Consider the following 72,089-nt stretch of genomic DNA (forward strand, 5'->3'; position numbering starts at 1 on the left):
ATTTTAATCCTCACAAAATAAAATCCAGAGGAAAATGTTCCCACAATTTTTATCTTAAATTAGAACTTGACCTAAAAGAAATAACTCATTTAAATTGTTGGGTGCTACTAATCTCCATCATCCTTTTTAGCTTTAACTATTGACTTTTCCATATTTATCATTGTTTTTCCTTCTCGAGTTTTGAACCGCCTTTTTAACACAAACTTTTGAACATATTTGTTAGAATTATAAGCCTTAAACAAAAGGGGGTGAATTGTTTATGAAAGATTTTCACAAATATTGAAGGTAGATTGAAAGAAAATGAGGAATTAATCAATTAGAAATCAGTTGAGCCAAGTTCAAAATTGTTTTAATGTGATTGTAGAAAATCAATCGGTGATTTTTGTGAAACAATCGGTTGTTTATACCAGCAGTGTTAAAAACAAAGCAAAAACAGTTTTAAAAGAGAGAAAGGATAGAGAAATTAACATAAAGAGTTTTATACTGGTTCATTATTTACCAAGAGCTACATTTTAAAATGTATCCAAAATGGTCCTTTCTGTTAAGTCGCACTAAACGACGTCAACTAGTGCTTATGTGGCAGAGAGAAGAGGTTATGTGGACCGTAAAGTAAAAGACACATCAGATTGGGTGTTTAGGGTTTGGGGCATGAGATTGGATCACTGGAGATTAATAAATTGTGTTGGTTAAGGTTTTGGTTTTAGCGTATGTTGGCTTCTTCACAAAAATGAGGGTGTTGACAGAAACGAGGGTCGTTTGTGGTGGAATCCGGTGTTGTGGATTCGTTGGTGGGGAGGAGTAATTAGTGTTTGTGATTCATTTGTGGCTTGGCTTCGTTGGTAGCTTCGTTTGTGGTGGAAATGTGTGCCTATAGGTCTGCATTTGTATCATCATGCAACTGTAATCGAATGAAAGTGCAACAACACCAATCTATTCTAGCCATGATGGTGGGAGTAAGACGACTTTTAGTTTCTTATCCTGAATGAGGGATGTCATGGCTCAAGAGATTAAAGCTTTAGAAGATAATGACACTTGATCTTTAGTCCCTTTAATAAAAGGTAAACATTAAAAATTGGTTTTTAAATTGAAATATAATGTTGATGATTCAGTTGACAGATACAAAGTTTGGATAGTAGCCAAAGGCTACAAACAACAAGTTGGGATTGATTTCTCAGACACTTTCTCACTAATGGATAAACTTACTTTTCTAAGAGTCTTATTAGTTCTTGTTGCTTATGCGAAAAATTGGAGTCAACAACACTTAGATACAAGTAATGCATTCTTAAATCATGAGTTATTTAAGGAAGTATACATGGATATTCCCCCGAGGTTACAAAACAAGAAGAAAAGGATTAGTTTGCAAGTTGAATAGATTTATATATGGATTGATACAAGCCTTTAGAAAATGCTTAAAGTTCTCCTAAACATTATTGCAACATGGTTTTACACAATCTAAAAATTATTACTCTTTGTTCACTCATGGTTTTTTATTCTTCATTAGTAATTTGTTGGCCTATATGGATGATATCATCCTAGAAGTCCTTTATTCTTCTTGTGTTAACAACATAGAATTGATATTGAGCTATTTGTTCAAATTAAAGATCTTTGATCCTCTCATATATTTCTTAGGCTTAAACATTGACATATCCAACAAGGGTAATCCCTTTAAGTCAAAGAAAATATTTTACCTTTCCTTAATGATATTTGTTTCTTGGGTAGAAACTCAATTACATTACCTATATATCCCAATTTAAACTTAGTCTCAATGATGGTGACCTTATTAAAGATTTCTTTGTATATAGAAGATTAATCAAAAAGCTTATGTAATTGACTATTTTCGGGTCAAACATTACCTTTTTAGTTCATAAGTTAAGTCACTACATGAATAATTAATTGGTCACACATTTAACTACAATACATTACTTGTTATAGTACTTGAAATACACTCTAGGACAAGGTCTTTTTTTTTCAATCAACAACAAATGTCATCTTTCCACATATGTTGATGCAGACGGGGACATTTGTTTAGATACTAGAAGATCAACCACTGACTTTTATGTTCTTTGTAGTAATTCTCTGAGTTCTTGGAAGTGTGTCAAATAAAGTACTATGCCGAAATCTTCGACGAAATTAAAATATTATGTCTTATCATCAATGGTCGTTAAAGTTGTTTGACTACAATAATCACTCAAACATTTTGAAGTTTCAATTTACACAGTTATACTCTTTTGTGATAGCAAATATATACATGCATCTGAGAGATTCAAATATATAGATATTGATTGTAATTTTATTCGTGAGTTTGTTCAAAGACAACTCTTCACTCTCATTCGTATTAACATTGAGTACCAAATAGCTGACATATTCACAAAGACCTTCTTGCTACTACTTTTAATCTTTTCATCAATAAGTTAGGAATCATCAATATAAATTCTCCCACTAAAGTTCTCCCACTAAAGGGTGTATTAGAATCAAATATAATTAAATATTATAGATATTATATAATCAATTATTTTGTTTAAATATTTTATTAATATTATATATAACCTTCTCTTTGATGTAAAAATAGATATCTTAATTCAATGAATTATTTAATTTTCTTCTCTGTTAATATATGCAGCACATGCAGCACATGCAGCTAACTTCCCGAAAGTTGGTGATAATAGATGATGAGTAAGTTAAATGAGAAACAATGAAGTATCTGTATGAGATATAGTGAAGAAAACAACAAATCCGTGGAAGGGAGCATGAATAGAAATGGGAAGACACAAAGGATTGATCACAATGAAGGTGTCGTGGAGCAAGGGACCAAACCAAACGCGCATTAGCCCTTGTCTAAGTGCTAGTAAGTGTTGATGGGTAGGGAAAGAGGCCATGAAACTCTGAACCAAAGTGTCACTCTGATCACGAACAAGACCACCAAGGTTGCCTTACCATGTTTAGGTTTTGGGTTCCACCTCATGTCAGTGTTGATCTTGGCGGTACTTGCATCAGGGCATCTCCACCCCACCTTTCCTCTCCGAGGAGAGGTGCATGGCCACACACTCATTCCACATATCACACTGTGTGTTCATCTATATGCAAAATCATCCTATGCTGTAAGGTTCAATGCTCATTGCCTATTCCAACCATAACCAACACCATCACTATTAATCACAATTAATCACAATTAATTGGTTGATGAGTGTAATCAATATCACACTCTCTTTTTTCTTTGGATATGTTGTGTCATCGCCAATATCTAAACTATTCATACTCATTTCAAATATACCAATATCTTACTTTTTCTATACACATATCATCACATATATATAACGAAATAAACTTATTAGAATATATGAAAAATATTTAATTATTAGAGAGATTGTTAATTAATTAAATAAACCGTGAACTCAAAATGTCGTGACCACTATTTATTATAAAAAATATTGAAAAAAACTGTTTAAAAAATGGTTTATGTAAGTTTGAGAATGGATTATAACTAGGAAAGTTGTTAGTAGCATATTATGTTTATTAAAGGATTACCTCTAACTAATTAAACTAACTATTTTTAATTCTAAAATTTATCTCACACTAAAATAATGAAAAAGTTAATTTAAAAAAAATAAAGATAAATTAGTATTTAATTTTTTAACACATACTTATTGTATTTTATATTTTTAACTCGATAGGAGTAGTATATGCCCTACGTGTATCTAGGCATATTAAAATAAATAAATTAATGTTTATGCATAAAACATTTATGTTTTGATGTTTTTAAAATTATTTTTTTTCTTAAAACATAAACATCGGAAAGATGTGCTTCCAAGAACATTTTCTTACATTTATTGCTTTTATTATAATTTTAATACTTTAAAGTGTGTATCTTCGCTACTAACTACTAAAAAATAATTTTAGAAAAAAAAATTGGTTACTATATTAACTAAATTAGATACTATTTTATAGACTAAAAAATTATTAATATGTAAAGTAGTTTGTATTATTAATAAAAATTTATAAACTAATTTATAAATTGATATAGTTAATAAGGTTTTAGCTCCCAGAATCTAAAGTAATTGGTAACTAAAACCTAGCTAATTAGATACCGATTTAGAAATTACTTTATAATTTTTAATTAATAATAGAAATTAATTTATATACCAATAATTTTTTTAATATATAAAATATTATATAACTTAGTTAATATGCTAACTAATTAATTAGTTATTTTTGTTTAGAAAAATAGTAAGACTTGTATCCTTAAATTTCATTATTAAAAAATGTCACATTTAATTAATTGTTTATCTATTTTTAAATATTATTATAAGTTTTAAGTAAGACTTTAAATGTTATGAAATATTTGTTTAAGATTATTATTATTTTAAATTCTGTATGTTTTTCTTAAATAAAAGTTAGATAAAAAAATTTAAGTATTTGAATCAAAATGTACATTCTCTATTCTTAAATTTCATCGTAATTTTACATTACAATATAATTTTTTTACTAAATATTTTGTTTAAAATATATTAATTGTAATATCATTACTTTTTTACAACAATGCTAATGGTATTATTATTATTATTTATACTAATTTAGAAATAACCTTGTTGTGACCACTTAGGTTAAAAGATAAAAAATGATGTTACATCTTATCATAATTTTTAATGATACGTGATTTTGTAAATTTTTTAAACGTGGATTTCAAGTGAATATCATAATTATTAATGTTGTTATAAAAATTAACTAAGAAATAATTTCAAATAAAAATATTTCAAAATTTGTGTATTCAAAAGTTTTAAGGAATAAAAAAATACCACATGTAGTCATCCCTCCTATTTTAAAGAAGTCATATGATAGATAATGTATTCTAAATAACTCTATTAATGGAAATTAATCATTAATATCATAATTAAATCAGAATTATTTTTTAAAAAAATTGATTATTCTAGTAATTAGGATTTTTAATTCAAAATTTGAAATTTTATTAGATAAATGTCGAATTCGTATTTTTCTTTCTATTAAGATTACTTCATAATTAATATTCCTGAAGATTTTTTGTAAAAAAAAATAAAGAGTTTCTCCACATAAAGTTATCACAAAAAGAGACAAAAATATATTATATTTAATGGTCTCTTTTAATAAAACTGATCAGTATTATTTTATTTAATTAAAAGATAAATTTGAGTACATCAAATTGTTACAATTTGTCATTAAAATACATTATATCTAATTACTTTTTATTACCATTTGAAATAAAAAGTATTTTAAATTTTAAATTGATGGTGTTATCTAGTAATTTTCTTGAATTCTCAAAATAGATACCACGTGTTTTAAAATTCTTATAAAATATATTTTCTATTATTATTTACTTTTTACTTCAGTATCAAATACATATTATATATATCATTCATAAATTATAATACACAGATTTTTTTATACGAATCCTAAAGTCATATCTTTGCTAGTTATTTAATTTAAAACTGTAAGAAAAAGACAATAATTAATGGATAACTTGCACCAAGAAGAATATTAAACTGTAATATATATATATATATATATATATATATTACACTACATAAAGTTATTTATTTTAAAACTAAACAAAAATGACAAAGAATGAAGAACTACTAAAAAAAGTAGGAGAGACGAGAGAAATAAGTAAGTAATGATATGTTGCATCGAAAACCATTTAATAACTATTACTGTGTATTTTTTCTATTAAAAAAATAGTGATTGTGATGCAAGAGTTCATGGATGTTTTCCTAAATGGTTACAACCAAAGAGAGAAATTAATTTCTCTATTGATTTCGTCCAAAAGACAAGATCATTATCAATAATTCATTGTCGGATGGTTCCAATTAAGTTAGTGAAGTTAAAGAAACACGTTACGACTTGTTAGAGAAATAATTATCAAGTCTAGTGTATCTTTCTAGAGACCATTTACCTTGCTTCTCATGTAAAAAGATATTATATTATTATTATCACATTGTTCATTTTATTTTAGTTTCATAATCTGCATCAATTATTCTCTTTTTATGTGTAGCGATATTATTAAATTTGGCATGCGGTTCAATGATACTGTATATAAATTTAAAATTTTCATTTCAAATTGTTAAAAATAAAAATTATTTAAGCACCATGTAAAGCATCTTAATATTTTAATTTGTATATAGAAAATTTCTTTTACTTGACTCATATTTCATGATGATGGATTTTTTTTTATTTTACTTTTAAAGATTCTTTTTTTTCTTTAATATAGATTTTAAGCCACCCAGATGAATTTTGTAAGCAGACGTGAATAAAAAACTTAAAATATTTATTTATATTTAGTATAATGACATTTTAATAACTATTTAAATTAGTAAATTACTATATATTTTTCATTTTATCACATCAATTTTTATAATTTCTTAATTTTTGTACACTCTCTTTCTCTCTGATATAATCAACTTAATTTTTACGGTTTTTTTATTTTTTCACTTCCCACTTCCTAATCCAAATAAAATATTGTAACACGCATTAATTTTTCTAATCCTGTCTATATCCTTTTTTTTATCGTTAAATATTTGAATAAAATATTGTACAACAACCTTTTAGTAATAAAAGTTTTTTTATTAAAAAAGGCATTCATTTTAAATGTTTATATATTTAAAACATATACACAAGAGTAATAAAATATAAAAAAAATAGTTAAAATCTCTTAAAATGTTTGGGAACCAGGTAATTGTCATTAGTTTCATTGAAGTCAAAATCAAACCATCGATTTTGAATGTTAAATCAATTGATTGATGGATTAGAAGAAAGTCTGAAAGCCGTTACTGATGGAAGAACAAGAGGTGATAAAGTGTTTATGGCTGATCAAGCTAATTTGGGACCACATGTTGGAAACTAAATTCCTTTAAACATCATGTTTCAAATATGAGAAATAGATTGATGAAAACATAACAACAGAAAAATAACAGTAAATTTTAATGCACTTGTTACTTTATGGAAAAAAACGTAAAAATCTTCCAAATGTAAACCAAGGGACACTTTCCAACTATTTTGTTAGAGCTGAAAAAGTTAATTACAAGAAGTTGGTCTAGTAATACAAGACTTGAATTGGGAGACACACAAGAAGACCTAGAGATGAAAAAAATGAGTGGAAAAAAAATCATTTATCCTTATTCTTAAGAATCTAACTACCAGTCCAACTTTCATGTTCCATAAACAAGATATTTGTTTGAAGAAAACTATTGTTTGTTGAGTTTTTACTAGGTTCATGTCAGATTTTATGTACAAAGTTTTTGTTGAGATTGTAGGTTGGAAGAAAATACTTTATTTAGGTTTTTGTGAGCCCATTATAATAGTGTTAGGAACTCTTTAAGAACTTATAGAATTGAAGATGTTATATAAAAATATTATTTTATTTATTATTAATTATTTTATTCAACTATTTATTATTATAGTAATATAAAGAGAGAGAGAAAATCCCAGTCCGTAGGCATCATTGATTATTAGTATTTTTTTTACTTTATTTCTCATTTGTTTTGCTTTTTAGTTATTTGTTTATTTTTTTAGCCAAAGAATTTCAATTTAGTTTTTTATTGACTTTATTTTCTCTTCCTTTATGAAACAAAGCCTAATGGTGGTTGAAGCAAGATCTATTTTGGTAAAAAAAAACTGTTGATTAAAATGAATAAAGTGAAGAATGATTAGGAAAATTGTAGAGGCATGTCCTTCTTACCATTGATGTGGCCAAAATTAAAGTCACAGTGTACCAGACACCTCAACTGGTCCTCTCTGGCAACTTACAGTAGAAGATAACAATTTGAAATAGGGAAGTAATTTCCTGATGTCTCTATTTCCCTGTCTCCTTCTTACACACCCATCAATTGCCTTGTAACATAAGCCAAACTACACACATCTAAATCTTCAACCCTTCCTCATTTACCTTTTACCTTTACCTTTATCTTACCATTTAACTCATGCCATTGCGAAATACAATAAACTTAATAAACTTTTAATACAATAATTTTTTTTAATTAAATCGCTATGTGGATACTACTCAATCATAAAGTGAGCCCGTATGTACAAACATGTAACAATTAAAGTTAATCATAATGGTACACAGCGCCCTCAACTTTTAACCCGACCAGAGTAAGAAGGCTTAAATAGTTATAAGGGTACACATACCAACATGTTTCTTTTTTATTTCTAAGAGAGGCCAATTGTTTATGGCTGCACCTTGCTAATTCAATTATGTATTGTTTTTTCATATTGTGTTTCAAATTTAGTACAAAGAGAAAGAGAATACTTATGTATATGAATTTGATATACACATTTTAATATGGTTATATGAAGTTGACATTTTTTAATCAAACATAAGAATGCTAAAGTATTATTTTACTTGTTCTAATTCTAATTAGATCAATATTACAATAATTATCGATCAGTAATGTTCTCGTGTGAGAGTTAGGGTTTAGAGAAGTATTGAGATGATGTGTCTTCTTCCTTCCTGTTGGTCGATCGCATTGTTCTCCAACCTCTTCCGCTTGTTACTCACCTTCCTTTCGTAGTCTCGGTCCTTAGTCTTCTCGCAAACACCAGGAATACATGCAGAAGACACTCTGATGCTCAAATCAGTAAAATGGTTCGACACTTGGCTGTTAGAGTATTGTAGATAATGACGTACTTGTTTCTTGGAATGTGCGCTATTTATATTACTTGTGATGAACTTTCCTTATTGGGTCAGGTTAAGGGGTTGGACTGTGTGTTAGGGATAAGTTGCCTAGTTCTTAATCACGAATTAACATTGTTGACCTCGATTTGGCGTAATTGGATTTAAGTTATCGATTGGCATGACAGACACGTGCTTTAACTACGTTCGATCGGTCCAACATTGAATTTTGAGACATTAAATTAGTCGTGCAGCCATCATAGGTAAAAGCAATATTCTTAATAAATATAACCATATATAAAAACAAAATAATGGAGTCAATAAACAAATTTCAAAGGTGAAAAAAATTAAAATTTAATATATTTAATAATAAATTTGGAAAATTAGGGGTCGAAGCACCTATTCCCAATACATATATATATATATATATATTATTTTTAATTTTATATTTATTTTTAATTTTTTTAAAAAAATTTGAGCCAAAAATTGGATTCACTCTGTTAAATAAAAATATAATATTAATCTTCTTGGCACATTCCTCTCACCTTACCTTATCCACTGTTTACTCCCAAATGGCCCTCCAGTACATAGCCACATTAATATATATATTTTTTTTGATCGGCAATGAATAAATTGAATTAAAAGGGATACTTCAGGGGTATCCCAACCCATATACATAAACCCGAAGGGTATTCCCCCGTGCTCTTAAAACAGGAACCATATATGGCTTATATTACAACAAAACAACCTCAAAAAGTTAAATATAGTTTCATGAGATAATAAATAAAAGATAATAAAATATTTTTAAAAATATCATTTAAGTTCTTTAAATATATATTGTAATTAAAGATTAAAAACCTTTATTTAAAAATTTGGGAAACCAAATCAAATTCATCCAAATTGTTAAAACTAAAAAAATAATTAAACTTTGTATTTTTGTTTAAACATTCTTATACCAAAAACTTTATTAATATATTAGATCACATTGATATTTTTCTTTCTCTAAGGACATGGGCAACTAAAGTGCTTAAAAGGTAAAGATTTATGAAGCTCCGGGGTCCTTAACTTTTTTGGAAGTTATGTGTGTTTGATGAAATAGTGATAAAATATAAAGTAGATTAGGGAGGTGAATTTGGTTAAAATTTGAAAAAAGTATATGAAATTAGGAGAAGCATCTAAGAGACGAAGATGTAAAAAAAAAATGGTTCCTAGAATAGAGGTGACGTAAGTTTAGATTGGCACTTGAGTGTCATGGCTCAGTTTTGCATTATAAATGGGTAGGAAAAGGACAAAGAAGAGCAGCTCTGGTAGGGTAGCAACAGCAGGAAAATATTTTCACTCTTGGTGGAATATGTACTCTTTTCATGAAAACCATACCACTCTTTTCTTCTTGCTTCAAATGATTTGGAAATCAAAATAAGAAGAAGCTCTCAAACGGAAAACACTTTAAAAATGTTAGCTGCTAATGCAAATTGCATGAAAGAATAGGCATAATAGGTTGTGTGTGTTTTTTCTTGAGTTTGAACAGAATTGAATTGAAGTCCATGACATAGCTGAAAACACAGATAGGGGTTGGGGTGGAAGTGATGCAAGGGATAATGGGTGATGCGAAAGAGCTTCGTCCTAATACACGATACCTGTTGGTGGGTTAGGTAGCAAACCCTGCCCCTCCTCATTGGACCCATCCCCTAGATTCCTGCCCCTTCTCCCTTTCCTTTTCCCTCTCTCTCTCTCTTTCTCTCTCTCTCAAACACAAAAAACACAATCCATTTTGGACATAAAGTTAGCGCCAACTCACTTCTCTTTTTTCTTAAGTAACCTCTTCCCTTCACAAAATTTAACACAACATACAAATATCACCTCGCCATGTAAAGTTTCTTTTCCTAACAAAACCTCTCTCCATCTTTCCCTCTCAGCAAGAACACTTGCCCCATCCTATGTCTTTTGTCTATGACTTTTTATTAATGTAATCATCATGGCCATTTCCCACTTCACATTAAAGAAAAAACTACCCTAAAAATTATAATAATATCTCATTCTCCATTTCCTTCTTGCCCTTTAACAATGGAATCACAGACATGGAAAGCATCTACCTGCAATGCCAATTTGCCAATTCCATCATTATATTTAAAGACAACTGTCTTTGTAAAAAGAACCCCCTCTTCTTGTCTCCTAAGTGAGAAACTAGTTTATCATTAGGAAAATAATTACATTTTAAGAGCTTACACATGCACACACTACATTCGAATTATAATAATATTGGACAAGTTGAAACACTATTTTTTTCTTTATTATTTTCTCATGTGCACCAAACATCCTTTCACATTTAATATAGTTACTTCATTTTTTTTCCCACAAATGCTTAACTATTTTTTTTTTCCTTTTTTATGTACACAATAAATTGGAGTTCTTTATGTTATTTCACACTAATAGTTTCTAACAATAAGGAAATGAAATAGAAAAACGCGGTGATATATTTGGAAGTTAATGTGTTGAACTATATAGTCTATAGATTCAAACATCCATCTATACCTCTCTCTCTCTCTCTCTCCCTCTTCCCTCTTCCCTCTTCCCTCATTTCCTTTCAAATAGTAGCACTAGAGAACAAAAACTCTAGCTAGCACTGGTAATGTATATACAAGCCATCATTCAGAACAATTAGTCCATCCTCTTTCAACAGAAGAACTTATTTAGTTTGCTCCAAAAGTATTTGTCAGAGGATGTGGTGCAGTAATCCTTTGTCATTTCTTCTTTAACCTTATAGCATCTGCAATCTTCTCTTATTCTTTCAAAGTGGCGATCACACTATCATTCAGCTGATCTTCAAGATTTTGTGGCAGGCCTAAAACCTGCAATGAGATGGCTTTCTTCCCAGCAAATTTCATGCTCCAAACCCCTCACCATGATGATCATCAACCTCCACCTTCTCTCACGTCAATTCTACCCGCGTGTACACCTCAAGAATATCATGGTACACTCTCTCTATAACTAAGAATCAAACAAACACAACCACACACTCGAATATTATTTGCCTGATATTCGGTTCTGAATGTTGATGCAGGGGGAGTGACCTTTCTAGGAAAGAGATCCATGTCATTTTCATCAGGAATTGAGCACGGAGAAGAAGCCAATGCTGAGGAAGATTTGTCAGATGATGGATCACAGGCAGGGGAGAAGAAGAGGAGGCTTAACATGGAACAGGTGAAGACACTTGAGAAGAGCTTTGAGTTGGGGAATAAGCTTGAGCCAGAGAGAAAAATGCAACTTGCAAGAGCTCTTGGCTTGCAGCCAAGACAAATTGCTATATGGTTCCAGAACAGAAGGGCTAGGTGGAAGACCAAGCAGTTGGAGAAAGACTACGATCTCCTCAAAAGACAGTATGAAGCCGTCAAGTCAGATAATGATGCACTTCAAACTCAGAACCAAAAACTTCAGGCTGAGGTTAATACTTACCTTCTAACTCAATCAAATTCCAATCATTTGGTTCTGTAGTGTAGTCTCCTTCCTGTTCACTTTCACATCATCTTTTTCTTTTGAACTTTTCTTTTCCTTGAGGAAAAGTGGAAAATAAAATAAAAAGATGAAGCCTCTTTTGGAATGTTGAATTTCTTCTGTGTGAGACTATTTTGATGAGATTGTTTTGATTCTATAGAATAAAGCTTGGTGGTAGTAATGATGATCCTTTTTTTATTTCACAAGTGTTTATGTTTTATTGACTTCCGTATAGTTTTCATAACCGCTCCTTTCACCTCTTCCTCTTACTAGTGTAGTGACTTTCTATAAAGTTGTTTTTTTCCCATTCATCTACAGTGACTTCTTCAAGATTCAATGATCCATCTTCTCTCCATTGACATCTTCTATTCTCTCTCTTGCATACTTCACTGGTTTTGTTATGCACATATAAGCGTTTTCTTTTTTCATCATGTCATATTCTAGTTTCCAGAGGTTTTACAAAATTGTCATGGCACCATTTTTTATGAGGGCATAGGGGTGGTGTTTTAGCCTTTTAGGTCCAACTCTTGTGCATGCATATTGTTTGTTGTACCCTCTTATTGGATTAGCTAATTTTTCTGGTGCAGATATTGGCACTGAAAAGTAGAGAGCCAACTGAATCTATCAACCTTAACAAAGAAACAGAAGGATCCTGCAGCAATAGAAGTGAGAACAGCTCAGACATCAAGTTGGATATCTCAAGGACACCAGCTATTGACAGTCCTCTATCTACACATCAGCCGAGCAGACCCCTCTTTCCATCTTCTGCTAGGCCTGCAGGAGTAGCTCAGCTTTTCCAAACTTCTTCAAGACCTGACCTTCCATGCCAAAAGATTGACCAAATGGTCAAAGAAGAAAGTCTAAGCAACATGTTCTGTGGCATGGATGATCAATCCGGGTTTTGGCCATGGTTGGAGCAGCAGCATTTCAATTGAACCAAAGGAAGAGTTAATTTAAAATTTCAATGTACTAGTTTTTCCCTGTGAAATCAAGAGGGTGTCCATGGATCAACAATTACCACACTTGATTATGAGTTCTTTAAATTAAAACCCATGTTTTGAAACTTGGTGTATAAAAATAGAATTAATATATCAAGTAGAAATTTTCTGGCCGGGCTTGAAAATTTTTATATGAATGAATAAAGGGCTAGTCACTTTTTCCCCCCTAAGTTGGTTGATGTAACAAGTTTTCTTGAAACTTTGTGTAATGGTATCTGGTTGAGTTAATTAATGGAGAATGAGAAACTAAAACCGTTGTTGCAAGTGCCTGAGTGCAGGCAACATGGCGTGTACCATTAAAATAAGGAGAGATTCTCATTCTTTCCTACACTTAACTTGATAAACCCATTATTTTAGCTGGCTTTGGAATCATTCCCCGTGTATATTCTAGAGAAAAAATGTTTGCCATTGCCCTGAAGAAAGACCCTGCAATGATGCAAGCTGATCTCATCAATCAGTACCAAAAATGAACCAAATCCACCCGAACTTAACAAAGTGGGCATAAAAAAAGAAAGAATCAAACACAAATTCCAAGAGGGGAAGAAGACAAGCATATCGAAGAGTGGAAGAAAACAAAGAGAGTTGGAAATAGTCATTCTCGTGAATGAGGATATTGTCGATTTTGATGTTCATGGCAACATCGGAAAAGGGGGTATCGAATGAAAAAGTTTAGCTACTTACTATTATAATTACTTCATTCATTCATATAAACTATGCAAGTGTGTAAATCATGTTTAACAAATCTTTTTATAATTCTTTAAATGTTACACAGAATGTGTTAATTAAAACGTGGGTGACAAAGAGTAAATAAAGAATTTTTGGGATATGGAGCACAATTGGGATTCGACCGTACCCACTTTTAATTTTTGGCACTGATCAATCAGAGAATTAACCCATCACTGCACCATTTTTAGGGTTTAATGGAAGACTTCATGTGAGATCACTGTCACCCACTCTCTAGCATCCATCTAGGTGCGTTTTCACACCTCATTTTCAATTCACCTCTTTACTTGTACATTTTATTTTCCTCTATAAGGATCACATGCCAGTGTTGACAGTGGTCAAAATTGCACCCTAAAGTTTAAACCAAAAAATAAATTGTCACAATCTACTAGTCAAAATTGCATCACGTCATGACATGCATAGTAATAATAGTAGAAACTTTTACTCAGGTGAATATGCACATGCAGATACAATGTAAACTTCACTTATTCTAATGTCCATTTACACATTTTCCTTGCTTCAATTTTTTATATTTTTTATATTAATCATATGATATGTTATTTTCAGTTTTGCTTGTGGAGACCATCAACATCATCACAGTAATGGCTATCACAAATGAATCTTGTCACTGTCATTGATCTATTAACTTCTTCCCCTTCCAGCACGCTTCTTGCAACATTTTTCTAATGGCTTGCTGTCAAATTGATAAACGCTATACCACCTACCCTCACTCATTCTTTTCTTTTCTAGTATGAATGAGTTGTTCCCTAACTTGCTAAATTTCATGCAAGGATGCTTCCCTTTCTGTCTGTCGGGCAATTAATTCTCAGTTTTTTCTTTTGTCATTTTACTCACCATAACATTTCCCTTTCAATAACACTTTTTCTTTCTCAGATTTCAATTATCTCACAAATACCTAATTCTACTCCCATCAACAACATAACCTTTCAAATTAATGCCTTAGGTCTTCTATATATGTATATTATTTTTCTAAGTAAAAGAATGAAGCAAAAACAATACGTTTAATAGAGAATTACAATTCGGCCTATATCACAAACATCTTTATCTATTTGCAGCTACTTAACTTTGGATTTCAAGAAATCTTCCAAAGAGAGTTGTCTACCAAAAGGGATTTAATTATGTGAAGAGGAATTGAACTCGCATCATGAAAAAACGACACTTCACATACAATCTTCATCACTTAGATATACCCACATTAATCGTATTGACTTCAAAATTTGAATTATAAAACCATATCTATTTCGAGACTTTTAAATACCAACTATGTTAATTATACATACAATTATGAAAATGTTTCAGAAATTTAAGTAATGAATTTATTTAAATTTATATAAAAAAGCTTGAGAGATTTTATCCATGATTTTTTTTTATAAAACTCAAGTTAGGCATTTCTTATTTATTTAAAAAAAATATTAAATAGAAACTAATTTTAGAAACACAAATAGTTCGTTTGATTAAATTAGATATTATTTTATAAACCAGAAAAATTATTGATATTTAACATAGTTTCTATTATTAATAAAATTTTTAAATTTATATCTAATTAGCTAAAATTTCGATATCTAATTAGATATCAATTTAGAATTAGTTTACAAATTTTATTAATAATAAAAATTATTTTAAATATTAATAATTTTTTTAGTCTTTAAAATAATATCTAATTTATTCAATATAATAATTAATTATTTTTTATTTTTAAATTTAATTTTTATTTAATTATTTTATTGTAGTGGAATTCAAACTAATTTGTTATATATGTTTTTTTACTCAACTTTTTCAGTCACTTAAACTTTGGTCACTACTATATCAAACTTTGAATTCAATATTCAATTGTTTACTTGATTTTTCACAATAAGTGACCCAAAGTTCTATTACCTCACATCTTACAATTTTTTTCTTATTATATATATATATATATATTTATTTATTTATTGATACATAAAATTATTACTTCTATACTTGGATAAATATGAACACTTCTCTTGACAGGAAAGCAATTTAATATGGTCAGAACAATCACTGGGCTTTCATTTTCAATCAAAGAGGAGGCAAATCTATAAATCTGATATTAGGTTTCATGTTCAGCAATTTATTTGTACCAGTAAGACAGTAGTGGTCGATAATTAATGAATGCTAATAAACAGTACACATTCTTAATTGAAACACCATTGCTTTGAAGCAATTGCTTCGCCTGAAAGGCACAACTCCTTGCAATTTTGGAAAGTTATTCATAAACTTCCAATTGTGATGTTGTCATATATGGAACCTGAATAAGACCCTAATCTTATGCACAGCTTCAAATACATCATAACGTAAGTATCCATTTCTCTATTAAACAATACATGTGATACAATTTGCCTTGCCACCAATATATCTATTATATATTAAAGTATTGCGCTGTTATATGTATGGGATCATGTGAACTTGGATTAAAAAAATCAGCCAATGGCTGAAAATTTTGGCATTTGATGACAGTTTCAGAAACCAACTATGATCTTAAGCAAATTTTTTATTTTTTTTCAGTGGAATCATTTGGTGGCCACGTGCTTAGGGGATTCTAATTGGACACGTATATGACATAAAGGGTTGTTAGGATTTTTGTAAGAGTTGAAGAATGTGTATTCCCAGCATGTTTGGGATTATAATGTCCATAAAGAGTGTGGAGAACATGTGGTTTCAATATGCAATTATTTTGTAGTTATTGGTTTGTTCTTTATCTTAGGCAGTATTTTTTAGTATTTTAATATTAATGTGTAGATTCTGTGAAACATAATTTTTAAGTAGTCTTTTAGTTGTTCACGGCAACTATACTAGGTTGTGACTAAATTATCCACATTTATAAGTGCAAAGTTAATTTCATCTAACTTCAAGGTTGATGCTGTGGGCTAGTTTATACACTATATATATAATAACATGAATGGTTGGGAGGAGTATTATTTTATGATTCTTAAAGAAGAACACCCTTGTATTCTAAGTAATATAATCACTTTGATGTTTGTTTGAGATGGAGAACAGTTGGAAAAAATGCAAAGAGACAATGCCATGCACATATTGGGTAGGTATGAGAAAAACATTGGATTCTTTTGGGTACCAAAAATGGGAGTAAGTTTTAAGCCATCTGGTCCTAGTGCCTGCACATGCAATTTAAGTGGGTTACAGTCACCTCTTGCTGATTCTATCAGTTGTATTAGATAGTTTTCCTTCTCACTCACCCAACCTTTGTTTTTTGTTTTCTTTGTTATTCATATAAATTACTTCAACTTTCATCTTTTTCACATTTTCATTTTTATTCTGTCTTTATCACCACCATACCTTAACAGTGCTATATTTTGAATGAAAAGATCACTATATAAGACAACAAGGAAAGCGGTTCATAGTCATAGGACTAAAATTAAATGACTACATTTTAAAAGTTTATAATCAAGACTACTTGATTCAATCATGTTTTATATTGATATAAACTAACAGTCATAAGATGATAAATGGATTTGATGATTATGAAAAACATTTAAAGAATGATAAAATTTATTATTAGTTTCATCTACCACCATTACTAGAATGTTAGAGATTAGACAGTGCAGTATAGTAGCGATATATTAATAGAGTCAGTTTAATCGACTCTAAAGAGACACAAAATTAATTGTAAAAATTTGAGTTGGCCAAAATGACTACCAACCAACACTAAGTGTGGTGAAAATAAATAGTTATAACAAATTCAATAGTATCGACTTTTAGAATGTATACATGGACATTAAGATTTAATTCATAATAAATAATTAAACTCTAGCGTTATTCTAGTCAATATATAATGTAATTTAAAAATAATAATTAAAATAAAATAAAAAAAGTGTTGTGTGGTCTTGAGGAAATAAATTAATTTTTTATCACTTTAGTGTATACTAAACAAATGTTTTGTTTATTGAGATTGTAGTGTCAACCTGACCAATGTTTTAGGAAAAATGTTGCCTAAAAATTGTTCAAACAAAATTAGTCTATTTTACCAATATAAGACAACGCTTTAAAAAAATGTCTGGCCTTAGAAAAAAAAAGCGTTGCCTATAACCTAAGCCTACAACTACATTTGCCACGGTTGGAAAAGTGTTGAGAAAGCATTGCCTAAGCTTAAGACAACATTATCATGCATATTAATTTTAGTCAAAGTTGTTTCTAAGTCCTTAAAGTTATCTACCGTCCTAGTTCCTTGATGAAGTCGTTGAAGCTTCAACAAGAGTTTTTTCCTATAAGGAGGAGGAACAAATCGCATGCACATGCATTCCTTTAAATCGTTCCAAGAGACCACGACTGACCTCTTGTTCAAACCAATGTCCATTACAATTTGATATCACCATTGAATGGCATAATCTAAAAACTCTAGGGAAGTTAACCTAACTTTTTGGTCCTCTGCGACCTCATACACATTAAAGAGTTGTTCTGCTTTAGCTTCCCATTCTAAATACAAATTAGGGTTATTGTCCCCACTAAAACTAGGTAACTTTACAAAATGAAAAGAATCATTTAGTTGTTGTTGGTGTTGATGGCACCTTCTCCCAAATTGTGGACTCTCCAATATTGTTCTTGACTCCCATAATGCATATGATGTCTAGTAGCTCTTCTAGGCTCACATCTCCTTCTCTAGCTTGCCTCTCTTGAGCATCCTCTAGCCTTTGCATTCTTTCCACTAGCTGCCTCATTTCTTCTTCTTTGTGAGTCAAGCTCCTATTGGCATCCTCAAGCTCTCCCAAAAGACGTACCTTTAAAGGAGATTGTGGTTTAGAAGATTTTCCTAAAGATAGATGATACATGATATTGCACAAAGAGAACAAACAAATTAGTTGAAAAGATTAATAACCCTCTCCTTACTTGTATCACTCGTTTGTGTAGCAAAAGAGGCGAAATAAACAAAGCACTCAAGAAAGAATTTTCTCTCAAACAAAGGTCTATCTTAGGGTTGCAAGCTGTCAAATGAAAAGGGGCAAAACCCTTAACACTTGATCCCAAAAGAACCACAACAAAACTAAAGAATTTTAAAAGGCAAACAAGAAAAGCTCAAAACAAAGAAGTTAAACCAAGTTGTTAAAAGAGATGATGACAAAACTCTTAAAGAAAAACAAGCAAGAAAAAACACACAAAAGACTCTAATATACTTACTTGACTTTTAACAATGAAGTTTTACTCTTGCTAGATATTGTAAAAGCAAAAGGATCAAATTCCACAATGTTGAAATCAATTTGCCAAATAAAATGAATCCACTTTCTCTTTTTTTTTTTTTTGAAATGGTGTTCTTGCCAAAGATGTTTGCGCAACTTATCCTTTTTTTTTATCCTTGTGTTTGGTTTATGGAAATAAGATGTCCATAATTCTTATCATGCATATTTTCATTCACTTCCAATTGTCACAAAAAAGTTTGGGATTGAAATTAAATGAACACTTGAAATCTATGTTTGGAACTAAATGTACTTCCACTTAAACAAATTTCTAGTTACTTTTTTTACCTTCACAATTAAAAGCAAAATAAGTATAAGCAAATAAGGACTCCTAGAAACACTAAGAACATATGACTCAAACAAAAAGAAGTAAGAACAAAAATTGGATACAAAATAACATTCAAAAGTGAATTGAAAGCTATTGAATAAAGAGAATGTCGAATTGAAAAAGCAAGAAAGTAAAGGCTGAATTTAAATTTACTTGAATGTAAAGGCAAGAATTTAAAGGTGCAAGAAAAGTAAAGTGTCAAATCAACTCAAAGCAAATATGCTAAAAAAACCAAAGCTCTGAATACCACATGATGTGAGTTGATTTTAGATTGTTCCATTTTAGAGGTGACACTTTACTTATGAATGAGATTTTTAACAATTATATGGTGAGACCTAGAAAAGATTCCCACTGGACACGAACTTAATCAAGTGGTTAAGTGTGAAGGTTCACTACCAAAGGTAAAAGGAAAAACACATTATATGGTGAACATGATGTATGGTGCGGAATGTAAAAGACATGAAAGGAAACACATGATAAGGAAGGAAATAGAAATGGAATTGAAGCAAAACAAGAGTACCAACACAAAGATAAAAGTGTAAATGGAAGAATGGATGAAAGGAAAGAAAGCTTATGGAGATGAAATGAGAGTGCACACGCCACTTGGAGTGTGGATTCCTCTAAGATGAGTGTAGAGGGCCACCACTTGAGAGCTCTCAACTTCCTCAAGATAAAACCTAATGCTTAGAGTAACAAGTCTCACACAATTTGTGCAGAGTTTTCCTTCTTCTATATATTTCAAATTGAAAATACAAGGAGGAAGACACCCTATTTATAGGAGATAGTGCATTGGAAAAAAAGAAGCAAGGGTAGGATGGTAAATATGTGAGGGGGGCTACCTTTAGGGTTCGACTAAGTCAAAACCACACCTTAGGTCACTTCTTCTAGAAACTAGGTAAAAAACAAACTAAAATGATAACTACATCCCCCTATTATGCTAAATGCACCTATTCTAGCATATCTTGCTATTTAGACCCCTAAAGTGAGACATAACTTTTCTCTTGTGGAAAAGACCATAAGGAAGAACTTCTGATATTCTGGTTTATAGTTTCTTCTCTTTTGTTGATGCTTTCTTGAGGTTTGGTGAGGCCCAACTTTGTATACTGAGATGACTGACATTTTTGTGAAGTGTTTGATGTGTCCTTAGTCATCTGCTGGTTGCTTTGGTTTGTATTAGGTTGATATTTTAAAATTGAGTTAAGCGTTAGATATCTGAGCATCTTAAACAAAACAAAACGCGATTAACTGATCAATCAAATCTTACCTTGTTGAAATGGGTTGAATGGTTGGGTTGTATTTTGTTGATGGCCTAATCTCGATTAACATTGTAATTCTACCATGGTGCTCTCTTAGTTTGAAAAGGAGAGTAAAGTAAAAGGTAAAGCTTAAACTTTCATACAAAAATACAAATCCAGAGAATTCTCCTTGCATATTTTTCATTAATTTTTTCTAATTCTTTACTTACGTTAATCATTTGCAATTGTGTACTTTTTAACTCATAAAAGATATGTAGAATAGATTAAGTGTGTGAAGCAAGAATAAAAAAAATTCAATTAACAAACTTTCTTTCCCAAATAGTACGTACTCAACAGAGAAACTAATAGATAACCTTACTTTATCTTGTTGCTTACTGAGATAAAAAAGAAAACCAATAAATTCAGCATGGTATTGGTAAACTTATTGTACATTTACATATGAAATTAAATCGGTATGTAATACTTATTAATATTTTTTTTATTATTATTATTCATATTCTTATTATAAGTATTATTAATTTTATAACAATTTGTTATTGGAGGAAATCCACTACAAGAAAATATGATTTTAACGAGAGTTTATTTTCACATTATTCAAGGTTAAAACCTCTATTAAGTCATTTATCCAGGGTTGCAGTTTCCCACGCTAAACCATCCCTAGGTTTTTTTTTTAAATCTCAAGAAAAGCCTTTCAAAACCTCTATTAAATACCATGGGTTTAAGAACCTCCGTTAAATACAATGGGTTTTGAAATTTTCGTAAAATGATTTGTCATTTGAAATAACCTTCAACCCCATTTTCCACCATCTCTAACGATCCTCCTAACTTCTCTCTTCCACCGTAGACACACTACTCTTCGACACAGACTCAATGGTCGTTGACAACAGTCCTAACAAAGAATCACAATTCAGCCACACTTATGTCTATTATATCTAAAGAGAAGAAAAACTAAATAAGACATTATCTTCTTTTTATTCCAATATTGTTTCTTCTTCCATCACCTTAGTGTTCCAACATGGGTCACAAGCCATTGTTACCTAGCTCGGCAACAACTAATGTTTATCACTGCTTTATATATCCTAAATAATTGCACTATCTATCAAATGTGGGCTTCAAAGCCATGTGTGTTCTTGGCTAAAGATTGCAAGAACATATCGTGAGGAAAAATTAACTTTATCACTTCTCACTTTCATAGTGAATAAATTATTAAATGTATTTTAAAATAAAGGCCTTAATTTGAATTATTTCAAAATTATGAGAATTAAATATTAACAATTATGACTAAAACTAAAATTGCACATAAAATATACGTACATCAAAAGATAAAACAAAATAAGTTAGGTTTTCTGAAGTATGAGATCATAACAAAAAAAACTAGAAATTATATAAACCAACTACAAATACTGTTGAAATACTTATTATCCAAGATTAGTTGTTGAAATACTTATTATCCAAGGTTATTTTGCTGAGTTTTTAAAATAAATTTTTGAAACGTTAGAAAACTTATTTATAATGTAAAGTTACACTTTTAAAATTTTAATTAGTTATAAAATATATTAAAACTATGTAGTTTTTAATTATTTATTTATAAAAAGATTTAATTATATTTTATTTATTGAAGTTTGAAAAATCTGGAGTGTTTTATTAAGGTTCTACAATAAATCTTTGAAATTTAACGAAGGTTAAAAAAACCTCTTTTATGTTGCTGAGGTTTTAGAATAAACCTTTGGAATTTAACGAAGGTTAAAAAACCTTCGTTATTTTTCTGAGGTTATAAAATAAACCTTTGAAATTTAACGAAGGTTAAAGAAACGTCTATTATTTTGTTGAGGTTTTTGAATAACCTTTGGAACTTAACAAATGCTAAAAAACTCTCTGTTAATTAAATCAATTCCTAAGATTATTATATCAACCTCCGCTAAATAATCTCCCATTAAAACACTTTTTTCTTATAGTGATCAAATGAAAGTCCCACAAATTAACACAAAACCTATAAGCACATACAAATCAAAGTTCTACAAGTTTACATAAAACCTATAAAAAAAATTTAAGGAATATTCAAACTCGTAAACAAAAGAGTGAACAAGAAAGAGAGGTGTTCTAATACTACATATACAAAAGGTTAAAGAGACCTTTAAACTAAACACACCTCTGAAAAATAACCCACAACCAAGAAAGTTCCAGCAACCTAACAACCCAACCTTCTCTTCAACAGTAGCATCTCATCACCAATTCTCTTTTCAAGTTAGGTCCAAAGCCTCTTATTCCCTAAGCGTGTCATCTGCTACATTTTGAATCCATCCAACCATTTCTTTCTAGTTCCATAAACCGTTAGCTCTACCTACCTTGTTAGCCCTACCTTATTCATACCAAATTTCTTTACTAATCTACAAAAGTAACTTCATTTCCATTCTTTAATTGGAACCATCTAAACCATTATTAGACTTCTGTTGTGTTGCAATTTCTCATTACCCTCTTCTCAACAAGTATAATTACACTAACAGAACATAGGCATTAGATATACATGTAGATGGAGGCATGAATAGTTATATTAATAGGATGCAATCCTTAGCATTGATAATAAATATAGTTATAAACATGAAGAATTAATATTAACAGTAATGGTTGACGAACAAGAACGAGAACAAGGAAAAGGAAGCATAGCTCAACTAATGGCTTCATCTCCATGGCTTGGTTTATTGAATATTCATTTTATTATATGTGAGTGATGGGGAATATAGGGGTACATTAAGTGGTTTATATTATATATCAGAACAAACCTTATAAACACGTTATGCTGGCCCATAAGTCATAAAAGGAATCAAGGTGCCACAACCTCATTGAAGATCTAATAAGATATGAAATCAAGCTCAAAATGAAGTTGATAAGATTGTTTGCGTTTAGTTTTTATAATTTCACTTGTTTAAAATATAAGTTGTTTATCCAAATAAATAATAAAAATAGAGATGTGAGATGTACTTTATTTATGTAAACTATATATCATATTCAGATGTTATACAGGTTTATTAGAATATTAAAAATATAGTTTGAATTTGTTAAGCAATTAATTTTTATATATTTATAAGTTATTTTAAAAATCTATCATAAAAAATAATCTACCCTTTAGGTTTCTTAAAATATTATATATATATATATATATATATAAGTTTTTTAATTGCACAGGAAATTAAATTAAACTGCATATAATAATTACTTATTTATTAAGTTTTATTTTTTCTTTAAAATAACATATTTCAGATATTACTTAGATATTAATTATTAATTCTTATAAAGAAACATAAATACTTAAATTATTTAACAGTACTACGCACATGTTTATAAATTTAATTAGCATGCGCAATATAAATTATAAAAAAGTAAAAATACAATTTATATAATTAAATATAAATTATTATTCATCTTCCTATGAAAGCAATCCTTGGTGGTCATGTTTAGTACCAATGAATGTATCGTTTTGAAAGGTAACCTCCCTTTTATTAATTTCAGTGTTATGAATTCAACAATACCTAAGAATTTTTTTTCTCTTTAGTGTAAGATTATGGGAGATGCAAAATGATTAGTGGGTAAATTTACAAGGTAGAAGAATCAGTATGTGCATGCTACTTATATCGTGAGAAAATCTATTTTTGTTCACGATATTTGAGAAGTGTAAGCTTGTTGTCCAATATAAGTTTGGGGAATGATCATCGAACTACTTAAAATGAGGATGCCCACTCAACGTTGTTACTTTTGAACAAATTTGGATACCCTAGTGATTCATCCAAAGATTATTGGTTGAGTGACGATGAATTTCGTTTTGTCCATGTTCATATCCTCTAAATTGAAATAAGGTCAAACCAATAATTGAGTAAGTTAAATAAAAGATATTTTGAATTCAATTAGGTTATCCTTTGTAGATGGATGATTGATTACATTTTTTTTAAGATTGTTCTTACAAGTTAACTCCAACAATAACAAAGAAGCTTCCATTACTATAAATAAGTATTTTGCGTGAATGATTCAAGAACGGTGTAAATTATTAGTTGCTTGCAATTTATTATTGGTCTTATATTACTACAAGAAAATCATTGGATAGTAACCAAAATTAGAGACAAAAAATAGTTAGTCATTATATTGACTAAATTAGATAATATTTTAGAGACTAAAAAATTAGTTATATGTAAAGCGGTTTCTGTTATTAATAAAAATTTATAAAATGATTTCTAAGTTGATATTTAAATTAGCTACCAGGATTTTAATTACTAGCATTTTAGATTCTAAATTAGTTTCTAAAAAACTAATATGAACTAATTTAGAATACAAAATAAAATAAGTAACTAATTTAGAAACTATTTTATAAGTTTTTATTAATAATAAAAACTACTTCATATACCAATAATTTTTTTAATTTTATAAAATTATCTCTAATTTAATTAAATATTAATTTCACATAATAATATCTAAAACCTTTTTTTACAACCAAGTCTTTTAATTTTAAACTAGTAGTTAGACGAAGTATAATTTATCTCACGTATTAATATTTAAAACATTGTTATATAACCTAGTCTTTTAACCGAGTGATGTAAGACTTGTTTTAGGAGTTGGGAGTTAACTCGGTAGTCCTCGGATCAATTCTTGTATAGTGTTAAAACAATGTTTGGCCAATAAAAGTTCTGTCCCACAGACAAATTAATTGTCAATTTTAGCATACCGTCTAGACCATATCAATGGAATTTTTTTTTTTATGAATTTCTTTTATTTAAAATTAAAGTAAGATAAACGACTGTTATTATATAAAAAGTGTATAACATTTAATCTTATTGAAAATTTTGTTAAACATTATAGAAAAGAAAAATGGATTAAAAATAAATTATGTTTAATTAGACTTAAAAAATAAACTCGGCTTAATGAGCCAACAAGTCGGCCTGACAAGTTTATAAAATAAGTTAGATAAGGCACACAAAAAAAAAAGGTTTTAACCTAAATTGAATTTTAAGTTTTTTTTATCTGATTTGTATGGCTGGCAGCCTAAATGCATTTAAGTATGACAATTAATTTACATAATTTCATAAAATAATAATTATATTTGAAAAATTAAAATAATATAAATTTAAACAAAATTAATATATTTATCTAGAATAATTATGCGGGTTTTACTATCTTCATCATCATACTTAATGATCATACTTAATGGGTATAAATATTTTATCTTATTTTCACTTTCATCGGAGTACACACTCATACCTAAGGGTAAGAAAAAATTCAATCCTTAATTATTTAAATTCATATTACTTTTAATTTATTTAAATGAATTTATCTCAAATTCAAATCGATATTTTTGGATTTTAATTGGATTTTAAGTGCATTTCATTTAATTGGATATATATTAAATAGGATACATTTATGGATTATTCAAAATGAATTTGGGTTGGATTTTGATTTGGTCCCGACCTAGGTTGAGCCAAGTCAATCCGAGTCCAAGTTGAGCTGACTCAGCTCGATATTGGCCCAGCCAACTCGGCTCGACACCAGCACAGGTCGACTCGGCTCGATATCGGTCCGGGCCAACTTAGCTCGACATCGACACAGATCGACTCGGATCGACATTAGTTAGGACCGACTCGACTTGACATCTGCCCAAGCCGACTCAGCTCGACATCGCCCCGAGCCAACTCGACTCGACATGGGTCCGGGGCGCCTCTGCTCAACATGGGTCTGGGCATTCGACTTCGACCCAGACCGACTCGGTTTGACATTGGCCAGGACTGACTCGACTCGACACGACAACGGCTTGACATCGACCAAGACCGATTCGGCTACACATTGGCCCAAACCGACTCAGCTCGACATTGGGTCTAGCCAACTCAACTCGACATGGGCCCGAACCGACTCAGCTCGACAACGGCATGGGTTGACTCGGCTCGACATTGGCCCATACTGACTCAACTCGACATCCGGGACGATGTTGAAGTGAGTCGGCTCGAGCCCATGTAGAGTCGAGTCGGTCCGTGCCCATGTTTAGTCGAGTCGGTCCTGGTCCAGGTCAACCTGATTTGACCCGGGTCCACCAGGTCTAACCGAATGGACTCGGGCCCAGATAGAGTCAGGTTAGCTCATGTCCAAATTGAAATGGATTTAATCTAATTGATAAAGTGGATTTAATCTAGATTTAATCCACTTTAAATAGATTTGAAAAAATCTAAATAAATTTGATCAAGCTAAAATGGATATAGATTTTAAATCCAATCCATTTATTTAGATTTGAATTAGATCTAGATTGGATTTTAAAAAACCCAATTCATGATCACCCGTACTCATTCCCATCCCTTATATTACAACTATTAATTAAGTAATTTGTTTATAAAAAATAAATATCATTAAAAAAAATGATATTATCAAGTATTTAATGTCAAAATAATATTATTTTTTTCACTAACGTTAAATATTAAGAAAAAATTATAATTGTACAAATATAAGATGAAAGTATCAAATAATAATTAGATAAAGGATAAATAGTTATAAAAAAGAGTAAAAAATCAAATAACCTAATCATAAATTATGAAATTAAGAATAAAAAAATTAATATAATTATTTTATATTATCTATAAAAATTAAAAATTTTAGTAATATAAGATAGAAATATATATGAAGATGATGATGAATATTGGAATAAATACGACTACAAATACTATCCATATTTTTTATTTTTACAATTATTATATAGGTATTTATATTTATTAAAATTAATTATAAATTTATAATGATAAAATAATTCAATAAATTAAATGTTATACTGTTGATTGAAGATGTAACATTAAAAATAAAAATATTAATATTTCATAAAAGAAACTAACCGTCAAAACTGAGAAGATGCAGATATATTTTATATTCAAAACTTCAATCCAAATTTTTTTCTTATAAGTGTTTTAATATTTACAAAATTACAAAATAACTAAAATACTTATCATAACTACTTTAATATAAAGATAAAATTTAAAATATATATATATATATATATATATAAAACAATTCATATAAATATAAATTCATATTTCATCCTTGTACTCAATTTAAAAAAGTAAAATATTACCTTATTCATATTAGTTAGCCAGTGTAGAAATCTTTATTAAAATCAAAATGAGTTTAGAAAATTGTCATCTTGTTTCCATGAGGGAGGAGGGAGGGGAGATTATTTGGGTTTGTTTCAAGGGTTTCCAAGGTGGAAGAGTGGATGAGAGGAGAATGTGGATGGTTTTTTTCATTCTTCACAAAATGAAGATATTTGTAGAAATTGATTAGGATTATTGTATTTTACCAAAATATCCTTGTGCATACATTTTATTACAATATACAAAATTAAATATTATATAAATTTATTTATTATTTATAATTTTAAAAACATTTAATTATACTATTAATAACAACATATAATTATAAATAATAAAAATAAATTATAATATCAACCATATACATATAATTATATAAAGTAACAAATGAATATAATAATAAATATTATTTTCATAAATTTTAATGTATTTAATAAATTTATTTTAATTTAACACAAAAATATTTTCTATTTTTTTATTAAAAAATATAAATAATTATGAACATTATATATTAAAAACATTTAATTAATTCAAACATTAAAAAAAATCATAATTTATTATTTAAATATTTTTTAATAACAAGGATAAATTTGTAAACTTACAATAAACCATATTCACAAATCCACTCTATCATCCCTCAATCCAAACAATCTCACATATCCTCACACATCATCTCTAATCTTCACAAATCCACTCCCTCCCCTTCTCACGAATCCTCTCCTCAATCCAAACACAGTCGAAAAGAAAGTAAGACTATTGCTGACAAATTATTTTGAAGATTATATATTTATTGTATTTGTGAATATGTGTAAGAGAACAGCCACCATCGTGTGGCTTGAAATATTGGGCTTGTGAAACTATTGTTAGGTAGTTTCTTTCTGCATTCCTACAGTGTTATGTAAAGACCAAACTGTTCCTATTATTTTTTAAAAATCCTAAAATGCACTTGAACTCTATTTATATTTTTGCATTCAGGATTATGGAATCCAAAAACATTTCGGATTGGTACTTCCAGTAAAATTTTGGATCCACCAATCCGTAATTCAAAATATGCATTTCACATTCAAAAATCTATCATTAAAAAAAAACATTATAGATCCACCAATTCGTAACAGAAATATGCATTATGGATAACAAAAATATGCATTATGGATTCAGAAATCCATAATTAAAAAAAGAGCATTCCGGATCCACCAATCTGTAACAGAATTAGGCTTCCAGATTCAATAATCCAAAGATCAATAATTTATGCAAAATTTGCTTTTGGAACACCCCCTCATCCAGAAAAAAAAAACTGATTCAGTTCCAGATTGATGAATTCATAGCACATTCCCAGATCCTGATTTTCGGTAACTACGATGCCCTTTTTCAAATAAAAGGTCAGGACCAGTTTTAGGATTTAGAAAATTATGGAGATGAAAGAAGAAAAACGTAGGGGTGCAGGAAGAAAAAACCCTATTGTTATCGGTTGGAAGAGCCCATTAATAGCATTGGGCCTCCCATAAGTAAGAACAGTGGTTAATAATATGCCACGTGGCTAGATGAAGGCCGGTTAGGAAAAAGTGGTCCCACTCCTCTTCCACCAAAAAACTCATTACCTGCCACTCAAAAACTCCTCCCTTCTAAACGGATAACATAATTAATTACACTCACATCCCACATGGCCTCCATACCCATCCTCTCGCCACCCATCGCCGCCACAACCGCTGCCTCCGCCACCGTCAACAACCAACCCTCCTGCCCTCCCCTCTCCACATTCTTCTTCAAATCCCACCGTCGACTCACGCGCCTCCACGTGTCCTCCCCCACCAATAATCCCCGCACGGCCGCCACCCCTACCACTTCCTCCGCCTCCGGCGAGACCATATTCTTCGACGGCGGGGCCCACTACGGCGACCTCGTGGCGAACCTCGTTCTGGGATTTACGCTCTTCTGGCTCCCCCTAACCCTAGCGGCAGTGTCACGCGCCATGTACCTGCGGTACAGGTTCAGCAACCTGAGGGTGACGGTGATCTCGGGGCTGACGGGTGAGGACCGCAGCGACTTCGGGTACAGCGTGATAAAGGACGTGCAGGTGGTGCCACGCTTCATCGGAGAGTGGGGTGACGTTATCATAACCCTGAAGGACGGAACTAAGGTGGACCTTAGGAGTGTCCCCAAGTTCAGAGACATCGCCAAGTACTGCCTCGCTATGGCGCAGAAATCCCAAGTTCTTAAGGAAACTGAACCCAAAGGTTTTTAGTTTCCTTCTTCATTCTATTCTTTCTTTCTTTACTCTAATTTCTATTTCATTTTCTTCTGTCTGCAACTCTGCAAATATAACACCTACCTACCAAATCTTAAGAATCTACTTTATTTTCCTTCTCAACTCCACTCATTATTTTACTTTACATCATAATCATGGATAAAATGAGTTTAATCACAACATTAAAATAAGATTTTTAAATATTTTACCTTAATTAATGAGTAAGAATGAAGTCTTATAGCAATTAATGGAGCATATCATCAAGAATCTAAAGGGCTGCTATATCACAAAAATCTGTTTAAAGAACATTTCTATCTATCTTGTTTGTCTTTTTTAAAGTTTTAAAAACAACTGATATATAAACAACTTAAATACACAACATCACACTCTTTTCAACTTATCTCTCAAACGTGTGTAAAATAAACTTGATGATCCATGTTTAACGTATAAATATCATTTTAATAATCAATTACTATAAAATAATTTCTTAATTAATAAACCCTATTATCAGTTGTCTTTCCAAACTTGAATTTAGCACTACATATAATGTAATACTCTTATTAAAACAATTATATTTTATCCTACTTTGAATGAGCTTCATCGTATTACTTCTTAGTTAGTAATATTAAAATTTTAAAATTTTTAGAAGTATTGCTGCAATTATAAAACCTTATAAAATTTATATTTTTATAATTTTTTTATTTTTCTTTCATTTTGTAAAACTTAAAAAATGTAATTTAAAAGTAGTTTTATATTTTGAATTTTATGGCTACAAAATTCTTAATTTTAAGTTTTCCACATAATTAGAGAAAATCCTCTCAAATTAGAGGTTGACAAGTGTCCTCCTCTAATTGGAGGAAATCATCTTCATTCTCATTAAGACAAATGACCTTTCGGCATTGGTGGGAATCCTCTTTATTGAGTGGATGACATATGAACCTTCATGCCTTCATTGTCACTTCATGCTTTCTATTTGTACTCTACTAATTTATTTGTGCATCCTAGTCTAGAGTTGCATTGGATCCAAGGAGGTCAAATTGTAACTCTAGCGAGACTCTTTCTTTTTCTATTTACACTTTACTCTAATTGGTCCAATACATGACCAATGAAAATTAGCCCAAAACATGGCCCAAGAAAATGATCTAATCAAGTCCAAAATAAAGATTATACTACTATGTACAATGTTTGTAAAACTAGAGAAAAATGGAAGAGCATACAACAATTAATTCTACCTAAGATGAGAGTCTTCTGAGCTCCATTTTTTGCTTTTAATCTTCTTAGCCAAATGTTTCGAGGCTAGATGGATTTTCATCATTCTCCCCCTCTTGAGAAGGATTTGTCCTCATATCCTGAATGAAGTTCAATGACAACAACCTATGTTTATTTTTTATTTTTCTCCAGGATCAAATATCCATCTACAATAAACATCAAACAAACATGAAACAAGTTTCTTTAAAAGAACATTAAAGAAAAAGAAAATAGAATAAAAATAAGGCCCTTTATTTTTATAATTTTTTTTAATAATAGGATTCTTTTCAAAAATATTTTTGTTCACTTTGTGTTGTTCTTTGCCTAAACTAGTAAACAACATCACAAATTGTTGTTTTTGAGATTTTTGTAAAGAAGAATTAGCATTATCTAATTAAAAAGAAGAGTTCAAAGTATTGAAATCCCCCTTTAAGGATTCTTTCTTGGCTATGTTTGTAGGGGGTGTCATAAGAGACTCTTCTTTCTTTTTGGTTTCCAATTCTTCTTCTTTTTCAATCAAACCTTCATTTGTCTTTTATATGGAGGAACAATCTATATCTATATCTAGCTCTAGACGCAAATTTTTCTTTATGCACTTCCTCACAAGGTTTTGTTCATAGAAGGTAAAATGTTATTAATATCTAGTTCATCTCTAGTCATAGACTTTTCTATTTTTCTTTTTCTTTCTTCCTCTCGTAGGCTTTTATACTTGGATTTGGAAGGATAACCCTACCTCATAAACTCTCTTATGGATTAGCGTGCGTTAGGATAATCTTCCTTAAAAGCATACCTTCTATTGAGTTGTTGTTCTACCCTAACACAAAAATGAACCAAATTATTCAATTCATCAAAAGGTAAAAATTTAAACCTATCACGAATTTCTAGGTTTAGACCACTATAAAATTTGTCAATGGTTTTTCTAGGCTCTTCCCTTATTCCTGCCCTCAACACAAGTAACTCCATGTTTTGCCTGTATTCTTCTACAGTTTTATCTCTTTGTTGAAGTCTGTGGAGCTGATACAAATTCTCCCTCTCGGAGTGTTCATCAAAGTCAAGATTTCTTCTACGCCTAGGTTCTTCTTCTTTCGGCCCCTTGCCCTTATTTTGGTTGAAAACCATTTGGGTGAACAAGTCCTTCATATCTTTTTTTAATTTCATTTCCAAAATCATCAAATTTTCTATTTGTCTTCTCTATTTAATTTTCTAATTTTTTTTAAAAAAAAAACTAAGTTCTTCTCTCCACCCATAACGCTCTTCTTGTTCCCTATTACTTCCTTGAACACTAGATGCATGGTTATGATCACCTATTTTGAAATTAAAAAGAAATGGTTTTCACAAGAGTGATAAAGGTATTTTCACAAATAGGTTTTAGATTTGGTGAAGTTCCAATCAAGGTCAACAAGTCAAACTTTCTCCAAGTTCGCTCCCAAGGAAGAGTGGTGAGTCACTAGGACTACTGAAATACTATGTCTTTCCTTAGCCAAAGCTTACCTCTGTTAGTCTTAACAAATTTCTCTTAAGAGAAACTTCAAAATAATTTTATTTCCTAAATGGGGTGTGTGCAAGGCGTCCTAATCAAAAGAAGATCAACTACAAATGGATAGCAATCACCTAGGTATCACAGAGACTTTAAAGAATAAAAGAAAGCAAGAAATTAAATAAAAATGAATTAAAGAAAAACAAAAAATGAGAAAGTAAACTAGATGTGTCCTATGTAAAAGTGCAAGTGAGACTTTGAGCCACTTAACACACTTTCCCCTACTAATGAACGAATTTGAATATTACAATGTTTTTTAATGGAATTGCTTTGGAGGCCTTTTCCCAACCAGCTAATGTAAGCAAAATAAGCAAAGAAAATAATCTTGAACAAAAAGGTTCTGCAATAAAATGCTACTATTACTACAATTTTTTAATGATTTTCTTTATTTTCTTCAAGTTGTCAATTCTTACTTCACTTTCTATGGTCTTGATTCTCAATCTTCAATTGCTGCCCTTTCCAATTTTATACGTTGTTTGCAAGTATTTAACAAGGAATCATCAAATAGAAATTAACTTTCACAACTTCTAAACCACAATTCCAAACAAGATGAAATTCACCTTAGGTGGCCAACAATTAGAAATCAAGAAAAGCTCAATTAAAAATAATTTTTAAATTCAAATGGAATTATTATGACAACTTTAGTGAGTATTTTAAGACACAAATCAACAATTAAAGCTAACAAAAACAGTGAGCACTCAAATAGGAAACCTAAGAATAACACTAGAATAAATTTTTTAAAAAAAGAGTCTAGAATGAAACAGACACTGAAACTTCCAAAATTTGTGAAACTTCATCCATAAAAATTGTGTATGAACTTTTTATGTGAGAATCTCAACACAATATTTGATCAAATGAAACAAATTTTAGGTCAAACGGATGTCTGTTATAAGAGAAATAAATCAAACACTGCAACACCAGTATTCAGAATTTGAAACTGTTTTTTAGCATTAAAATTTACTGGGGAAATATTATAATGAATTTGAATCCCAAACTTTTATCCCAACTTCGCATCATGTCAAGTAAGTTGTGGTAAAAAAATCATGTCAAAAAGCCCGAGGAATAAGGTACAGTAAATTTTATATCGAGAGCAACACCACAATGAAACTATTTTTTTGAGCTGAAAACGTCTTGAGTTTTACTCTTTATAACTTTTTTTCTATTTTGTTTTTGGACTTTATTTTTTAACCGAATACCATGAACATCCCAATATAGTTATGTGATTTTTTTCAGATTTTTTTACCAAAATAAAACACACAATAAATTCTAAAACACAGAGACAAAATTTCACAAAAACTGGAAAAGAAGAAATCTAAGGGATTTGAATAAAAAAGAATTGAAACTCAACAAGTAATAGAAACCTAACTCTAATGAACTTGTTAATGATCTAATAACAAGATAAGAGACTCAAATATGAAACCTAAGAATAGCATCATAATAGATTTCAAAACAAAAAATATTCTAGAATGAATTTTTTTTATGCACTTGTTTGTTTTATAATTTTTTTCCCAAAAGTGATTTGACTTTTTTTTTACAGAAACTTCAATCCACTTACACTACAAAAAAATAACTTTTAGCGACCAAATTCGGTCGCTAAAAGCACTATAATCGGTCGCTAAACATATTTGCGACCGAAATGGTCACCAAAAAAAGATGAAAGCGAAAATCCTAGTCCCAAAGCATTTAACGATCGAATTATAAATTGGTCACAAATTTGCGATTGAAATTTCGATCTCTATTTCGTCATAGAAAATTTGGTCACCATGATTCAAAAACTAAATTAGTGACCAAATTTTTATAAAAAATTGGTGGCTGATAGTGACCACCATTTTCGATCGCTGATACCAACCACCATTATCGGTCACTAATGGATTAAAATAATTAATTAAAAAAAACTTGTGGTGGCTAATTCAATGACTAAATGGAAACCCTTAAAGCGACAAAATAATTTTGGTGGTTAAATATTTTCGATGACTATTCTTATATGTATTATTCATGTTAAAATGATATTTTGACTTGTTTATAAAAAAAATTCAAACATGCTTATAAATACTCAAAATTCAATCAAACTAAATAAAAATGAACTTCAAATGCATAGTTTAAGAAAGAGTTCTACATAAATTAAAAGTAAATCATATTAGACAACGAAAACTACTGAAAACAAGTTAAAAATAGTCAAATCTATTATATAATTCAACATACAACTAATCTTCTTTTGAACTGTCTTCTCTAGTATAAAAAATTATAAAGAAGTGATATGTCACCTCCCCTTGTTTTTGCTATTAGATCAGTATCTCAACAGTCACATCGCACTGCTCCACTTGGCATATTCTAAAGAGAATCTTCTTCATAGAATTCGCTGTAATTGGAATGAAAGCAACCTGAAAGTTTCCCTAACTAAGTTTAACACACACATATATATATATATATATATATATATATATATTCTCTTATAACATGCATTGAAAACCAGAAGATAATTCTTCAAGGATGTAACCTTACAAGCCCCAGAACTCTCTAGAGATAACTTCAAATCTTCCAGGCAACGAGCATTATAATCTACTGAGTCAGCATTTCCATAGTCACTTAACAATATTGTTGTGGGTATTTGAGTTGGTTTCACCAAAAATTGCAAGCAATTTTTAAGTCTTCCAAAAGTAGATTTGCCATTAGTCATGGGAAGATCGTCTATTAAAAGTATGATGGGAGGCTTTGACTCCCCTTATAGGAAATTAGCAATAATCCAACTTTCAAATTCATCTAACTTGGATGTGTATTGAGTTCCTAGTGTGAATCAGAAAATTTAAAAGGAAAAAAAAAGTAAGAAAAAAAAGGTCACAAGCAGTAAGTCACAAATTTCAATCATTAAAATCCCACCAACCCCAAATAGCCCGTATTCTCCCATTGGAATGTAAACTCAATGCACATTGTAATTTAACAATACATCCTCAAGGACACTAATAATTTCACTGAAAAATAGATGTTTAACAAGAGAGGCTAAAGTGAATTAAAATCATGAGTTTCTCATCAAAACATAGTTGCTGAACCTACCTGTGCCAGAATTATAGAGATGCTCCTGCCGAATTACAGGTGTAGGTGTGTTCCACCTATAAACTATTGCTCCCAGATGAGATGCAATTACATGAATAGCAGCCTGCATAATGAAAAGAAGAAATGCTTAAATATCTACGTGGTATTTCTATCAAAGTACATTAAAATAAGGTTCTTCATATCAGTGTAAAGTGGAGTGCTATTTAGTAATAGATGTAAAAAAACATACACTCACTCTATAAATTCTCTCTAAAAGAAACACTCTTCTTTGTAATTCTCTCTATTGTATTTCTTTTTGTGGTGCATCTTACAATTGAGAGAGCATCCTATTTATAGGCTTTAGGAAGCTCTTCTAGAAAAGTCTTCATTATGGCCTTAAAACCCCACTAACAACACAATTAAAATCCCACTCACAACTTTTGATCTTTTACCTATCCAAACTCCCATTCTACTCTTTTCTAGTAACTTCTAACTTTAAAACCCACAAATTATATTAAAGTTTATTCAACAAAACTCCCCCATAAACTTAAATGTTTCTACCATCCATCATGCCAATCATCTTCTTGAATTTGTCGAAAAATACTTTCGGTAGCGGTTTTGTGAAGATATCCGCAACTTGATCCTGACTTGCCACATGCACCAATTCCACACTTCCTTTCTTCACATGATCACGGATAAAGTGAAAACGAACGTCAATGTGTTTGCTTCTTTCATGGTTCACTGGGTTCTTTGCCAACTCAATTGCTGATTTGTTGTCAACTTGAATCACAGTTGCATCTAGTTGCTTTAGCTCCATCTTACTCAACAAGTTTCTCAGCCATATCGCATGACATACACACCAAGATGCTGCCACATATTCAGCTTCACACGTTGATAGCATCACGATCGGTTGCTTCTTTGAAAGCCAAGAAAATGCTGTGTTGCCCATAAAGAATACATATCCCGATGTACTTTTCCGATCATCTATGTCTCCACACCAATCACTGTCAGAGTAACCCACCAACTTGTAATCTTCTGCTTTTGAGTAGAACAATCCAAGTGATACAGTACCTTGGATGTACCGTAGGACTCGCTTCAACGCCTTCCAATGTGAGTAAACTGGTTCCTCCATGAATCGACTTATGATGCCAACACTTAATGAAAGATCCGACCTCGTGCATGTGAGATAACGAAGGCTTCCTATCAAACTCCGGTATCTACTTGCATCGACACGTTCTCCTCCATCGAACTTTGAGAGTTTTGCACCTGGTTCCATTGGTATTGATACTGGGTTGCAATTTTCCATCTTGTACTTCTTCAAAATCTCCTTTGCATATGTCTCCTGTGATACAAAAATACCTGTCTCTTTTTGTCTAACTTCCAAGCCAAGGAAAAACTTCATCAATCCCAAATCTGTCATCTCAAATTCCCGTCTCATTGTGCCCTTAAACTCTTCTATCATATCATTATTGTTACCCATAAAAATGAGATCATCAACATAAAGAGCAACAAATATCATGTTACCTCCATTGTTCTTTGCGTAAAGAGCATGCTCGTAAGGACATTGCTTGAACCCGTTCTCCTTGAAGTATGTATCGATACGAGTATTCCATGCCCGCGGTGCTTGCTTCAACCCGTAAAGTGCCTTCTTCAATTTTAGCACCTTCTTCTCCTCTCCGATTTTCATGTACCCAGGTGGTTGTTCGATGTAGACTTCTTCTTCAAGCACACCATTCAAGAATGCCGACTTGACATCCATTTGAAATATCGGCCATTTAAATTGAGCCGCTTGGGAAATGAGCAATCGAATTGTCTCCATTCTTACAACGGGAGCAAACACCTCATCGTAGTCAATTCCCTCCTTTTGTTTGTATCCCTTCGCAACGAGTCGCGCCTTGTACCTCTCTATCTCGCCTTGAGCATTCATATTTTTCTTGAATATCCACTTCACACCAATGGGCTGACTTCCCTCTGGCAATTCTGTTAGCTCCCATGTGTTGTTGCGGTCAATCGCTTTAATCTCCTCATCCATGGCAGTTTGCCACTTCTTGTCTCGCACCGCCTCTTCAAAGCTGATATTTTCAGCATCTGCCAAAAGACATACTAGGTGTACCTCATTTGTCGAATCATACAAATCATGCAAACTTCGAATTTTAGGTTGTCGTGGTTCATCTTCATCATCGGTTGTTTCGGAATTTATACTTGTCGGTGATGATTCTCCAACTTCAATCATAACCTCTGAAGAATTGTTCCAATCCCACTTGCTTGCTTCATTTATTTGCACATCACGACTCACCGTCACCTTCTTGCTTATTGGATCAAGTAGCTTGTACCCTTTTGTCTTCTCATCATACCCAATAAAAACATACCTTTTGCTTTTGTCTTCGAGCTTCGTTCTTCGTTGATCTGGTACGTGTGCATAAGCCACACTACCAAACACTTTGAGATGAGAAACTGTTGGCTTTTGTCCGCTCCATGCCTCTTGTGGTGTTTGATCATCTAACTTCACATGTGGACATCGATTTTGCACATAGATAGCGCATTGCACAGCTTCCGCCCAAAATTCCTTTGGCATCTTTTTGCTCTTAAGCATTGATCGAACCATGTCGAGAATGGTCCGATTCTTCCTCTCGGCCACACCATTTTGTTGAGGAGTGTATGGTGCAGTTAGAAATCGCCTTATGCCTTGCTCCTCGCAGTACTCCATGAAAGCCGTTGAAGTATACTCGCCACCTCTATCAGATCGTACAGCTTTGATCTGTTTATCAATTGTCCTCTCCACCATCACCTTGAACTTTTTGAACACCTCAAATGCCTCAGATTTTTCTTTCAGAAAGTAAACCCAAGTTTTCCGTGAGAAATCATCAATGAAGGTAATGAAATACCTTTTACCGCTGAAGGACTCTGGAGTAATTGGTCCACATATGTCGGTATGAATCAATTCGAGAGGTTGCTTAGCCCAATATTGAGCCTTCTTTGGAAACGAGGTTCTCACATGCTTGCTGAGCACACATTCTTCACAAAATTTTCCCTCGTAGTCCATGTTGGGTAGCCCGTGCACCATATTCTTCTTCGCTAACTCTTTTAGTCCACCATGATGTAGGTGACCAAAACGGAGATGCCACAACGATGCCTTATCTTCTATGTTGACTTGCAAACATTTTTCTCGTATGCTTCTCAAATTCAGCTTGTACATCCGATTTCTTGCCATCTCAATTCGAGCAACCAAACGCCCTTGCTTGTTCTTCAAGTGTAGGAGTCGATCTTTCAAAAATATCGAGTAACCTTTCTCCGTGAGTTGCCCCATACTCAAAATGTTGGTCTTGAGGTCTGGTACGTAATAAACATCTTGGAGTGACCCAATTAAGCCATCCTTTTGTAAGTAGCAAACCGTACCTCGCCCTTTGACCTCCACCTTTGATGCATCTCCAAATGAAACATGACCATCTTCAATCTTTTGCATATCTTTGAATAGGTACTCATGACCGCACATATGGTTGCTTGCTCCAGAGTCGAGGTACCACAGAGTGTCATTGTTAATGTTGACTTCATCTTGAGCCATCAAGAGAACACCTTCATTCGTTTCGACTTCCAAGGCTAGGTTGGTTGTTTCTTCTATCTTTATATCAGCACGACAATCTTTTGCAAAATGCCCCACTTTACCACAATTGTAACATTTGTCAGAGTTACAATCCTTCGCATAGTGACCATATTTGTGACATTTGTAGCACTCGATGTTGGAATAATTCGATCGGCCGCCTCTTCCTCTACCACGTCCTCTTCCACGCCAATTTGGTTGGCTCGACTGTTCCTTCTCCTTATAGTACCCTTCATGGTTGCTGCCTTTTCCACCACGACCGTTTCCACGACTTCCACGATCACGCCCTCTATATTGAGAATTTTGATGATAGAGTACCTTTTCGTCTTTGATTGACGCCTTGGTTTGAAGTGCTTGCTCGAGTGTTTCCTCCTCCTTCTTCTTCTTCTTTCGTTGCTCGTGTGCCTCGAGAGAACCGGCGAGCTCGTCGACTGTGAGCATCGCAAGGTCCTTTGACTCTTCTATCGCGCACACAATACTCTCAAAATTGTCTGTTAATGTTCTCAAAATCTTCTCCACAACTCGTGCATCGGTCAGAGTTTCATCGTTTCGGTTGAGTTGATTCACCACAGCCTGTACACGCGTGATGTAGTCAGATACACTTTCTGACTCCATCATCTTCATGTTCTCCAACTTGCCACGCAGAGTTTGTAGACGCACTTGCTTAACTCGGTCAGCTCCTTTGAACACCTTCTCCAATAAGTCCCATGCTTCCTTTGAAGTGGACGCACCAGCAATCTTCTCAAAAATTGCCTCATCAACAGCTCTATACAACATGTACAAAGCTGCCTTATCTTTCGATCGCATCTCTTTCAATGCCTTGGTTTGAGCTGCCGTATAACCCGTGGTATTGGTTGGTTCTTCAAAACCTTCTTCGACCACCTCCCATGAATCCTGAGAACCGAGAAGAGCTTTCATTTGAATGCTCCAGTTGTCATATCTGGTTGCCTTCGTTAACCGTGGTAGCGGTATTTGACCTGTCACATTCGCCATTGGCTCTTGATACCAAATTGTAAAAAAACAGACACTCACTCACTCTATAAATTCTCTCTAAAAGAAACACTCTTCTTTGTAATTCTCTCTATTGTATTTCTTTCTGTGGTGCATCTTACAATTGAGAGAGCATCCTATTTATAGGCTTTAGGAAGCTCTTCTAGAAAAGTCTTCATTATGGCCTTAAAACCCCACTAACAACACAATTAAAATCCCACTCACAACTTTTGACCTTTTACCTATCCAAACTCCCATTCTACTCTTTTCTAGTAACTTCTAACTTTAAAACCCACAAATTATATTAAAGTTTATTCAACAATAGATAGAAGAGATGATTTTAACACCAAGCTACAGAAGCCTGAAGCTCCAAAAATTAACATTTCCAAATTGTCCTGAATGGCTGAGCCAGTATGCTAAAGAGGCTAAATGAGGATGGTAGAGCTACATACAGATTTTCCAACTCCAGCCTGACCACCGATGAGGAGAACATTATTATTGTAAACACCCTGTAAATTTGCCATAAAGAAAACAACAAAATGCATATATAAAGTTCAGAGAGGAGAATTTATAGTAACTTGGAGTATAACCTAGTACAAGAAAGTTTCATAGAAATGTAAAATCAGGAATTATATACGTATGAGGAAGAATTTAGAAGACTCAAAACAACCAACAACAAAAAGATGACGAGGTTCTATTTTTATACCAGGTCAAACTTTCAAACATTCTAAACATATTGACAATTCAACATTAATTTATCATTACCACATTCTAAAAACTTGTTTAGCACATTTACAAGAATAACAATCTCTATGAAGCTAAGCATTCTAGTGCGAGAAAAACAAGAGAACAGTCATAAGTCAATAAACTTAATTATAATCTTACAGCTCTACTCCTAGATTTACCTTCGAAGGTTTCAACCTCTCTTCAAACCACGTTTTAACATCTTCAACCTGCAAATGCCACAAAAATGGAGAAAATGGGATGATATTCACATCACTACCAAAATTAAGACCTCTTAGGAATCAGATTCTTGACCTTTTTCTTGTGAACAACAAGCTCTTCCGGTGAATTGGGCTTGTATTTATTAACCCATAATTCCTCTGCAAAGCTCCTTCGAGTACCTGTTGTATCCATATAGCACTTGCAACATGAGCAGAAAAAAGAAAAAGATCCAGAAGGCCCAACAATCGGGAGAAAAGGTGAAAATTGAAGATTTCAATTTCGTTCTCTGTATGTGAAATTGATAACTCAGGCAGTCTGTTTAATAAAGCTTCACCATTTTAACAAAGTCAGTGTATTAGTATCAATATTGAAAAGGAACCACTGAATGGAATGGAGAAAGTAAAAAATGCAAATATGAAAGTATTGCTGTTACAAGTAAAAAATGTAAATATGAAAGTATTGTTGTTCAAATGGTTGTCCGAAGAGAAAGATACCTTTGTTGATTCACTTTGTAACTCATCTTAGAGGAGCTGCTACTATCTATATAGAGATCATATTAATCAAAAGATCATTAAAATAAGTAAAACCACCTTCAACCTAATCATAAAGGTTTAGTCACAATATAGTCCCAAAAAAGTAATGAGATCAAAGTTATCTTATGTATGTCGCCTTGCCTGCAAGTTCATTCTTCATGGTGAAAAAATCAAATTGAATTAATTCATAGATTTAAAATATTAGTTTCTGACGTTGAAGCAGATGATATCCTGTTAATAAATGTAACTGAAAAAGAAAATGTAAAGAAAAGAACTTGACACAAATTATTAGCATGGAGTAGTCACTATTTTAGTAATTAAGCAGAAAGGGAGAGGTTCATAGTAAGTCCATAGTTGGCAGCACAAGAATCCCACATTCCATTTCTCTCAAGCCACCCAGTAATAAAAAGCCAGTTTTACTATGCTTCCAACACCTTCACAAACCCCAAGAAGAATGAAACAGGGAAGAGGAAGAAGCTCTTTTCATCCTATGTAATCAATTCTCTCTTGTCTTCTCCTTTTCTTCCGCCTCTCAGGATCTGCTCATGCTTACAAGAATCACACAGTGGGAGACTCTTTAGGCTGGTTTGACAACACTGAGAAGTCTAATGTCAATTACCAGAAGTGGGTTGACACTAAAGAATTCACCTTAGGAGATTTTCTCAGTAACTCTCTCACTCACACTGTTTCATCTTCTTTTTCTGCTTACAACATGTTTTCTTCTTCTATTTGACAAAAGTGGTTCATGATATTATTGTTATTGTTTGGACCTCTTGATCAAGACCATATATATATATATGTATGTTCTGATTTTGATTTCAATTCTTTTACCTGATCTCTAAATTTTGACTAACATCCTTTACTACCATGATATCTAATCAGATTTACTGTGATTTCGGAATATGCTGTATAGTTATCATATTATATTATCTCTGAGTGGCACAAAAATTAGATTGACTTCAATTATTGTGTGTTTCCTCAGCAGCATATCAGCTGTTTTTGGGGTACGTTGTGGCATATATTAATATATTAATGTTAGTAAATTTAGAAAAGTTATAGGGTTAAATTGGAAGCACTTTTGGCGGTAATTTTATGGAGTCTGTCAGGATCCACAACCGTTAGCCACAAATCAAGTATTTATTCTGAGAGGAAAGAGACTTGCTTTAAAAGCTAATAGTCAAATTAAGGCTAAGATAACACTTGTAATTGGCTATGATTGAGCTATCTGTTAAGAAAGAGTGGACTTTAAGCCTAACTCAACCCCATAAAACCGGCTCATAGGGTTGAGGTTTGCACCCACTTATATACAATGAAAGGCTCTAATCTCTAGTCGATGTGGGATCTCCAACACACCCCTCACACCGAGACTGCCAACTCGAGCGTGGGACTATATATTATGGGTGGTCCGATAGCGGCCCGATAGCGGGTGGCACGATAAGCCCAACAAATACTCGCTAGGATAGGCTCGAAAACATGCTCTGATACCATGTTAAGAAAGAGTGGACTTTAAGCCTAACTCAACCCCATAAAACCGTAATCTCTAATCGACGTGGGATCTCCAACACTTTCATTCAAAAGAGCCATACGTGTTATAAAACATAAATTACAAGAAACATATATAGAATTGTGGCAAACACAGAATAAGCCATTTCCACAGCAATTTGGTCTGAAAAGTAGGTCGTTCTTTGAACAACAGACCATGCCAACTTTTTTACAATTGCCGACATGGAGGTGTTGGCAGTTTGGTATTGAATTCTTATGAGATCAAAGGTATTTTTATAATTTATTATTTTTATTTAATGATTAATTTAGATGTAGTTTTTCCCTTATCTTATGAAATGTTAACACTGGATTCCTAAGAATTAAAATATCTTTGATACTCCTAATTACGGGAATTTCACCCAAGTGGTGCAGTTTTTTTTACATTTACGTAAATGGGCAAATGCAGAAAAAATTACAGGAATAAATATTTTTTGGTCAAAATTGTCAATGGTGTATGCCACATAAATTAAATTTATTAATCCCCTCGTTTTTTAGTTTTCAATTAAAGTTTTCAACTGGATTGACAACTTCAGTTTAAATAAGACATTTGATTGACAATTTCTCTCAATTAAAGTTGCAAATTCGGTTGACAAGTTCAGTTGTTTTTTTTTTAAATAATTAATAATTTTTTTTAAATTAAAAAATTTATATAATAATAATTTTTAAATTGTTTAAAATTACATGAAATGAATAAGAATACTGTGAAAATTTGTATTTTATAAATAAATAATATTAAAATTAAAACTTTGTTTTCACAAGAAACAAAGTTACCCAAAATTAAGTTGGATTAAAAATAGGTGGTGTAATAAATGTAAAATATTTAGTACTTTTTAAATAATGTTAAATTTAAAAATACTTTTGTTGTTTTTAAATAATTGAAATTATGTTCGTGAAATAGTGTTTATAGTTGATACAATTATAAATAAATAGGATAGCGTTTAAACAATATTTATAAAATGCTAAATAAGTACAATTTATACATGATTATAAAATAGAAATGTAGAAAAAGTTGTCATTTATGCGGACCTGTGTCACATGGTGGTTTTCTTCGTTGTCTTCGTGGTCGTTGTTGTTCAGATGGAAGGGTAGGAGGGGGTGGAGGTGGAATGTCATCGTCAGTGCCTTCGACTTCATTATGTTGTTGAAACGATTCAACTTGAGAAGAAGACCCGACATGATGTTGATAGTGAGGTTGTGGCATATCATACTGTTTTGAAAATATGTGTTAATTTTGGATGAGTGAATGAAGAATAATAAATAATTTTGTAATTGAACTTACATCGTCATCGGACGATGACTCTATGGGCGAGATGTAGCGGATAGTATGGTTAATATACTATTGCATGTATGTTGACTTGTCATGCAAATGACCATTTCCGTTAAATTGATTTCCCTTAATTAGACGATTATGACGGTCATTCCACATAGCTATCCATGCCACATGATATTGTGGCTAGTATCAATCAGCTCGTCCTCTCATATCCTCTTTGTGAAGTTGATCAAGGTTGAATGGGTCACTTGGAATACTCTGTTGAAGATGGATGAAGCTTCTTCTCTACCTAGTCTTAGTGTGTGTTTGATGTAGAAAATAGCTAGTTTTCTTTGAAGATTGTAATGTGTTTTAGATGATCTTGTTTTTTAGGCTAGTGTGTGTTTTAGGTTGACTTTTGCTACATGACCTATCCTAGATGCCTAATCAAGGTAGTAAGATCAAGCACATAAAGTGATCAACTAATTTTCAAAAAGTTTTTTAGAGTTTTCTAAAAAATCAGGATACTACTCTAAAATAAATCTGTTTCTCTGTAAAAGAATAGGTTTAATTTTGTTATGCTGAAAGGCTTTTCAAAAGTTGGTTAGGGCACCAAAAATGCAGTTCAGTTAGTTTTTTCAGTTAAGTTGAGCTGACAGTTTTCCTGAAAAACAATCTATTTGTTTTTAAATCAACCTGTTGTTTTTATAACAACTTTTTAACTGTTTTTTGAAAAGCTGTTAGAAACTGTTTTCTATAAATTGAAAGGTCTTTCTCACATGAAATGTTGTTGAGCAATCACGATTTTAACAGAGTTTAAACATTTTCTGTGTGAGAAGAAGGATTGAAAAGAGTTTTTGAAAGGTTTTCCAAAATGATCTTCAAATGTGCTTGTTTTAGGAGAACCTTGATCTTGGTGAAGGTGCTGACACTGTTTTTGCTGCAATAAGGACAACTGGTTTATGTTCTTGCATCTTCCTTTCAGGTGTTATCTTTCCTTTACTCTTTCTTGTAAATGGTGTAAGTGTTAGTCACTCTTGATAGGGTTTCTTGTTGTATGGTTCTTGTAGGGTTCAAGAACTGCTGAGTATTGTAATTGATTGCAATTGTTTTTAGTGGATTCCACCTTGGAGTAAGGTGAAACTGGATGTAGCTCATTATGGGTGAACTAGTACAAAGTGTGTCTGTATTGATCTTCTCATCCATGCACTCGTTTCTGGTTTTTGGTTAATCTGTCAAGAACATAATCTGTTCATTTGAAATTAAACCTGTTAATTCTGGGCTTAATAAAAACTGTTCTTCTTGATCTGGAAAAAGTTCTCTAATCATAAATAAAGCATTTGAATGTAAGTTTGTAATTGGCTTAAGGACGAACAATTTTCTTCATTAAATCTTTAATAAAGATTCATTCTCTTTGAAGCTTTGTGTTTAATAAAATTGATTGTTCTTTTGGTATATTCTGTGTTCTTCAAGTTGTTAAAAGTTAACCAATCTGATTTTGTTAGATTTCTTTGTTTGATCTCAATCCTAAACTGAATAAGTTCTGATTGTGTTAAAGTGTTTTGAAGAATCAATCTTTTCCTTTTAAAACCAATATGTTATTTTTCCTCTGATATACTGTAAACCAGTTTGTGTTTGCAAAAATTTTATAACTTCAATTCACCCCTCCCCTCTTGAACTTAGATACTAATAGACCCAACATACTCTGTCGAAATCCAAATTGACGCATAACCCTATCAACCTGATGAAATTCAACCGTTGCGAAACATATGAGAGGAACTACCGCTCGTGCAATTGGGGAAACCTCAATAGTGATCAAGCGCCTAACATAATCCACTCGATATGGAGTCCAAAGAAACTATAAATAAAACATCAGTAATATGAAATTTTCAGTTAAAATGATATGTTAGTTTATATATCAGTTACAACCTCTTTAGCTTTAATGCCATCAAACATTACTCGTATTTGAGGAACAGTGGTTCCTCTTGTGTGCGTCTTATGCATCCTCCGAGTCCACCTAATATAAGCAAAGGAATATTAAGAACTTTGTTTTCTTATCTCGAAAATTAATAAAAAAATAGCATATCTTTTCCCGAGTGGGAAACGAACCCCTTGTTGAACTTCTTCATCGGTCAATGGTTGAACTTGTGGAGAAATGCATGTTAGGCGTTCCCATGCCCAACACTGTAAAAGCAGCGTGCAACCTCCAATATTATCTTGATTAAAGTCTATTTCGTGATCGAGCGCACGATACAAAGAAGCCAATACAGCTGACCCCCAACTATAATTCCTAACGTTGTTCAAGTTAGCCAACAATAATAGATACATTAAATGTACCTTACTACCTGAAGAATCAGGCATCAATAAGCTCCCAAGTGTTAATATGTGGGTTCGAGCATGTTGATCAATAACATCATCGGTTGCATGATGTGACAGTTCCCAAAAAGTGTTGTTAAGCCAAGACAAATTAATTGCATTTCCTTTCCCCGATGTAGCGGGTGGTAAAAATATGAGGAACTGCTCACACAAAGATACTAAATCACCAGTAGTAATCCCGGTGACAACCTCTCTGATGGAGATCAAGCTCAAGAGGACATGGAGGCCAATCAACAAGATCAAGAAGAGGCACAAATGGAGGACGCCCATGGAGGTCAAAGCCCACCTCAAAGGATTACAAGAAGCATGTTCAAAGCTTTAGGAGCTAGGGGACATTTATTTTCTCTTTTTGTAATTTCTTTAGTTGAAGGTGCTTAGAGGGAAACATTAGAAACCTCTTTTGTTTTAGCATCTTTTAGGCTTTAGTTAGGAGCTTTAGGAGGGGGGGTGTATTAGTAGATAGGTGTAGGAGTAGAATAGGAGGTGCCAAAGTGAAGGAAAGAGTCACACCTTCCTCATGCATGGATTAGGCGCCGGTTTTGAATAGTTTTAGGAGGGAATTTTGAATTCTCTTAGCTTTGTTTTTCAGCACCTTAGGCTATAAATAGAGGTGCTCTCCTTGTATTTTTCAGATTGGAATTAATCTAAGAAAACTCTACTCAAATTTTGAGTGAACATTGGAGAGCTTTTGAGCCTTCTTCTCTAGTCTTATCTTGATGGATCCATGGAGTCCTCAAGTGGCGGCAACACTCTCATCTAGGAGCATTCCACACTTCTAGTGGCGAGATCATCCATCATCCTTCCATCTTCATGAGCAATTCTTCTCTCCTTCCTTTTTCCTCTTTCAATTGTTTTGTTAGCTTGTGTTCTTGAGTTTTGGTTTGGTGTTCTTGCTGTTTTTTTAAAGAGTTTTTGGTTCGGCAGTTTTATAATTCTGTCCTTTCATCTTGTTCCTTTGTTTTTCTAGCTCATTTGTTCGGTTCAATTCATTCCTTAAGTAATATGTTCGGTGCAATTGCATTTTCTTTCACTTTAATCGGTTCAATTTGACTATAATTGGAGCATCCTAATGAGTTTGGGATTTGGTACTAGTTTTTGGTGAGTTCTTGTCTTAGAACAATGATCCAACTCTAAGAAAAGTGCCTCTATAATGTCCAACTCAAGGTGATTCCTAAGAAGGTCAAGAACCTTTCTCTATGTGGCTATTGGAATCACATCATGTGGTATCAGAGCCTTAGGTTCTTCTTGTTTAATTGTTGAGTTGTGTGCACTTTATTTTCAAGAGCTCTTTAATTTTCTTGCAATTTAAGTTTCTGTTTTAGATTTTTACTTGAGTATTCTTGCTGTTTTTCTTTTACACCAAGTGCTTGTGAAAAGGTTTATGGCACTCATTCTTCTTATGAGTATGGTTGCTCTTTTGGAATGGCATTATCCTTCCTAGAGTTTACCTTAAGCTTCCTTTCACTTGTTGTTAAAATTTGTGATGTGTCTTTTAATTTTGTAATCATGTCAAGTTTTGTCTTAGTCATGTTATTCCATAATTGTCATTACTTCTAGTAGTACTTTTATTGCTTTGATTGTTTCTTGCTTTGGTGTCATATAATTTTCTGAATTGATATTGATCCTTTGTGTATTTTTCTTTTTAGAATTGAGTTCATACTTGTATTCTAGACCTATACAAGTTCCAATACATCATTTTCCATTATGTCTTTGCTAGTTCATAATTCTGTTTTTTATTCCTATTAGGATTCCTCTGTTTCTGAAAAAAAGTGCTTACTGTTTTTCCTTATTTCAATTGATTTACTCACTGGAAAATTCTGAAATTCTGGATTTGTGATATTCAAAGTGTTAGAAAAAAGTAGAAAAAAGAATCATTCAAAAATTCAAAGTACACAAAAAATGATAAATAAAATAAAAAAGTGTAAATTCTGCCAAAAAGAATACGGTAATCTGGCAGCGATTTTAAAAAATTTATCTCAATTAATTGGCTTACTGTTTTTAATTGATTCCAGTGCCATTATTGAGTTAACATCTTGAAGTTTCTGTGGTTTAAACTTCATAATCCAGTTCGCTCTACATCATTCCAGTTAAATCAGTGAATATCAAGCACAGTTTGCATTAAATTTTTTTTTTCCAGTAGCTAAATTTTTTGTTTTCTTCATCTACTCTAGTGCTTTTCCTTAAGTATTCTTTTGTGTGCCTACTTTTCTCATTGAGTTCTTTATTTTCTTGATTGTCTTTCATTCTTACTCTTTGAGTTTGTCTTACACATAGTTTTCCTTTTGCAATTACCTTTCCTTGCTTATACCTTTTCTTGTTTGTCTTTATTGTTTCATTGGTTTTGTGGTGGTTGCTTTTGAGATTGGTGTGCTTGCTTTGACATCTTTCATTTGAGGATTCCAAGGCCTCAAGATCAGATTGGTGCAAGAACATTATTTCTTTGAGAGTGACTTCTTTTTCTACCTCTTTTCACTTCGGCATTCTTGCTGGCCAAGCTCACTGTTTTTGCTAATTTTTAACTTGTTTGCTGTTTTTAATTACACATGGCTGGATTTTCAAGTGATGCATCCTACAAGCAGAATTCTCCTTCCAAAGCTTCAATCCTTGGTGAATTACATGAAGCTCAAAGAACAATTAGACGGTTGGAGGAGAAATTGCAAAAGTTGGAGGTGCAACAAACTAGACCATCTCCTTCCATCCATGATGAACATATTGCACATAGACCTTCAACAAGAGCATCTTCAAATGATTTTGGCCGTGAAGATGAGCATAGGAGAAGGAGAACTCCACCTCAAGTCCATGGACAAAGACATCATCATCAAGGAGAAAGAACTCACTACGGCAATGGCTTCTATCATGATGCAAAGTCTAAGCTTCCTTCGGTCAAGCTACCTTGTTTTAATGGTTCTAGTGATCCAAATGTATATTTAGATTGGGAGGCTAAGTGTGAACAAATTTTTGAGATCCATGAGATCCAAGATGAGCATAAGCTTAAGCTAGCCACCCTAGAGTTTAGTGATTATGCCATGAAATGGTGGCATGGAATTGTAAAGGACATTATCTATCACAAGGGTCCTCCCGTGGACTCTTGGAACTCTTTGAAGGATCATATGCGCGCTAGGTTTGTGCCCCCACATTTTAGGAAAGACCTCATGTTGAGACTCCATCGGTTTCAACAAGGCACGCTAAATGTGGATGAATATTATAAGGAGCTTGAGACGCTTGTGCTTAAAATTGAATTAGAAGAAAGTGAAGAAGCCATGGTTGCTAGGTTTGTGAGTGATCTTAGGAAGGATATTCAAGACATTGTTGAGTTACAAGAGTATTCATCATTGGGCTCTTTAGTTCATCTTGCAATGAAGGTGGAAGCCCAACTTGCTAAGAAAAACTCTTTTAAAAATGCTTCCAATGATGGATACTACTCCAAGTCTTGGAGAAACAAAACTTCTTTTTCTAAACATCCTTCCAAAGATTCTTCTTTCAAACCCAAGGAATCTAAGCCATCTACTTCTAGGCCTAAATCTCCCACTAGAACGTCTAATACTAAATGCTTTAAATGTATGGGTTATGGTCATATTGCTGCAAATTGTCCTTCCAAACGAAGTATGTACATGCATGAGGGCATTGTAGTTAGTGAGCATGATTCGGATTCTCCTAAGCATTCATTGCATTCTCATGCATCTAGTGAGGAAGAGAGCGAATGTCCACTTGAAGGGGACTTGTTAGTTGTGAGAAGACTTCTTGGACAAGTTTCACAACCTTTTGATGAAAGTCTAAGGGAAAATATTTTCCATACAAGATGTCTTATTCAAAACAACATTTGTTCCTTGATAGTGGATGGGGGGTAGTTGTGCAAATGTGGCTAGTACAAGAGTGGTAGACAAGCTTGGATTGCCTACTATCTCTCATACAAAGCCCTACAAATTACAATGGCTTAGTGAGGTAGGAGAAATAATTGTTAATAAACAAGTCCTCATCCATTTCTCCATTGGAAAATACAAAGATGAGGTATTATGTGATGTTGTGCCCATGGAAGCCACTCATGTTCTTTTGGGAAGGCCTTGGCAATTTGATAGAAAAGTTTTACATGATGGCTTTACCAACAAACTATCTTTTGAATTCCATGGTCACAAGGTTACTTTAAAATCTCTCTCTCCAAGAGAAGTCCATGAGGACCAAGTTATCATGAAGAAAAATAGGGAGAGTGAAAAAGATAAAAAAGATAAGAGTTCTAAGCCTACACTCCTTGTGTCTAGGCGTGACATTGAAAGGGAAATAGTGGCTCATCATCCTCTTTTTTTAGCCATCCCTAGAACTCTTAGAGTAGAATCACTTGTTGATAGTCCTCATTGCTTGGAAAATTTGGTAGAAGAGTTCCAAGATGTGTTTCAAGATCCTCCAAATGGACTTCCACCTTTGAGAGGGATTGAGCACCAAATTGATTTGATACCGGGCTCTTCTTTACCAAATCGTCCAGCATATAGGACCAATCCAAGTGAAACCAAGGAAATTCGCCAACAAGTTGAGGCTTTGATTGAGAAAGGGTGGGTGCAAGATAGCATGAGTCCTTGTGCTATGCCTATTATCTTAGTGCCAAAAAAGGATGGCACATGGCGAATGTGTTTGGATTGTAGGGCCATAAATAACATAACCATTAAGTATAGGCATCCCATACCTAGACTAGATGATTTGTTGGATGAATTACATGGTTCTAAAATCTTTTCAAAGATTGATCTTAAAAGCGGCTACAATTAAATCCGTATCAAACCGGGTGATGAATGGAAGACGGCTTTTAAGACCAACTTTGGTTTATATGAGTGGTTAGTTATGCCTTTTGGTTTAACTAATGCACCAAGTACCTTCATGCGCCTCATGCATCATGTTCTTAGACCTTTCATTGGTAAGTTTGTTGTGGTTTACTTTGATGACATTCTCATTTATAGCTTATCTTTGAATGACCATAGGTTGCATGTTAGGCAAGTTTTAGAAACCCTTAGGAAGGAACATTTGTATGCTAACCTTGCTAAATGTATGTTTGCTCTTGATCATATAGAATTCCTAGGGTTTGTTGTGAGTTGTAAAGGGGTCCATGTGGAGAAAACAAAGGTGGTGGCCATTCAAAATTGGCCTACACCGAAATCTTTGAATGAGGTCTGAAGTTTTCATGGACTTGCTTCTTTCTATAGAAGATTTGTCCCAAACTTTGGAACCATTGCCGCACCACTCAATGACATAGTGAAAAAGGATGTGGTCTTTCATTGGGGAGAAGCACAACAAAATGCTTTTGACACTTTGAAAGAAAAATTGACTAATGCTCCCCTCTTGGCCCTTCCTAATTTCACTAAGACATTTGAGATTGAGTGTGATGCTTCAAGCATAGGTATTGGGGTTGTTCTCCTTCAAGAGGGCCACCCCATAGCCTATTTTAGTGAGAAATTGAAGGGAAGTCATCTCAATTATTCCACCTATGATAAGGAATTATATGCACTTGTTAGGGCTTTGTTTACTTGGCAACACTATCTTTTTCCCAAAGAGTTTGTGATACATAGTGATCATGAATCTCTTAAATATTTGAAAAGCCAAAACAAACTTAACAAGAGGCATGCTAATTGGGTGGAATTCATTGAGCAATTTCCTTATGTGATCAAACACAAGCAAGGCAAAATAAATATTGTGGCGGATGCTCTTTCTAGAAGATACACCTTGCTAAATCTTTTAACCTCTCAATATCTTGGTTTTGATCACATTAAGGAACTTTATCATGATGACCTTGATTTTTCTCCCATCTATCAAGAGTGTCTTAAGGGAGGACACAAAGATTTTTTTTATACAAGATGGCTTTCTTTTTAAAGGAAAACGTCTTTGTGTTCCTCAATGCTCTATTAGATTATCTCTTGTTAGAGAAGCTCATGAGGGGGGTTTAATGGGACATTTTGGGATTGCTAAAACTTTGGATGTGTTGCATGAACATTTCTTTTGGCCTCATATGCATAAACATGTTCATAGTTTGTGTGATAAATGCATAGCATGCCGCAAAGCTAAGTCTAAGATGCATCCCCATGGTCTATATACTCCTCTTCCTATCCCTTCAATGCCTTGGGTAGATATATCTATGGATTTCATCTTAGGCTTACCCAAGACATCAAAGGGAAAGGACTCCATTTTTGTGGTAGTGGATCGTTTTTCCAAAATGGCTCACTTTATTTCTTGCCACAAAGTGGATGATGCATGCCACATTGCAAACCTCTTCTTCCAAGAAGTGGTTCGCTTGCATGGGATTCCTAGGTCTATAGTGTCCGATAGAGATCCTAAGTTCTTGAGTCACTTTTGGAAGACCTTGTGGGGCAAGCTTGGAACTAAGCTTTTATTTTCTACCACTTGCCACCCACAAACTGATGGTCAAACCGAGGTGGTGAATAAAACTTTGGGACAACTATTGAGATGTTTTATTTCGGGGAATCTTAGAGTGTGGGAGAATTTACTACCCCATGTTGAGTTTGCATATAATCGAGTAGTAAATTCTACCACCTCACATTCTCCTTTTGAGGTGGTTTATGGGTTTAATCCCCTAACACCTCTTGATCTTCTTCCTATTCCCCTTCTTGGAGATGTCTTGTGCAAAGATGGGGATGAAAAGGCTTCTTTTGTGAAAACTTTGCATAAAGACATCAAGAAGAGAATTGAGAAGAAGGTTGGCAAGTATGCTGAACTTGCCAATAAAAGGAGAAAAGCATTGTTGTTTAATGAGGGCGATTGGGTTTGGCTTCACTTGAGGAAGGATCGTTTTCCTACTCAAAGGAAGTCCAAACTAATGCCTCGAGGGGATGGACCTTTCCAAATCCTCAAGAGGATTAATGACAATGCTTATGAGTTAGATATGCCTGATACATTCTTAGGTAGTCATACTTTTAATGTCAGCGATCTAACTCCTTTTTCTGTAGGTCTCCAGAATTCGTGGTCGAATTCTCTCCAACTCGGGGAGTATGATGGAAATCAAGCTCAAGAGGACATGGAGGCCAATCAACAAGATCAAGAAGAGGTAGAGGCACAAATGGAGGACGCCCATGGAGGTCAAAGCCCACCTCAAAGGATTACAAGAAGCATGTTCAAAGCTTTGGGAGCTAGGGGACATTTATTTTCTCTTTTTGTAATTTCTTTAGTTGAAGGTGCTTAGAGGGAAACATTAGAAACCTCTTTTGTTTTAGCATCTTTTAGGCTTTAGTTAGGAGCTTTAGGAGGGGGGGTGTATTAGTAGATAGGTGTAGGAGTAGAATAGGAGGTGCCAAAGTGAAGGAAAGAGTCACACCTTCCTCATGCATGGATTAGGCGCCGGTTTTGAATAGTTTTAGGAGGGAATTTTGAATTCTCTTAGCTTTCTTTTTTCAGCACCTTAGGCTATAAATAGAGGTGCTCTCCTTGTATTTTTCAGATTGGAATTAATCTAAGAAAACTCTACTCAAATTTTGAGTGAACATTTGAGAGCTTTTGAGCCTTCTTCTCTAGTCTTATCTTGATGGATCCATGGAGTCCTCAAGTGGCGCAGCACTCTCATCTAGGAGTATTCCACACTTCTAGTGGCGAGATCATCCATCATCCTTCCATCTTCATGAGCAATTCTTCTCTCCTTCCTTTCTCCTCTTTCAATTGTTTTGTTAGCTTGTGTTCTTGAGTTTTGGTTTGGTGTTCTTGCTGTTTTTTTTAGAGTTTTTGGTTCGGCAGTTTTATAATTTTGTCCTTTCATCTTGTTCCTTTGTTTTTCTAGCTCATTTGTTCGGTTCAATTCATTCCTTAAGTAATATGTTCGGTGCAATTGCATTTTCTTTCACTTTAATCGGTTCAATTTGACTATAATTGGAGCATCCTAATGAGTTTGGGATTTGGTACTAGTTTTTGGTGAGTTCTTGTCTTAGAACAATGATCCAACTCTAAGAAAAGTGCCTCTATAATGTCCAACTCAAGGTGATTCCTAAGAAGGTCAAGAACCTTTCTCTATGTGGCTATTGGAATCACATCACTCTCCATCAATAGGTAAACCCAATATGAGTTCCACATCTTCCAAAGTAATAGTTGTTTCATGGAGAGGGAAGTGAAAGGTATGAGTCTCTAATCTCCACATTTCCACTAATGCTGTAAGTAGTACGTGGTTGAAGTCAATGTTCTTAAATTTTAACAAATGTCCAAAACTAGAATGATCAATAAACTGTTTGACTCGTTGGTCAAGTATGTCCTCATGCTTTAGTACCCAGATTGCATGTCTTCTGAGTCTCAATAGTCTTTCATTACCTTCCCATACGTCTTTAGTAACATGTTTATCTTGGAGTCGCAATAGGGACATATTCGCAGGAAGGCGACGAGATGCCATAAATTTCTAATAAGATGTTTCTTGAAAATACAACCATATTTTATAGTACCTTTATACATAGTTCCTATTAAAAAAAAATATTCCTTTGTGGATCTCAAATATAAATACATTTTAATTAATTTTATTTTATTTAATGAAATTACACTTTAAACTATAATAGACACCATTATTGATAAACACATATTTTCTTTAATTAAAAAATAGGTGTTCTTATATATATATTTATAAACATATAAGTTGGTATTTAAATAATCGATATTTAAATAAAAAAGAGGTGTTCTGATTGGTGAATCTAGTATACTATCAAGAATATTCTAAACTTTTTAAAATTATATGGAGGAAGAATTTATGAATGTGCTTTATCTATCTACTCTTCTAAACAATAAGTTCACACGGGGTTCCATTCATCTTATTTTTATTCAATTTACTTTTATGGATCATTTTTCATTAAACGAAAGGTAAAAAAATATTTAAATTTATTTAAGTTGTTTACTTCTGCAAATATATTATATTAAATATACAAAAAAATTCAACATACTGATTCCATGAAAGTTAAATATTAAATATTGGTGCTGGTTGATTTTCACTGAGGATACATAACACTGCACACGTACATAACTACATATCACTTTAATGGGTTATATTTTCAAGATGTACATAATAGTGTCCACTTCAAATTGTGTGATAATCTCTTATTCTTTTCCTTGTTCAAAACTGTGACTGTATCTATTCAACAATTTGTAAATCAGTTTCTTTTTTATGCACATACTGGTGAGACTAAAATAAAGATTTTGCATACATACTACTTAAATATAAACAAATTTCAAACATATTGATTCCCACCAATGTCCAATAAGAATACATACAGATCCATTCACAGAAAATACAAAACGATTTATCAGAGCTAAAATATATTGTATGGTATATCATAATCTTTATTAGCATGTGGCTGCTACTATAATAAATTAAAGTTTTGGACAAAAAATACCTTTGAAGATAACTTGTGATGGAAACCAAGTAGAGGATGCTCAAGGCCATGAAGCCCAAGCCCAACAAGGGGCCCAAGCCCATCAAGGGGTCCAAGCCCAACGAATTACTAGGAGCATGGCAAGAGCTTTGGGACAAGAGTATAATAAAATGGCTCTTCTTATTTCTTTTGTAGAATAGGGGTGTGAATGTAATAAAAAGGTGTAAGTAGTAAGGGAGTCTAGGGGGGAGTGTAGATAGGAGTCTAGGGGGTGCCAATCTAGGAAGGAAAGTCACACTTCCTTCATTGTCTAGATTGGCGCCGAATTTCATTTCATTTGTGTGCCATTTGGCTTGCATTTTCAGCACCTCTAGGCTATAAATAAAGGTGTTTAGCTTGTATAATTCAGATTGGAATTTGATAGTAGAGAGACTATACTCAATTTTGGAGAGAATTTGTGAGTTTTGAGTCTTCCTCTTCTTTGCCTTATCTTGTGAGCTATGGTGAGCTTCAAGTGGTGGCACTCCATCACTTATCTTGGTTCAAGGTTCCAAGTGGCGTGAATGGCTTCTTCCAATTCTCAAAATCCAACAAGCATCTTCTTCTATAAGTGTTCTTCTTACCTTTTCTTCAATTTTCCATTCGGTAGTTTTGATTCCTAGAGTTTACTTCTTTTTCTACCGTTTAATTTTGTGTTTCCAGCATTGTGTTCTTAATTCTGTTTTGGTTCAGTAGCTAGCTTTTAAATTCTGTCCAGTTTTAATTCTTGTTCTTATTTCCTTTTGTTTTGGTTCAATTTGACAAAACATGGACTTCCATATGAGTCTTGGTTGGTGCTTAGTTTTGGTGAGTTCTTGGATTTAGAACATTGATCCAATTCTAAGGTAAAGTTCCTTTCAAATCCAGCTCAAGTTGTTCCTAAGAATGTCAAGAATCATGTGTTCTTGTAGTTACATTGTACCCCAAGTGAAAACTGTAGCCATGTGAACATAAAGTTTTGCGCAAAGTATACGCTTGGCATGTGTTTTGAGGAAGAAAACATTGCTTGTGAGAAAATGAAGCTGCTGCTGCACGACCTTGCAATTGAAGTTGCCAATAGTGTGAGAAACTTTTTCATTTTGTGCCTATGCAAAGTTGTCAACCATGAAGGAAACTTTGAATAGAAGTTCCCAATGGTGAATGCAACTTTTTCTCAAGTTTCTAATGGTGACGACAGTTATGAAATTGGAAAAAAATAAATGAAACAAATGGTAGCATGGCATGATGATTTTTGTACCGACCAGGTCACCGGGTGTGATGACGTATGACGACGTGTTCAGCAGGACACATGGATAGAGAAAGAGGGATGGTTCAGAAGTGTACATGGTCGCCGTTTGGAGGAGTGGCGTTCTGCAGTGCACATGATCGGTTGTCGCGCAAGAAGCACATCGCCGGTTGTCGCCAGGTTGGTGTCGTCACCGTGTTAGATAACGGAAGATCAGGTGGTCTGACATCGCCGCCAGAAGCACATCGCCGAATTTCCCAGTAAACTCGGTTGAAGCTGTAGGGGGTTCAGGCGAGGAAGTTCAACTGTGAGAGTTCAATCAAGATGATTGTTACGCCAACATGAGGCGTGAAGGTTAAATGAGTTGGAGTAAACAGCTTGCTCCTCGGTGACGGGATTCCTAGAGTGGACATTCGTTGATGGCGAGTTCCTCTCAGTTAGAACATGCATGGCGTGGAAAAGAGGAAGGTGGCACCTGCAACAAGCGATATCACAGAGATGGCGTACTTTGTTGCATCCGATACTCGCCTTGTCAGGTGGCGTTCCAGAGCGTGTTACGTGCTAGGTTGCACCTTGAAAAGGGGACTTGGTCACGTAACTGCATGCTACATAGAAATGAGGCTCAAGTTATCCTAGCTCAGATGATGACACGTGTAGGGTTGGGTACTACCTGCTACCCCAACCCAGATGATGACACGTGCAGGGTTGAATGCGAGCCACGCGTCCAAAGCATAACGGCCTGGAGAGAGAAAAAACCTAGCTATAAGGGTAAACATAACAGAATTTGCAGAGGTACGTTTTTTCATGACGGCTCATTGCTAGGGTTGTGTGCACTTTCGTACGGTTCTAGAGAGTATATTTTTCTCTGAGTTTTGGGTGTTCGTGTCACTGACTTGAGCGTCGGAGCGCCACCGACCGCAGAGGCGCCACCGTGTCTTTTTCAGGTTCCCAGAAAGGCTATTTGTGGTGTGGACTTGAAGGGCACGTGGCGTGAAGCTGGTGAGGAAGATCGTGACGAGGCAACACTCTTGCGCTAGGTCAACCGGCAGCAACATCTGGCGCCCACCGTGGGGCCGTATAAAAGGTGCCCAACCACAGTTCGAGTTTGTTCAAGTTTTGGTGTTTTCTGTTCGACTGATTGTTGTCGCAGTTGGTTTTCGAAGTTTTACCGTTCGTTTGGATTTTCTTTGAGTCGCTGAGTTTGTTGAGAAAGGACGAGGACAACGCGGTCTAGTTCAGTCGCGCCGTCAACAGATGAAGATGTTGTGTCTATGACGCAGGTCATGGACATGATGAGGACGCTGCAGGAGAATGTGGCTGCATCACGTTCTGAACAGGAGAGGATGCACGAGGCGCTGGTGGCCTCGTAAGCTAGGAATGAGGAGGTCAGCAGGGTCAACGAAGAGCTGCGAAAAGCTCTTCAAGAGCGGGAGGAGCGTGCGGTCGGGGACAGATCTGCACCCCCATCGCCACCGCACAGCTTTTCCATGCCATTTTCTCAAGAGATCATGGACTCAGTGGTCCCGACCAATACGGTGGCGGTGAAGGCGTCTTTCTGAAAGATTACTTGCTGAGTTGGTCAAGTGTGGATTCCTGAAAGATTACTTGCTGGAAAAGCAAGCGGGCCAATCAACAGGTTCCCAACCGGCGGGCAATGAAGGACAGCAGCACGAGGTGCCCATTCACGATGAAATCCACACCATAGCTGGTGGATTCTCAGGTGGAGGGTGCACTGCATCGCAACGCAAGAAGTACGCAAGGTCGATGATGTCAGTGGAAGTTTTTGAGGATCACTCACCCGACGTGGACATCACATTCACCAAAGGAGACCTTAGGGACGTTGTGCCTCACGACAACGACCCTATTGTGATCTCGCTTGTCAAGGCGGGAAGGACTGTCCATCGGGTGTTGGTCGACCAAGGAAGCTCGGTAGATGTAATGTTTTGGCCGACTTTTGAAAAGTTACAACTGTCCCCCGATCAACTGAGGCCATATGGGGGCTGCTTGTACGGTTTCGTCGGCGATCAAGTGGAGGTAAGGGGGTATATTGAGTTAAGGACGACCTTCACAGATGGTTTGGCCTCACGAAAAGAGAAGATCAGGTATCTTGTTGTAAACGCTCCGTCGGCATACAACATACTGTTGGGAAGGCCAACGCTCAACAGGACGGGAGCTGTGCCTTCAACAAGGCACATGAAGGTCAAACTACCGTCTATGGAGGGTTAGATCATCACCATCTGTTCTGACAAAAAGGAGGCGAAAAAGTGTTACGAAAACAACCTCAAGAACAAGAGGTATGTATGCCACGTAACCACAACGCCTCTCCCTGGCGCGGAGCCTGCGCGGGAAACCCGACGAGTGCCGGATACGGCGTTGGAGGTGGCCGCCGAGGGCGACGTGCCAATGGAAGATATTGAGGCGAGGTTCGAGAGCGCCGCCCGGGAGAGAAAGAGAAACTGCTCGGAGACCGCTAGGGAAGCAGGTATCGCGAGGGCTCTGATCGCCAGCGAAAAGAAGCCTCAGCCAGTGGAGGAATGGCTTGAGAAGGAGATCAACGACAAGACATTTAAACTGGGGAAAGCCTTAGACAGCGAGACACAAAACCAAATCGCCAAGGTGATAAGTAGACACCTGGATGCATTTGCGTGGTCCGCTTCAGACATGCCGAGAATCGACCCCAATTTTTTGTGCCATCGCTTGGCAATGGATCCCCAAGTCAGACCCATCCGCCAGAGAAGGAGAAAGTTCAACGAGGAAAAAAGGCAGGCGATCAAGGACGAAATGCAGAAACTCCTCGCAGTAGGCCACATCAGGGAGATCCAATATCCAGAATGGCTCGCCAATGTCGTTCTGGTCAAGAAGAGTAGCGAAAAATGGCGGATGTGTGTTGACTTCACAGATCTGAATAAGGCCTGTCCAAAGGATTCTTATCCTTTGCTGAGTATAGACGCCCTGGTAGACAGTGCATCAGGGTGCAAGTTACTTAGTTTTCTGGATGCCTTCTCAAGGTACAACCAAATCAAAATGCATCCCATGGACGAGGAAAAGACTGCTTTCATGACGGAAAGGTCATGCTATTGCTACAAGGTGATGCCCTTCGGGCTGAAGAAAGCAGGGGCCACGTACCAAAGGCTAGTGGACAAGGTGCTCGCACCTATGCTCGGGAGGAATGTGCAGGCATATGTTGACGACATGGTCGTGACGTCCCTGGAAAAGAGCAAGCACGTCGCCGATTTGGAAGAGTTGTTCGTTACCACAGCCAGGTACAAGCTGAAACTGAATCTTGAGAAGTGTGTTTTCGGTGTGGAGGCAGGGAAATTTCTGGGATTTCTCTTGTCGGAGAGGGGAATCGAGGCCAACCCCGAAAAATGTGCCACCATATTGGCGATGAGGAGTCCTGCAACTGTGAAGGAAGTGCAGCAGGTCACGGGACGGATGGCCGCTCTGTCCCGATTTCTATCTGCCAGCGGAGAGAAGGGCCACCCATACTTCCATTGCTTGAAGAGGAACAACAGGTTTGTCTGGACGAGGGAGTGTGAAAAAGCTTTCATAAAGCTCAAAGAATACTTGGCGAGTTCGCCAGTTCTATGCAAACCTCAAGCAGCAACGCCCCTCAGGCTGTATTTTGCCATAAGTGAGAGAGCAATAAGCGCGGTGCTCGTCCAAGATCAAGATCAGGTCCAGAAACCCATCTTTTTTTTTAGCAAGGTGTTGCAAGGCCCAGAAGTGAGGTATCAGGCCTTGGAAAAGGCGGCGCTGGCGGTTGTATTCTCGGCGAGGAGGCTGCGTCATTACTTCCAGAGCTTTACAGTGTTGGTAATGACCGACTTGCCCATCCAGAAGGTTTTGAAGAAACCAGACGTAGCTGGAAGAATGGTGAAGTGGGCGGTGGAGCTGTCGGAATTCGACATCAAGTACGAGCCCCGGGGACCGATCAAGGGGCAAATCTTCGCTGATTTCCTGGTCGAGCTGTCTTCCGAAACAGCGTAAAACGCCAAGGATGACTTTCGTTGGGTGCTTTCGGTGGATGGGTCGTCTAACCAGCTGGGCAGCGGGGCTGGGGTTATTTTGGAGGGACCCAACGGTGTGTTGATAGAGCAATCATTGAGGTTTGCTTTCAAAGCAAGCAACAATCAAGCAGAGTATGAGGCTTTGATCGCCGATATCCTGTTGGCAAAGGAGATGGGGGCGAAGGTGCTGATGGCCAAGAGTGATTCGTTGTTGGTCACTGGGCAGGTAACTGGCGAGTTCCAAGCCAAAGATCCGCAGATGGCAGCCAACCTGGAGTACGTGCAAGAGCTAAGGAGATCTTTCATTTTGTTTGAAGTGGTGCATGTGCCAAGAGAGCAGAATGCCCGAGCTGACTTGCTAGCCAAGCTTGCCAGTTCGGGCAAGGGGGGCAGACAGAGGACCGTTATTCAAGAAACTTTGAAGACTCCTCAGGCTTTTGTCGCAGATCACCAGGTCCTTTACATTTGTAAATCGACGGAAAGGACGGCAAGGGGCCATAGATCTCTAACGCAGGAGACCTTGAGGACGCCGAGGGTCAGGGCGCACCCAGCGAAAGAGGTAAGAACGATGCAAGTTTGCGCTATCCACGAGCCAGATACGTGGATAACGCCATACTAGCGCTACTTGGCAGATGGCGTGCTCCTAATGAACTCGACGGAAGCCAGAAAGATAAAGAAGAGCTCCAGCAAGTTTACCCTCATTGACGGCGAGCTGTACAGGTTCGGATTTACACACCCTCTTCTTGTATGTGTACACGAAGAGAAGTGCACGAGAATTATGGCCGAGCTCCACGAAGGGATTTGTGGGAGCCACATCAGGGGTCGAGCTCTGGCGACAAGGACTGTCCGTGCAGGCTATTACTGGCCCACAATAAGGGAAGATTGCAAGAGATATGCCCAGCGCTGCAAACAATGCCAGCAGCACGCCGATTGGCACAAGGCGCCCCCAGAAGAGTTGAAGTCAATCTACAGCCCCTGGCCGTTCCACACGTGGGGAATCGACATTCTAGGACCTTTCCCGTTGGCGATCAGGCAAATGAAGTATTTGGTCGTGGCGATCGAGTACTTCAAGAAATGGATTGAGGCAGAACCAGTAGCCCAGATCACTGCGCACAAAATCTAGAGCTTCGTGTGGAAGAATATTGTGTTCCATTTTGGCGTGCCCAAGCGTCTAGTATCGGACAACGGGACTCAGTTCGCAAGCCACCTGTTGAAGAAGCTGTGCGAGGACATCGGGACACAACAGGTGTTTGCTTCCGTGGAACACCCGCAAACGAATGGGCAAGTGGAGTCCGCTAATCGGGTTCTGCTGAGAGGATTGAAGAGGAGGTTGGAAAAGGCCAAGGGGTCTTGGGCTGAGGAAGTTCCCCGCATAGTGTGGGCATATCATACCACTGAGCAATCGGGAACCCACGAAACCCCGTTTAGTTTAGTGTATGGATGCGATGCGATGATTCCAATCGAAATCCAGGAAAGCTCGCCGAGATTCCAGAACTTCGTGGCGGAAGACTCGAACGAAGAAAGGAGAATGAACTTGGATTTGCTGGACGAGGTTAGGGAGGAAGCACGGGTGAAGGCCGAGGCAGTAAAGAGAAGAATTGAGCGTAAGTACAACTCCAAGATAAAGCCGAGGCAGTTCAGGGATGGCGACCTGGTGATGAGGAAGGCCCACCAGTAGGAGATGGAAAACAAATTGTCACCCAAGTGGACAGGACCATTCAGAATAACCGAAGCACTCGGGAACGGCGCCTACCGCTTGGAGACGCTGTAAGGAGGGGCGATTCCTCGCACTTGGAACGCCACCCATCTCAAGTTTTACTACAGTTAAGGCATTGTAAGTAGCAATTAACTCGAACAATTTAAGATGTATCAGTTTAAACAATTTTTCAAGGGGGCACTCTTTTTTCCCTAAGGAGGGTTTTTAATGAGGCCACCCAATAAAGAAGGTTTCGAAGTTTGCCAGTCATTAAGTTTGCATGATGTTTGTTTTTCAAGCTTGTGGGGAGAGATTTTATGGCCCTTGCGTAGTTTTAAACAATGGTAAATCCAAATCGCATGCATCCAGTACAAAATTTTCAAACATGAAGTGTTAAACCCTCTTCGCCACTCGACGATCGGAGGTGCAAGTTTAAGTTTTAAGTCCTCATCACCAACCGGCGATCGGAGGCACAAGTATCAAATTTTCCGACCGCCATCAGGCGAGAAAAGATTTAAAAAGACCTCCTCGCCTTGAGCGAGTGTAGGCGAGGAAGAGATTTAAAAAGACTTCCTCGCCTTGAGCGAGTGTAGGCGAGAAAGAGATTTAAAAAGACCTCCTCGCCTTGAGCGAGTGTAGGCGAGAAAGAGATTTAAAAAGACCTCCTCACCTTGAGCGAGTGTAGGCGAGAAAGAGATTTAAAAAGACCTCCTCGCTTCGAGCGATTGTAGGCGAGAAAAGAGTAAAAGCCCCTCCTCGCCCTAAGCGAGTGCAGGCAATAGCAGATCAAAAGACCTATTTGCGTGAGCAAATCGAGGCAAGTTGAAAAGCCCTCAACACACCCAAGGGGGGAGGAGATGTAACCCCTGGGCAAGTCGAGGCATCAGAAAAAGTCCTTCTCACCCTCGAGTGAGTTCAGGCAGGATGAAGCTGAAAAGTCAGGGGTGTTAATAATCTTAAGTATGGGAAATGAGGGTTGGAGAAAAAATTGTTTTCCCTTGAGTGAAACACTAATATTGACCTAGTAAGACCAACTAAATTAGAAGTTAAAAGGTGGTCGGGGAAGTTCGCAGAGGACACCTCACCACCTAAATCATTGTTCTAAAACTCAGGGAGGTAGAGAAGGATCCGAAAGGTGGCTCTACCCCCAGATGAGGGAACAATGGTTTAAGCTATCTCAGGTTAAGAACTCAGGGAGGTAGAGAAGGATCCGAAAGGCGGCTCTACCCCCAGATGAGGGAACAATGGTTTAAGCTATTTCAGGCCAAGAACTCGGGGAAGGTAGAGGGAGATCCGGAAGGCAGCTCTCCTTCCAGATGAGCAAAGCGTGGAGCCATGTGATTGTCCCGTAGGGGACATTTGCAGTTAAAGGGAAACGGTGTTGCTGAAAACCCATGGCTTGGGATTGAAATAGAAAGAGCATTACGCGGCGAGAGCCAGATCAGCGAAGTTTTGGGCGATAACGTAGAAATTAGCTTGTCCTTCGGCAGATCGGGCGAATGGGATTGAAGATATTAAGATCGACCAACGCCCTTATTGCCAAGTAAGTGGTTTCGCGTTAAACGTTATTGCTACAGACTAACCGTTTTGCTTAAGTTAAGTTGATTTCCAGAGAATTAAGCGCCAGTTTGTGCTAAGTTAATCGGACTGAGTAAAGGCCAGCCAATCGAGCTAGTTAATCGCACAACAGATAAAATTAGAAGTCATAAATATATACACATGTATATCAAACAGTTCGAGCAGAAGGAAAATTATTACATACAAGTCAAGATCAAATACAAGAGTTTTCAAAGGCAGTAAAGTAGAAGTGGCAGATGGGAGCGGCAGTTAAGTCGGTGGCATGATCTTGCCATCCACCACTTCATTGTACACCGAAAACTCTGAAAGGTCAAGATCGGGAAATTTACAGGCGAACTGCTCCAAAGCAGCTCCAAAGCCGGAAGTGAGAACTTGGGCAGCCTCAAGCTGAAGGTCGTCGATCTTTGTCTTGAACCCGTTGTTCTCTTCGCGAACCCGGGTGACTTCAAGTTCAAGTTCGTCGAGTCGACTTTCTTCTTGAATCCGTTGTTCTCTTCACGAACTCGAGCAAGCTCGGTGGCCGTTTCGCTCAGCTCTCTGGTTGCCTTATCCCGATCTTGTTCGACTCTACCCAGAAGAGTCTCCCTCTCAATCGACCTCTTCTCCAGGTTGGCCATCTATTGGGCGTCGGTTTTCTTTGCCTCCTCCAACGTGGCAATTTTCTCCCTCAGAGGGACGATTCTGTTCTCCAACTCGACGGCGTCCTGGAGTTTGTCGTGAAGTTTCTTGCGCAGTTCTTTATTGTCCTTGCGCACGCTTTGAAGCTCGTCTTTGAGAGCGTTTTCGACCCGCGAGAACTCGAGGCCTTGCATCATCATGTCGCACTTGATCTTCTCGGCCTCGGCTCTCGCGGTGCTCGCCACCTCCTGATGGATGCGAAAATCAAGCTCAAGTTTCTCCAAGGAGCCCTGCAGCTTTTCGGCGACGATTTGAGGGAGGCACTCGTCGGCCATGGCGTGTAGGCGCACGTTGAAAGTTCTCAAGGCTTCTTGGAGGGAAGCTGGGAGGCCCGGTGTTGGAGGAGGAGGTGGGGGCTGGTGCCCACCACCACCCTCGCGAGGTTGGATGGCAAGGGGAGTCTCGAGGCGTGGTGATGAGGAGGGAAGTTCTTCGGCGGGTTGAGAAGAGGCTTGCGTATCGGCAATTTGTTCAGGCACAACTTCAGCAACTGAGGCGTTTGAAGCAAGAACGTCCCCAGCGGACTCGAACGGCGTGGAGGCGCTGGGGGGGTTCTCGACGAAGTCTGGGACGACGCTCTCAGTTGCTGGGGGCTCGATCGCAACTCTCCTCTTCCTCTTGCAGACTAGCCCATCCTCGGTGCTTTCGTCTGCCTCTTCGTCCGACACCACCCTGGGGGCTTTTCTCTTAGCCTTTTTGAGTGGAAGTTTCTTACGCTGGGGGGCTGGAAGAACAACAGCAGCGGGTGGGCCGACTGGCAGAGATTGGCCTTGGGCAGCTGCGATCTCTGCAACAGAGTTCGGAACAGTTTGGGAGCCCGCCGCGAGATTGTGGAGCTTGGCTATAGAGTGTAGCTCAGCCATCCTATCCTTCCCCAGCATCATATATGCATAAAGAGGCCAACAGTTACCAACCAGCACAAAGGTTCGACAGTTAATAATGCACAGGCAGTTAGCGATGCACAGGAAGATAAGCAGTGAATGACGATGCATGGGGAAAGTTAAAACCATACGCAAATCAGAAAGGCAACATCAGGTGAAGGCAGGGCGATGCAAGTGTAAACTAGGGAAACCCAATGACTTAGAGACAAACCTATGTGAACATCCAGCTGGCCTTCGTCAAACACGTAGGCGATGATGGATGAAGTAGGTAGAGTCACGTTGGAAGAGGCAACTCTCTTCCAGAAGTTGCACAAGTCCTTGTCGAGCTCCCCCATTTTTTCCGGCTCCCTGGCCTTCCTGAAGATCGACTCTTTCTTTCCCTTGTTCACCCAGTACAAGGGAAACCCGTCGAGGAGGGAGGGGTCTCGGTCGTTGCAGCAAACACGAACGAACTTTCCCTTCCAATCCTTATAAAATTTGCTGGAAGATGGAAAGGATAGACCTCCCGGCAACCCCGTTGAGCCTAACCCATAAACGATCGCCCGGGTTCTTAGCCTCGAACAGGTAGAGGAACACGTCCGCTGAGGCCGGATGCCCCAAGTGTGCGCATACGATTTGGTAGGCCCGGACGAACGCCCAGCTGTTGGGATGAAGCTGGGCGGGGGCTATATCCAGCTCGGTCAGGAGCTCCCTCTCGAAGCGGGTGAAGGGGAATCGGAGTTTCACTTTCTTGAACATGGTGGCGTAGATGAAGCAGAAGGGGCTGCCGTCGCTTCCCTGGTTATCAGTGCAGATAGGCTCACCAGGAGGACAAGGGTGCACGGATACTTTGTCATCGTGTTCCTTGCTGAAAGAAAGGTGAGTTTTGTCACCTTTCTTGAGACGGAGGATATCGTCTTCAGAGTTGATGGATAAAGTCTCACCCAGCAGGGTTGCGGAGGCCCACGGGTATAATTGCTTGTAGTTGGGAAGGGGCCTCACAGCTGCGCTGGTGTGGGGTGGTTTGGCTGCGCTTGGTTGGGTTGAGAAGGCGCGGGTCTCACGGCCTGGCTCGAAGGGACATTGGGGTCCCTTGGGGGGTCGCGGGAGGAGGAGGGGTTTGCCCTACGGGTGTTCGCCGGAGGGTTTCGAGGAGATGGAGGAGGTTTTGTGTAATTTTTGAGCGAGCCATCGAAGAAGCAGCAAGAAGACGAAAAGGGAAGATATGAGAGTTTGTAAGCGGAGAGACTCAACAGAAGGAAAGGAGATAGAAGAACAAGGGGGGCTCGCAGAGAAAAGGTTCAGAAACCCTAAACGCAGAAAAGAAAAGAAAAACCAGAGAAAACATCCCACAACGTATGCTCCAGACAGTTAATGGATGATGCAAACCGATTGAAATGCAGCAAATATCAGTAGAAGTGATAAAAAAAGTTACCTTTAGATGATCAGAAGAGCGTTCAGAAAGATGGTGATTAAGGGGACGGAGTGTTCGCTGGAGTATTTTCTCTGGAGTATTCAGGGGGTTTGGAGTGAAGAAGAAGATAATGAAACAGTGAAGTGGCGCAGAGGTTTTAAGAATTTCGAACGTTGCGAGAAGCGCAAACGGCAATGAGTAATGGTCGTTGATGCGTCCACGTGTCGCGCGATCGAGGGGGTTGGTGAAATGTCAAATCAGTGAACAGTATGAGCGCCAACGCACGGTGCCACGTAGGTCGCCGAAATTTCGACCCTTTAGTCTTTTCGCTGATCAAATCACAGCTCAAAACTTGTGTACCGACCAGGGCACCGGGTGTGATGACGTATGATGACATGTTCAGCAGGACACGTGGATAGAGAAAGAGGGATGGTTCAGAAGTGTACATGGTCGCCGTTTGGAGGAGTGACATTCTGCAGTGCACATGATCGGTTGTCGCCACAAGAAGCACATCGCCGGTTGTCGCCAGGTTGGTGTCGTCGCCGTGTTAGATAACGGAAGATCAGGTCGTCTGACATCGCCGCCAGAAGCACATCGTCGGATTTCCCAGTAAACTCGGTTGAAGCTGTAGGGGGTTCAGGCGAGGAAGTTCAAGTGTGAGAGTTCAGTCAAGATGATTGTTACGCCAACATGAGGCGTGAAGGTTAAATGAGTTGGAGTAAACAGCTTGCTCCTCGACGACGGGATTCTCAGAGTGGACATTCGTCGATGGCGAGTTCCTCTCAGTTAGAACATGCATGGCGTGGCAAAGAGGAAGGTGGCACCTGCGACAGGCGATATCACAGAGATGGCGTACTTTGTTGCATCCGATACTCGCCTTGTCAGGTGGCGTTCCAGAGCGTGTTACGTGCTAGGTTGCACCTTGAATAGAGGACTTGGTCGCGTAACTGCATGCTACATAGAAATGACGTTCGAGTTATCCTAGCTCAGAAGATGACACGTGTAGGGTTGGGTACTACCTGCTACCCCAGCCCAGATGATGACATGTGCAGGGTTGAATGCGAGCCACGCGTCCAAAGCATAACGGCCTGGAGAGAGAAAAAACCTAGCTATAAGGGTAAACTTAACAGAATTTGCAGAGGTACGTTTTTTCATGACGGCTCATTGCTAGGGTTGTGTGCACTTTCGTACGGTTCTAGAGAGTATATTTTTCTCTGAGTTTTGGGTGTTCGTGTCACTGACTTGAGCGTCGGAGCGCCACCGACCGCAGAGGCGCCACCGTGTGTTTTTCAGGTTCCCAGAAAGTCTATTTGTGGTGTGGACTTGAAGGGCACGTGGCATGAAGCTGGTGAGGAAGATCGTGACGAGACAACGCTCTTGCGCTAGGTCAACCGGCATGAACAGTTTTCTATACACACGTGATAGTTTTCTATACACAAATGTCACAGAGATTGTTGAGGATTTGACTTCTCAATACAAATTTTAATAATTATGTTAAAATTATATTTAATTCAGACACAACATTTGCTATATAATGGAACAACAATGGAGTCTTGTACACAAATGCATTCATCCTTTGTTCTACACTTTTTCTTGTCTTAATTCCTGTATCCAAGTAAAAAAAAAATTAAGGAGAAAGTTTGTGGGACACATTATTTTCTCCTTCTAGTGTAAAGTTCAAACAAAATCGTCAAGGTAATACATTCTTGTTTATCATCTTTTTTCCTCCTATTTAGGCAACACACACATATAATATATATATATATATATATATATATATATTTGTATAAGGTCATTTTATTTCTTTTAAAATGCACATGGACATGTGGAATGTCGGTGGAATGTCAGTGGAACGTCACTAAGCCAACATGAAGAACCAATAATTAAAGACATCGTGGACGACATAAGTGAAGATGGAGAGAACTACGACTTTGATTTGGATGATGAAGATCAGTTCAACAGATCTTCTTCACAGTATATTCCTTCTAGCAGTCAATCCGAACGTAACATTAACCGCGACCTCAATGAACACATGTCTTTCATGTCAAAGGAGGCGAAATTGAATGCCATAAAACAATACCACATAGACAACGGTTACAAATTTGTTGTCGTGGAATCAAAGCTAGACAAATATGTGGCTCGGTGCATACATCATGATGGAGGGTGCCAATGGAGATTACATGCATCTTTTAGTAAAATCCGAAGTCAATGGGAGATAAAGAAAATTGATGCACAACATAGTTGTTTGTCAACAAATCTTTCGGCAGACCATGTTAATTTGGACTCAACCCATATTGCGTCCATGGTGCTGACTTCAGTAAAAGCAAACCCTTCGGTCCCAATTAAAAGCTTAATTGCAGAAATAAAAAATCTGTATGGTTATACTATCACATATAGAAAAGCTTGGTTGGGAAAACAGAAAGCTCTTGCTTTGGCATTTGGCAATTGGGAACAATCCTACAATGATCTTCCTAGATGGTTGGAAGCAGTTAAAAAGAGCAATACGGGAACAATTGTGCAGTATATTTCTTCTCCTTGTATGATTGATGGTGTTCAAGGCAATTCTTGTTACACGTTGGATCGCGTGTTTTGGTCTTTCAAGCCTTGCATCAATGGTTTCAATTTTTGCAAGCCCATTGTACAAGTTGATGAGACATTTCTAATCGAAAGATACCATGGAACATTGTTGACCGAAATCGCTCAAGATGCGAATCAGAACATATTTCCATTGGCGTTTGCGATTGTTGAAGGCGAGACTCGGGAGGCTTTAATATGGTTCTTCCAATTATTGCGACAATATGTGACACCTCAACCAAATTTGTCCATGATTTCTGATAGAGGAACCGGTATAATTTCAGCATTACAATCCGAAGAAGTTGGATGGGAAGGAGACAACCTCATTTCTATGTATTTCATACGCCATATCGCATCGAATTTCAACAAAAAAAATAAAAAAATGTCGAGCTCAAACGACAGTTGATTAACATGGATAATAACATTGCTTACCATCTCTCATAGATAATTATAACCTTTTACCATTTAACTAATTTCATTTACTTCTTTATGACAGCTTATGATATGAAACGACCCACAGTACAGGCAAAGCTATCAGTTATGCGATATGAGTTCAAGCAAGCATTTTCCTGGATAGATCGCATACCGTTAGAGAAATGGACTCAAGCATACGATGGGGGAAAGAGGTATGGTCATATGACCACAAATCTAGCGAAATGGATTAACTTCATGCTTAAAGGAGCTCGCTCCTTACCGATTTCCGCTTTGGTTAAGGCAATTTTGAAAAAACAAAAACATGGTTTGTTGAGCGAGCCTTCAAAATAGACACCTTGTTACCTGCAAGTCATTATTATCCAAAAGATATCACAACCTTATTTAGAAAAAAAGAACAAGATTCGACTATGTGTTTAGTGGAAAGGTTTAATGTAGAAAATTCTGAATTTGATGTCCAAGAATTAACTACCCCCCAACATGGTCGACAACCTCAGTCATATACAGTTAGATTAAATGATTGGTGGTGTGATTGTGGCCACTTCCAAGCTCTTCGACTTCCCTGTCGTCACGTTATTGCCGTTTGTTTCTCTTGTCATTTGCAAATGAAGACATTTATTGATCTAGTTTACAACCTCCACACGATTAAAAAGGCATTTCCAGTTGAATTTCATCCCGTTCGAAATGAGGATTATTGGTCTACTTATATTGGACCAAATTTCATACCTGACCCCCACATGTGACATAAAAACTTGGGATGATCAATTACAACTCGTTTGCGTAATGAAATGGATCAACCAGTTCAAAACAAGCCAAAAAAATAGTTCTTACTGTCGTAATGAAGGTCATAATAGAGGAAATTGTTCATTTAGACATTAGAATCATCCTTTGCAATGTTGTTCTCATCAAATATTTTCATATCATATTCTTTTAATGACTTCTATTCAATATGTTCATTTATTTTACATAAATACATATATGTTATTACTTTTTACATATTATATAATTTATACTTTCCTATATTATATAATGGTTTAATTACCTTTTTCGTCCCTATATTTATAGTCAATATTCAATTTGGTACAGTGGTTTTTAAAAAATTCAATTTGGTCCCTAAGTTTTTTAAAATGTATTCAAAATGGTCCTTTCTGTTAAATATCACAAAACAACGTTAAGTGGTGCTTATGTGGCAGAC

At 35.7% G+C, this 72,089-nt stretch overlaps 3 protein-coding genes and 1 pseudogene across 4 annotated transcripts; 3 read left to right on the forward strand and 1 right to left on the reverse strand.

Annotated features, from left to right (window-relative positions):
- Window positions 1–11,051: 11,051 nt before the first annotated feature.
- On the forward strand, window positions 11,052–13,265 carry LOC137810779 (homeobox-leucine zipper protein ATHB-13-like). 2 transcript variants are annotated; one of them, XM_068612203.1, is made up of 4 exons: window positions 11,052–11,363; window positions 11,479–11,609; window positions 11,700–12,079; window positions 12,718–13,265. In XM_068612203.1, the coding sequence occupies exons 1-4, from the start codon at window positions 11,359–11,361 to the stop codon at window positions 13,063–13,065; spliced, it is 864 nt and encodes a 287-aa protein (XP_068468304.1). In that variant the 5' UTR covers window positions 11,052–11,358; the 3' UTR covers window positions 13,066–13,265. The 2 variants fall into 2 exon arrangements, with proteins under 2 accessions (XP_068468304.1, XP_068468305.1); XM_068612204.1 differs by having other exon boundaries at window positions 11,141–11,368.
- Window positions 13,266–29,374: 16,109 nt separating this feature from the next.
- On the forward strand, window positions 29,375–30,134 carry LOC137810781 (uncharacterized). The gene has a single exon (XM_068612205.1). It carries the CDS (start codon window positions 29,427–29,429, stop codon window positions 30,006–30,008), a length of 582 nt encoding a protein of 193 aa, XP_068468306.1. The 5' UTR covers window positions 29,375–29,426; the 3' UTR covers window positions 30,009–30,134.
- Window positions 30,135–34,676: 4,542 nt separating this feature from the next.
- On the reverse strand, window positions 34,677–41,853 carry LOC137810782 (cell cycle checkpoint protein RAD17-like; annotated as a pseudogene).
- A 25,390-nt stretch (window positions 41,854–67,243) lies between these two features.
- On the forward strand, window positions 67,244–71,637 carry LOC137809078 (uncharacterized). The gene is made up of 4 exons (XM_068610221.1): window positions 67,244–67,353; window positions 69,737–70,734; window positions 70,959–71,176; window positions 71,506–71,637. The coding sequence occupies exons 1-4, from the start codon at window positions 67,244–67,246 to the stop codon at window positions 71,635–71,637; spliced, it is 1,458 nt and encodes a 485-aa protein (XP_068466322.1).
- The last annotated feature ends 452 nt before the right edge of the window (window positions 71,638–72,089 follow it).

Source organism: Phaseolus vulgaris, chromosome 2, assembly GCF_000499845.2.
Source record: "Phaseolus vulgaris cultivar G19833 chromosome 2, P. vulgaris v2.0, whole genome shotgun sequence".
Taxonomy (NCBI): Eukaryota; Viridiplantae; Streptophyta; class Magnoliopsida; order Fabales; family Fabaceae; genus Phaseolus; species Phaseolus vulgaris.

What these genes read in the sequence shown, in the direction of transcription:
- LOC137810781 (XM_068612205.1), top strand. Translation starts at nt 29,427, where the DNA reads ATGGCCTCCATACCCATCCTCTCGCCACCCATCGCCGCCACAACCGCT.
- LOC137810779 (XM_068612203.1), top strand. An exon ending in TACACCTCAAGAATATCATG is followed by an intron (nt 11,610 to 11,699) that starts GTACACTCTCTC and finishes ATGTTGATGCAG; the next exon opens with GGGGAGTGACCTTTCTAGGA. An exon ending in ACCAAAAACTTCAGGCTGAG is followed by an intron (nt 12,080 to 12,717) that starts GTTAATACTTAC and finishes TTTCTGGTGCAG; the next exon opens with ATATTGGCACTGAAAAGTAG.
- LOC137809078 (XM_068610221.1), top strand. Translation starts at nt 67,244, where the DNA reads ATGAAGCAGAAGGGGCTGCCGTCGCTTCCCTGGTTATCAGTGCAGATA. An exon ending in GATTTCTGATAGAGGAACCG is followed by an intron (nt 70,735 to 70,958) that starts GTATAATTTCAG and finishes TCTTTATGACAG; the next exon opens with CTTATGATATGAAACGACCC. An exon ending in CGATTTCCGCTTTGGTTAAG is followed by an intron (nt 71,177 to 71,505) that starts GCAATTTTGAAA and finishes TTGCAAATGAAG; the next exon opens with ACATTTATTGATCTAGTTTA.